The sequence below is a fragment of the Hemibagrus wyckioides genome, linkage group LG11 (assembly GCF_019097595.1).
Source record: "Hemibagrus wyckioides isolate EC202008001 linkage group LG11, SWU_Hwy_1.0, whole genome shotgun sequence".
NCBI lineage: Eukaryota > Metazoa > Chordata > Actinopteri > Siluriformes > Bagridae > Hemibagrus > Hemibagrus wyckioides.
The window spans coordinates 19,848,713-19,919,336 of NC_080720.1; the positions used below are offsets into that span (position 1 = coordinate 19,848,713).

At 37.5% G+C, this 70,624-nt stretch overlaps 3 protein-coding genes and 1 long non-coding RNA gene across 5 annotated transcripts; 3 read left to right on the top strand and 1 right to left on the bottom strand.

Annotated features, from left to right (window-relative positions):
• The first annotated feature begins 5,657 nt into the window (after positions 1 to 5,657).
• Positions 5,658 to 24,217, top strand: eya2 (EYA transcriptional coactivator and phosphatase 2). Of its 2 annotated transcripts, none has more exons than XM_058403963.1 (16): positions 5,658 to 6,030; positions 14,451 to 14,514; positions 14,632 to 14,666; positions 14,778 to 14,898; positions 15,310 to 15,426; positions 16,800 to 16,876; positions 17,071 to 17,251; positions 17,357 to 17,496; positions 17,832 to 17,915; positions 19,242 to 19,331; positions 21,081 to 21,139; positions 21,840 to 22,000; positions 22,125 to 22,239; positions 22,500 to 22,621; positions 22,717 to 22,817; positions 23,221 to 24,217. In XM_058403963.1, exons 4-16 carry the CDS (start codon positions 14,796 to 14,798, stop codon positions 23,299 to 23,301), a joined length of 1,431 nt encoding a protein of 476 aa, XP_058259946.1. In that variant the 5' UTR covers positions 5,658 to 6,030; positions 14,451 to 14,514; positions 14,632 to 14,666; positions 14,778 to 14,795; the 3' UTR covers positions 23,302 to 24,217. The 2 variants fall into 2 exon arrangements, with proteins under 2 accessions (XP_058259946.1, XP_058259945.1); XM_058403962.1 differs by having other exon boundaries at positions 5,660 to 6,030; positions 14,773 to 14,898.
• A 6,733-nt stretch (positions 24,218 to 30,950) lies between these two features.
• On the top strand, positions 30,951 to 38,951 carry LOC131361992 (uncharacterized). Its single transcript, XR_009206121.1, has 3 exons — positions 30,951 to 31,188; positions 36,331 to 36,385; positions 37,441 to 38,951. It is a non-coding gene; the product is annotated as an uncharacterized LOC131361992 (long non-coding RNA).
• A 2,663-nt stretch (positions 38,952 to 41,614) lies between these two features.
• LOC131361201 (1,25-dihydroxyvitamin D(3) 24-hydroxylase, mitochondrial) lies at positions 41,615 to 47,207 on the top strand. The gene is made up of 12 exons (XM_058402179.1): positions 41,615 to 42,066; positions 42,618 to 42,808; positions 42,962 to 43,055; positions 43,155 to 43,248; positions 43,471 to 43,562; positions 43,942 to 44,053; positions 44,465 to 44,610; positions 44,942 to 45,108; positions 45,865 to 45,943; positions 46,137 to 46,334; positions 46,435 to 46,546; positions 46,662 to 47,207. The coding sequence occupies exons 1-11, from the start codon at positions 41,830 to 41,832 to the stop codon at positions 46,543 to 46,545; spliced, it is 1,521 nt and encodes a 506-aa protein (XP_058258162.1). The 5' UTR covers positions 41,615 to 41,829; the 3' UTR covers position 46,546; positions 46,662 to 47,207.
• An 8,795-nt stretch (positions 47,208 to 56,002) lies between these two features.
• nat8l2 (N-acetyltransferase 8-like 2) lies at positions 56,003 to 59,633 on the bottom strand. Its single transcript, XM_058402237.1, has 2 exons — positions 59,171 to 59,633; positions 56,003 to 57,703 (listed from the first exon to the last, which is right to left on the bottom strand). Coding segments are annotated over exons 1-2 (687 nt in total). The 5' UTR covers positions 59,172 to 59,633; the 3' UTR covers positions 56,003 to 57,017.
• Positions 59,634 to 70,624: the final 10,991 nt, after the last annotated feature.

The window sequence follows — 70,624 nt, forward strand, 5'->3', positions numbered from 1 at the left end:
TGTAATGTGCTTCCTTTATTTGCATAGAGCTTATTTGCAAGTACAGTTACAGCGATTCTACATCACTTTAGGTGAAAATATTCATATTTTCCTAAAATAGAAGTGTGTTCTAGACAGAAAACCTTTTTTGTTTAGCTTTGTTTTGTTTACTGAATGAACTACATGTGCATTCTCAACATATCCTCGTATCAGATGAAATACAAGTCAGGCAGCATGAGTAACCACGTTCACTTGGTTCACCATTCACCTATAATCTCATACGGTTTTGTAAATGATTTTCCATTTCCGTAAAGGTTGGGGGTGTAGAAGAATGTCTTCCAGCCAGTTCTAAAATCATCCCTCTCTCCGGTTTCAGCAGGCTGCTTGTGCTTTTGTTGGGCTGCTTACTGTTGTTTGGGAGTTCTCACATGGAGATGCACTAATACCAAAAGCCTGCTACATTGTCTCCTGAACAATGCTGTACCTCCCCAGGTCATTTAAAGCACCACTTTTCTCACTGCCCCTCCTCGCTGTAGCCAGCTTACGAACGTGAAGCCCATACAGAAAGTCAGCGCTATTCAGCACGAGCTCTGTTATTTAACTCACAGCATCGCCTTTCCCTGAAGCAGGGTTGAGAACATGTCTTGCAGAAAAATTTCCCATAAGTGATTCAAAAAAGGGTGCAGCAGCACCCATATGTAAAAACAGTGTATCCTGACACAAGAGCCTTGTTCATATATACAGGACACACGCACACACACACACTCACAGACATACACACACACATGCACACTCTCATATGTACACACACATGAATGTAGAAAAAGTTATTGCAACATCATATATTAAAAGCATTAATGCACACGTACATGCAGACATTGACAGGGACCAAGAGTCCAATATATCATGAGAGTGTGATAGTGACCACACGTTGAGACTATTATCAAAGTAAACACACCGCAGTGCTTCATTGGCCCACAGAGACAGAAAAAACACTGTGTTGACATGGAAGACATTTTAAGAACAAAATAAGAAAGACTCTGTATGTGAACCTTGGGGTCAGGTGCATCTGAGATTGCCGTGGGAACAAAGAAAAAAGCATGTGAATTTATCTCTCTCACCTCTAGGGTTGAAACTGACAAAGAGTTGAAACTCACTCTCTCTCTCTCTCTCTCTCTCTCTGACACACACACACACACACACTAACACTCCCAGGCCATCATAAAGCCCCTGTCCATCATAAAGTGCTCAGACAGCATGTGCCCTTGCGATATTAGAACTCATCTGTGGCCTATTAATCTCTACAGGCCAGAACAAGTGTCAATCACATAGCGTTGTAAGGAAAGCTCGGGGCCAAAAGACTTATGAAGATTTATATTTCTGACATACTTCTCTGGTGTTTCAGTGCTATAATTAATAATCATTCCTATCAAGGGAACAGTTGGGGTGTGTATAGGTGAACGAAACTTAGGACTAAAAAAAAAAACAGCAACAACCAGTCAGATAGGAAGTATTCATACCTTAACAAGTCGGTGGTAAAGTAGAGCTCATGGGAAAATCAGACAGCATCGTCTCAAATACCTGCCTCCAGGTCAAACCTGAACCCGCCGTTTCCGACAGTGTATAGTTAGAAATGTTCAAAAACACACGTTTGTTTATTAAGTGTGGGAATGGGAAGCTGTATGTCAATCAAATGCCTGAAAAGAGGGTCAACATGTGAAACATGACTTTAATGTAGATTAACGCAGCATTAAACACCTGGAACTGGTGAAGAGGTAAATGTTAAATATTTGCAATAAGAAAACAATATATTCTAATATTATTGCAATGTAAAATGCAAATTTAACATAAAAATAAACAGTTAATCAATTCTTCTGTAGTTTTATTATTTCCTACACAGTAAAACCATTTAAAAAATTGCCCTGCTGTGCTTGTGAGTTCGATACTCACTAACCATGACCTACATGAAAACTGACTGAATACAAGGACGAAAATTTTGCAAGTCACTTTCCATAGTGAAGCTTTTTAAAGGAGCTGATGGTGATGTTTATAGTATGGTGAGGTATGAGCATGCGAGGTCAGCCTGCACTCTTGAGAAGTCCCTTATATTTGAGGTTTATGGTCTGCAACATCTGTTGTAATTTCTGTCAAATTGAACTTTTATTACCTGATCATTAAAGGCTTGGCAATGGAAAAAACAGATGTCCGCGGTGTTCTTACCACCACTATGTTTTTTATGGCATGGGTGAAAATTGAACCAAAGGGAGCCCCCTGCGTTATAAAATTAAGGCGGAAATCATTTCCACATTCCTAGGACAAGGGGAGCAGTATTGGAGTGCCCAGTGAGAGGTGGAGGAATGAACGTGTGAGGGGTTAAAGGGGAAGGACTGCCCACTGAACTACTGGAAAAAAATCACCAGAGACTGAGATAGATGAAGATAGGAAAGAGGGAGAGTTTATTGCCGAAGAAGAACAGCCTGCTGTGAAGAGTTTCAGCGCGTTTATTGGTATTGCCCTGGTATTGTGTTGCTCTGACTTTATTAGCTAATGTTTATGAGTTGGAACATGACTACAGTTGGAATATGACTACAAACCAAAAATACAACAGCAAACGAAAAAAGCACAACAAATTTAAGAACACATGAACATTCATTCAAAACAGGGCAGCTAGGCCACGCTGAACATTACATGCTCGTTGCATATTGGCTAAAGCACATGCCAATCTGAGAGAATAAAAGCAGATTAAAGCAAGAAATATTCATCTAAATAAATGGTTTCATACTCCGTCCAGGGTGTATCCTGCCTTGAAGCCCGATGACACCTGAGATCCCCGTGACCCGAGGATAGATCGGATGAGCGGTGCAGACAATAAAAAAAAAGTTTCATTCATTCTTATTTTTTTATCAAAGGCATTCAAATGATGTTACTGTAAATATGCTGTCAGCTTTTAATGGGATTAATATGAATATGTTGACTCTGAAAACCTGCCTAAAAGTAACACCCCCATAAAATAGAATTACTTCTTATTATAATATCATAAGTAATTTATAAGGAACAGACTGAAAAAAGTCAGTGTTTTCTCACACCATGTCTTCTTCCTTCTCCTATCTAGTCACACATCATATCTGTTTGGCAAAGAGCTGATGTGATGTTCATCAAGGACCTGCCCATTTCCCAGGTAAAAGCTGATGTTTTTTCAGAATTCAGAGGGTTTTTTTGTGCATGAGGCACCGTTGCTGTGTTTTCGGTTTTCCTCTTGTGCCTTCATGTTTTTTGTTGTGTTTTGTAGTTTCACTTTAATGTTTTACAATATTTTCTAGTATGTTCTGCACTTATGACTCACCGTACACACCTTCACTGAATCTAAAGAAACCAATCATGGTTCACATAAACTGCTGAAACTCAGTAATTATCTCATTATCATCAGTATAATCAAAATGTTCTACTGTGAACCCAGATGTTTGCAGAAAGCATGCGTCTATTTTTGCTAATGTCTAAATAATATCTAATGCAGTCCATCAGCATAAGACAACTACAAATGTTTACGGATTATTATATGGTTACAGACTTATAAATAACATAAGCTTTTGATTGCACAGGTGCTCCAGGTGTCATATTGTGAATTCTGATATTAGTAGTAGTTTTATTAGTACTTAGTAATAGTATTTTGACTGTTGACTAATGTTTCAGAGATTTCATCATTTGTAATGTAAACACTTTTAAAATATTTCTTTGTGTTACACAAAGTAAAACCTGTTGACAAGACAGTTAATTTAAAATGTCTCTCTGTACTATCTGTATGATGTCTTGTCTGTGCAAAGAGGAAGACAATGACAATGGCTCCTTTTATATCCCACATAGTATTGAAACCTGCCCCTGGTCTTTGCAAGATTACTCATACGCAGACAAATTCATGTCTGGGTCATGTTGCTTAACTGCAAGTGCAGGTAAGCTTACGACATTCTTCCTTATACCATCAATGAACTTGATTTGACATTCAGATTTTATGGAGGGGAAAACACTGGAGTCCATTCACCATAATTCTGTAAAAGTGACACAGGGAAATGTCATCTAAAAATACACAGGCGGAAGTTAAGCATTGAAGCATTACAGTACTGTAGATGGTGCATTAGGAATCATAAACACTTTTTTCAGCAAATAAAGTATATATGTGTACAGAAAAAAATCAGAATAGACTCCTAAAAAATAAGTCATATATTATCAATGTTATTTGATAATTATAGGAATATTTGTAAAAAAACATGCACATAATTATGTGTGTTGAATTTATAAATAATGTTACTGTACTACACAATTATCCTGTAGCTGTATCTAAGCAAATTGCAAAAACCAACATGATAACTGTAACAAGACTCATATTAATGTATAGAGCGGAAAACATTTACATATAAATTTTACTATTTGCTTTACATAAAAAAGGATGTTGGAGAATCTTATGAATAAAATTTTGATTTCAGTGTACATAACCATAAACACACAAAAATACATAAACAATTTCGACATCATATTTGGATTCATACTCAAGTTTTCTGCTGAAACCTGTCTATTTTGATCAATTCTGAAAGGTTTATTTTATAGAAAAATACTCTCATCTATACCCTATTCTGCAAAGTACAGTAAAAATTTTCCCATCAGCTGTTTCTCTGTGTTTAGGTTGAATACTGCTGACTTTCTCACAGTAGGCCTCCATGTGCTTGAGGGGAAGCTCAGGGTTAAGAAGAATTCACAGCATCTACATGACATAATCCTCCCTCTCCCCTTATCTGAATTTGCTAATCTCCCTTTGGCATTTTCTTGAAGAAGACAGACGCTCTCAGAAAATGAATTGTTTGTCACTCATTTATGAAAGCTCTACATTATTGACAATTTGGAACCAATTAGCAACTCAAATACCGTAAACAGCAGCATAATCATGACAGTAAAATATTTAAAGTGGACTGGAAAAAGAGTGCAGTCTGTAAACACTTGTTTGGGGATGCTTGTGCTTAGAACCAGATTTAATTGTGGCCACAAGTGTAATTAAAACAGGAGTAATTTAAGCAAAAAAAAAAAAAAAAAAGGAAAGTATTTAAGTAAATAAAACACTTTGAAGCCTACAAATGAGTTATCTTGGCAGGTATAAAGTGTGTGAAGGTAAACAGCTATACTATGGCTTTTGGTGAAGTAGTTTAATTTAGTGTCGTAAACTGATTAGATGTCTATAAACACCTCTGCATGCAAACACACACACACTTACACTGGTCATGGGAATTCCGGATCTTTTCACTGAGTCAGGACACTTGGCTCACCTCACCCATAAGAGTCGACTCTTTCGGCTTCCAAAGTGGGTTTATTGCCATTTTACAAAAATAATACGCGGTGTTTGTATAGCGCTGAAACTGTTTCTTGAAATCGTGCCCTGCTTTTTTAATTAACAAAATTATCTTAGACTGAATTGCAATTTATATATATTTATACGATTCAAATAATTGATAGCTCTCAAACCTCTTAAAGAATCGACTCAAACAGAGGACTCAATCATTCGCGAGTGACACATCACTAACACCCACCCAAGCAAACACTCACACACACACACACATACACACACACACACAGTGGGGAGAGAGAGCCGCATACAGAGGACGCGCTGAAAGGGAGGAGGAGGAGGAGGAGGAGGGACCACAGGTCGCTCGTTTATTTAGCATATTTCTTCACAGCGCTTCTGTCAGTGGCGCACACACTGCTCTTGTTTCAGCGCGGAGGAGGGACAAAGCTCACTCACTCGCTCTCTAATCACTCAGACAACACACTCCGAGCCTCATCTTTTATTTACACAACGGTCAGTCGGCGATAACGCCGTTTACTTTTAGCCTTTGTGGCGTAGATAATGTTTGGACCTGAGCTTTAGTTTGCCATCCGGCTCACTACACACTGCCTGTCAGCGGTCCTGTCACGCGCACGGACCATTTATTTCACAATTTTTGTAGTTGCAGCTGGAATGGAGACGATACTCTGAAGACTGATTTCTTCACCTGAGTTGCTACAGAGAGGGTGAGTTTTACCTGCTTATATATATATATATATATATATATATATATATATATATATATATATATATATATATATATATATATGATTTTAACTGTGTATCTCTGTCGTGCAATGCCAAGCTGCTGCTACTTTGGTTTCAGCACTCCAGTTGTTTCTCTCTCAGTCTTTCACAACAGTATTATTTTTATAATAATCGAAATGTAAGTCTGCTGCGAGATTAAATGACTTTCCATCTCCAAAATTCATCTCCATCTCATCCAAGATGGTCAAATGGTTTTGTTTTTAATTTATAATGAAGTCCCAGGACTGACAAATACCATCATCATTTGATCGTCTGTGAATTCATTCTAAAACAAGCTAACTTTAAAAATCCTCTGTGAATTCATTTTATTTATTTATTTTTTTTCAATTGTTAAGTGTATTTTCAATGTTTACGCTCCTAGTATTTAAAGTATTCAATTTAATGTAGGGAAATTAATGGAATAAAAAAATAAAAATAAAAAAAAACGCTTGAATCTGAAAGTACCAGATTACCTTTTTTTTTTGTTGTTGTTGTAAACATGCTGAGGGAAGTCAGTGTTGAAGCTAAAATGCCTTACACGAGGTACTGTAAAATAAGTCGTTATAAATTTTAAGATAATTTAAGACTGGTATTTTTTTCTTCCCAGAAAACTGGCTTTAATTTAATTTAATTTTCCAGTTTGAGTGTGTTTGTATTGCCGATGCATAAGTATTTTTTTTTTCCTCAGCAAAAATTCCATGGAATATTTTTTGCATTTCTCTTTATTACCAGTATGAATGTTTTCTCTCACATAGTTCAGTGTTTATGATGTTAGAGGAAGATTCGCTTAAGCGTAATTTCAGGCTGAAGAATAATCCAAACTCACTGAAGAAATATTTGAAGCCAGCGAACTAATAATGTAATTTTCGGGGTGCCTTGCTAAGCATTTTTCAATGACGACCATTCATACTTTTCAAGGTCTACTCACATCCCCCAATTTAAATCCATTTCACCTTCCTGTGGCTAGCACTCAAATCACTTTTGCACAATTACACATTACATCCCCCTCACACACACACACACACACACACACACACTCACACACACACAAACACCAGGTTCCGTTCCACATCCCGAACCCCACGCTGAAACAGCCTGCGCTGGACGGAACGCTTCAGAAACAATAAAACAAACGCCAACTCACTTTTTTTCCCCTTCTGTGTGGATAGAAAGCAGAGACTAAGGTCTCTTCTGGGTTTCCTTTCTTTCCTGATTAGACCGCTGCTTACACTACCCCAGCTTTATATGCTTGTCACGCACAAAAATTCCATGTTGGATAAATTTCCTGTTTAATTAAATGTGTATATTTTCAGAAGGATGTAGATGTGAGTATGATATAATAATCAGAAGAATTATGTACTGCCAGTGAACAAATAACTGCACACAATAAATGACAAGTCAAATTTTATTGCAGGCAAATAATAATAATAATAATAATAATAATAATAGACATAAAAAGTAACAGCTAATGTGCCAGATTATTCTTTTCCTTTATTTCTTCTCTCTTAAAAAAAAGTACATAAATCAGCTGAAATCTGTCCTTCTATCCAAAATTTAATTTTTGATAAAAAATTTCCAAAAATAACATCTCTCTTAGCAGACTGCAGTACGCTGCGATGTTTCTTGGTCCTGAAACATTCAACCTCATTTCATTCTTCATTCTTCTTTCCTCTATTTTTAAGCTCTTTCTTTGGTTCATGGTTCTTATTACTGACCCTAATAAATTGTGAATAAACTGCACAAGTTCTGGATCTGGGACTCACGAGTGTGGAGAATGCTTCATCCTGCCTGGCCTCAGCACCCCCTCTTATGAAAACACAAATTAATTCTTAAAGTCCTCTGTAGCCAAAGGTTGCTGGAATGATAAATATTTTCTTAGGAAGCGCAGCTCTTCCTGACTTTATCAGCATTCGTTTCATTTATGGGGCGGCCGGCGTTAACCCCTCCGTTTCGAGGTGAGGCTGAAGGCCTTGAACTGCAGCTTTGCTTTAAATAACCAACTGATCCTCTGCTTCTAGGCCCCAGATGGCAAATATTCTCAGCAGTAATGAGCAAAATATTTAGCTGCTACCCAACGAGTTATTCTGGAAGTCCAGTGAGAATTGACAGAGTGAATCTGATACGTCATGAGTGCTGTTGTTTTGAGTTAGCTCTGTGCCACATCATCACACACATGTGACTATTACTTTCTGTTACACGCTGCTAAATCCCAGCTTTTTGTTTTATCTAGTCATTAAATTGGGAAAAATAAAGTAGTGAACCTTTCAGATACAAAGCCTGAATTTCTTTTTACTCGGAATCTTTGCAACAAAAATAGATTATTACGGTTTAGTATTTACGTTTAAAAAAAAACGTAATTTGAAATTAATTTTTTTTATATATATATCTATTTTTTATTATTTTATTATTTATTATTATTTTTATTAACTGTATGTTTTAAATAATAGTAAACAGGTTTAGGTGAATAAATTGTTAATATTGCTTGACAGTAAAAAAAAAAAAAAACTTTCAACAAAAAGAGCTTTCAGCTCGGTATCTTTAAATGACAAAATTGTCAGATAGATCCTTATAATTTCAAGGTCTTGCTGTAATAAATTATTCAAGTAAAATTGGTAGAGCTGCACTGCATGCTTGTGGAACTTCAGGGTCTTTAGTTTCCACCTAAAGAATAGCGTCTAAGTGTTGTCTGTTGTTCCTACAATGGTATAGGAAGAAACCCGACCACAGAGAAGTGAACTTTGTTTAAACTTCTCTCTTTGATCAAAAACATTGCTTGATGTCGGTGTTAGCCCTAAAGCTATAACTGTCTGAAGTGAAATTATACTTCCTATTTTAAATCACCAATAAGAGCTTGTATTGTCGCTGTTTTTTGGGAAAATTTATTCATTTCCGATCGGCTTTGTCCATTGTTTTTTGGTAAGATTTTTTTTAAACAGTCATTTCACTGTTTTCACCTGACAACAGCAACAGAAAAAAGGGATCATTGTCATTTGTATGTAAAGAACAAAGAGGGGATTTGTGTAAAACAATTGCTAATGATGTGGAATTAGACAATCTGTGTGTGTGTGTGTGTGTGTGTGTGTGTGAACTAGCTTACAGTCCACAGAAATGGTCCTCAGCTATTATATTCCTTCATGAGCTGCCTGGGGGGTAGTGTTTAAACACACACACACACACCCATACACACACTCTTCTATAATCCTGATTTGACCTATCCTAGTCTTCCAGCATACGCCAGCTGTAAAAGTCTTTAAGATATGCATCACAGTGTAGATCTATTCTGTTTTTTTTTTTTTCTTTTCTTTTCTTTTCACACTCACATGAGCATCATATTCACATCCTGATGCGAACATTCTTTTATTCTACCATTCTTCCCAACCTCTGAAAGAAAGAGAAAAATAATACATCACAACAAAATGACACCTCTATCCGTACGTAACTGATAATGATGAGAACTGATAACGAATGGGTTTTTTTTTTAATCTCCAGCTCTCTGTCTCTATTTTGTCCTGTTTTAAAAATGCTTGCAAAGGCAATGACTGGAGAAAAAAACTTGGCTTTTATTCAATCTAAACAAATTAGTTTGCCTGTGTAAGCTTCTTTTTTTTCCATTTCCCTGGCTCCTCAGCAAGTGTACACACGGGTATGTCCCTCAGGCCAAAATAAGCAAGCCATTTTTCAACAGTCCTTGTCTGATAAAGTAATATATCACTCAGTCACTGTCCCAGCCAGATTAGAGAGTGAGCCTAGAGCAAGAGCAAGTGTATCCGAAAAGTCTGCTAATGGAGGGAACTACGTATTTTTCTTGCCTTCAGCATTTATGTCGTACCAAAAGTGCCTGCACATTTGCTAGTTTGTGTATTTGGATGAATCTTTTGTGTGGCTTTATCTAAACAGCCAGTGTGGATTGAGTTTGAAATGAACAGAAAGCCCCTCAGGACGATATGCGATGCCATTTGTTTTTCACAGCTGTACATCAGTGTGACAGTGCAACTGCAGCGTTTGGGAGTAGATCTCAAAACGAACAGCTTGAAAAGAGGATCTCAGTACGCAGAGCTGGACACTTATCTCTGTCTAATTGACTGTATCTCTGCTGTTCTCCCACTCGGAATGCACCAGATGTGTTACCTGGGAACGAGACCACCGGCTGACCGGGCAGGTCCCCCCCTGCTCTCTCTGCTCACATAAGATGGCTTCTGGGAGGTCTGCCAGCTGTCCCCGTCTTCTGCCCCACGTCTCGGGGCACTGCTCAAGGGGAGAGTGCTCTGCTGAACCGAAGCGTTCTGCTGACCCGGGGTGTGGGGGTGGGGGGGGAACGGGGTGGACGGCTACAGGCTGATGAGACAGTGAGAGGACTGAATGCAAGGGGTCGATTACAGACAGGGGATGGGGGAGGACAGGGTGGGAGTATTGCATCGAGATGATGGGAGTAGAGAGGGCTCCTGTCCACCAAAGCTGGCATGAAAGCAACCTTTCTACTTTCGGAAGCTGTCATGTGGAAAAGGGAGCCCACCATGACAGGCAGCTAGTGTTACGCGTGCACACACACACACACACACACACACACACCAGTGGCCAGGGAGGTGGCAGCCTTTGAGTTGTGCGTTTTTAATAACCGCAGCCAATAAATTTAAAAAGCTGTTCAGAGAGAGAAAGGCGATAGCTTGTTGTGAGTCTCGCATGAGGTATGTGGTGTTTTTGTTGTTTTTTTTTTTAGTTTTTGGATTTTTCAGCTAATTCCTGTTGCTTTTCCTTGGTTACGTGACAGAGTACAAAAAGGTCAGTGTAAATAATTCATTAAAGTCAAACACTCTTGAGCTGAAATATCCATAACCTCTGCCTCTCAGTATAAAGCTAGAATTAAACACAGCAGTGTTGATTTGGGTCTAAATGAGTCATGGAGTAGTAATAATGTATTTCTCTCTTCATTGACACAGAGAGAGGGAGTTGTCAGGGTTCCCATGCTCTGCTGTGCTCTAGTGTTAATGAAATCCCCCGGCAATGAGGTAAGCGTGGTGTATAAGTCATCTCAGGAGGCCATTACTGGGCCGTTATCACCCCCCACATCTGCTCCCATTAGCTGCCTAAAGAGCGGACGTGTGCGGCCTGGAGACTTTATTTATGAGAGTCGGGGTTCAAAGGCTGCAGACGAGCAAAAGCCCAGAGGCGCTGTTCAGCCAGGCAGCCATACGCAAGCCGCGAGAATATGAGTGTGAGTGTGTATATGCATCAGTGCATGTCCTATATTAGCATGATACAGCAATTGAAATCTACGGTGATAATAGTAATAAAAATCATACTTAATTTGATATTGCTAGTTATAAAGAAGTAATCCAAATATCCAGATATTTCACAGTTTTTCCAAAATAAGCTGAATAAGGATGAGCTGTTGGTGAGAATGACAAAAAGAAATTTCAGACAAAAAAAAGATATTGTAAGCACAAAAAGCATCAACATCACAATAATGCACGATTAAACAGAAACTTAATGAAATTATGTGACAGAACAAAAGGAAGCCCTGTGAAGTACTAAAAGGACACAGTGAACACATGGGTGTCTGTTGGATTTAAATAGAATATTAAGCGAGTTATTATAGTTACATTATGTCCATGCACAATGCTCTGATATGAATCTGTATGCTGAAAAATAATCCTGTGGGAAATAATATAGAATAAGCTTAGATAAGGACATGTACACAGAACTGTTTAGAGCTGTTTACTATGAGATTAGGTTGTTGTTTACAGCCTTAAATCTGAGTAAAGGTTGGTTTATAAAACTTTTTATTTGTGACACTTATTATTTTTCTTTTTTTTTTAAGAAGAAGAAGAAGAAATGAACCTTTTCAGCACATAAGGGTTCAATGAAAACATGCCTTATCATGTATGACCCTAATTCTACACATTAATACCAGATGTCTGATCTGACTTGTGTGCATGTGTGTGTGTGAGGGCCACAGCACTTTGGCATTGTGTGACGGGGTCACCATGTCCCTCTCTATAACCCGTTAAGAAATGGGACAGACCTTTAATAGTCCCAGCAGCATAGTGCCATATGTGCCTTTTTTTTTTTTTTAAATGTTCAGATTGAGGTTTAGATACAGAGAGATGGTCCTAGATAAGCACAGAAGGAGCGGACTCTAGTGCGCCATATGGTAAAGTCATGGCTTCTGATTCACCTCGTAGTTACCCAGCATGCCCTTTTAACCTTGGCGCACCACTCGTTGAGAGGAACTGCCATAGTGACTTCTTCATTTACGCAAAGTATCGACCAGGCGTTGACACACATATTTTACCATTTTAAAAAAAGACTGTTATCTGTTTATGGTATCCGGTATCTGTTCAGTGTTTAAAGGACTATTTTATGGTTTACGATTTTAATTTAGTTCCAGTTAAACCAGAGATATGAATGTGACAGGTCACAGTGATATACAGAGTAAGACTGTGTATGGAAGGTGATACCCGTGAAAAAAGGCTGCTCCGGCAGAACAGGGCTAAAGCCAGGTGAAGCGCTCTGCCCCATGCAGGGTTTGTTTTAGCTCAACTTACCCCCGTGCAGAGTGGCTGGCTTGATCTTTCTCATGCCCTGTCTCTCCGGGACAGGCGTGTACCAGGAAACACGCTGTGCAGTGCGAGAACTTTGCGAGGAAGTCAGGATACCACTGGATGTCCCTGACACCAGTTTTCCATATATGCTGACACTTCTTCTCTTTATTTACTGTTTTTGACCGCCTCTAGAGGCCCTTCCCACCTCTCTGACTTTCTCTGGGGTGAGTCAGCAGGTGTTGTGTTGTTCTAAAAAGGCCAGAGTATGAACCCCCTGTATCCTTGCGCCTGGAGAAGATGAGTCAGTGTTGATAACCAGGAATCTGAAGCAGTTTGACGCATATGGTGTAATGTGTGTGATTGGATACACAAATATACAAAAAAACAGACCTTTGCTTTAGCTAATGGTTGAATACTGTTTCTTATATACTTTCTGAAAATTAGATGTACAGTTTAACAGTGTATTTTTGTGTATAAGCTGAAAATGTATTATTTTTGTCAGTTCAGAATTGCACACAGACCCTTTTCTTTAGAGATTGCATTACACTAAGCCAGCTCCCACTATAACTGTTAAACATTAATGCATGTATTATGTATAGTTGTTATTCGCTCATGCTCACTGAAGCAGTTGTATTACTGTTTACCCATTACTGTCACATTACACTACAGATGCTGTGATTTAGTAAGAAAAAAAAACAGATTAAATTAATGAGTCACACGTGCGTGACATTACCATGCGGTCGCAAAGCCTTCGTGTGCAGTCTTGCTGAAGTATAGGCTATTATATTCCTAATTTGCATGATTTCTATCAAAACAAGCTGAATATGTGAAATGGATCTGATGCAACGTAGCCTGCTTAATGATACCTGTGCTCTTTCTTGTGCATCCTCTATGTCCAATCTCAGTAGCAGAGTGAAATAGAGAGAGGATCCTAGATCGTGTAAAAGGCGAAACAAAAAGATAACACTTATCTACAGCTTCGGAAATGATGTTGATGTTGTGCTCATGTGTCTGAGACTGAGTCTCGGTCTTCTGGCAGATCAGAGGCCACAGTAGCCTGACCAGGTCAGATCGATTATCCCTGAGGGAGTGCCTTGTGCTTGTTCAAAGCAAACGTCAGGGAACCAAATCTGTTCTGAACAATCTGTTCAGATTCGACTCACACTTTCAGTTGCTCAATAAAACTTAAGTTCCAAAGTAAGCCATAGACAGGTGAGAGGCATGTCTGGTGTTTCATATTTCCTTCTTACCAGTGATTTGTATAATTAAAAAGACACGAAAGCATTACAAAGACACGGACATGTCCATCATGACCCCCGTTCCCACCATTCCCCTCAAATATATTCCACTACCATTTTGCCATTTTGTTAGAGACCATCCAAACCTCCCACTCCTAGTTGCACAAAACAGAGGGGTACAAGAACTGCAATGTATTGACTTGTTCTTGTTCTGCCTTTACTCATCAAGCTGCTGACATATCGCGACGCCTGCGGTTTTTCTGACAGATTATGCTGTGTTATGAAAGCGAGGTGAAGCATTGTTCTCTTCTCAGTAACATAATCTTACCAGGCAGGTTCATGCAAACAACCATCTCAGTGTTGTCTGTGTGACGGAATAATAATCATGTAAAACTCAGGTGCCTTGAACAACACCGTCTGTTAGCATATTGCCATCTGTAATTTTCCGCAACTGGCAAATAAGGTCACAGACATTTCAGTTAGTATTCACAGGTATTGTGGATTTACTGTACCACAGCACATTGTTACTTTGTATGGGGCGTTGCTTCTCATTGAGCTTGTCGGCTTGTTTTGTTTCAGATGGCAAGGAGCTGAGAGAATAAGGGGGGAAAAGAGAAAAACGACTAGCCGCCCTTACTGACAGGTTAGATTTACTACTGTACATGCATCTCCCATATTTTCCCATAAATTTGCTCTTTATTGTCTGCAAATGTTCTTGAAATTTACTATTTATATTTTGTTTGATACATTTTGCTGTCAGGGGCTTGATATATCAGCTTTCACTTATTACGGCATGTAAGTATTTCATATTTCAGCTGCACGTTTATGAGATTTAGTCAAAAATAAATGGAATTAATATGAATGTGTGAAGTGAATTAAGATTTTGCCATCTTTTTTCTAGTGCAGCTGTTTCAAGGATAAGTGATGGCTGCTTACGGACAGACACAGTACAGCCCTGCGATCCAGCCTGCAGGCCCATACACACACTACACACATCACACCCAGGGCTACAGTGTGCCACCCTACAGTGAGTACAGTGGCATGAATGCATTCACAAATCACATACTGAGTTTGAACTGAGCTCCTACATTTGCTGTAAGGCTAGCAATGCTATGCAGACCTGAATAAGCTCTTAAAATGAATTTTTTTAGATAAATAAATGTTATGGTCTAGACTTTCTGCTTCTAGAAACTCAGATGTACTGTTTGACTGAAAAAAAGAAAAAGAAAAAAAACAACTCTTTGGAATATTCTTGACATTTTGAGCTCTACGTAATAAAAGCTAAAAGAGAGTGCTGCTTCTCTTTTTATCTGCCAGGGCTGTTTAGTAAATTATATGAAACACTGGAAATTTTATTGCCTTTGGCTTTGAGGTACTCAACTCTCTTTTGTATTTTAAAAAAATAAGTGTTTTCCTCTCTTTCTCTGTCTTTGTCCAGATATTAAAACAGAAGACGGCTTGAGTCATTCGCCAGGACAAAGCAGTCTGCTTGGCTACACATCCAACTTCAGCGGAACACCTCCTAGCCAAGCCCTTTACAGTTACTCCACACACGGTCAGTCGTCCAGTCAGCTCTTATTTTTTCTGCTGTGAGTGTGTGAGTTCGTCTGACCTCTGCGTGTTGCTCCAGGATAATTAACAAGACCCCTTGTGACTCCGCCCCCACACACACACATATGTATTCGCCCACACTGTATTTCTTGGCTGATAAAAGCTGTTTGATAGGTGGTTTGTGAATTCCGAGCCCACCCCCACACACACTTTTCCAGGTGCTGGCTATGGCCCATCCTGGCCCCTCTCTCTGTCTGTCTGTCTGCTCTCTCTCTCTCTCTCTCTCTCTCTTTCTCTCTCTGCCCCTCACCACACCTGTTCTCCATTAGCTGCGGTCTGGGGCCCTGGCGTCAGCCGTCTCTCTCCTCTCTTGGGGGTCAAGCCCTTCTGCTGCTCCCCATCACAACACACACCCCGTTGGTGGAGTGTTTGCATGGATGTGAGTGGCACAGGCCACCAGCACCACCCCAACACCCCCGTATCCTTTGTCCTTTCAGTCCACGGACACCCATTGCCTGCCTCAACCCAGCACATTTTATGGCTGCAATTACACCATGAAATTGACCTCTCTCTGCTAAGGTGAAAGTTGAAGTGGTATTAGGATGTTTTCATTCCTTAAGAGCTACTTAAATTGAAGATAAGGATAGTGAAGGTGAAAGAGAAGGCATGTTTATTGTTATGTTCAGGTTTGTATGGTGCACAGTTTAAAAGGTGATTAAAGAATAAGCAGAACTTAATTGATATTGTTCTGATGGATTTAGGTTATGGTTCTTAGAGGGTCCAATCCACTACAGTACTCTAGCGTCTCATGTAATAGATATGTTTCTAATAGATCTGGTCATGGTAGTTTTGTGTGACTTATAGGAAAATTTTAACAGGAGACCTGATATAGCTTAAAATAAATAACCCATCTGTGCATGTCAAAGGTCCCTGCATTTCACTGCAGGAAAATCAGAAACATGGCTCTCAGTCCCCCACCTTTCCCCTTTTGAAGGCTTTTGTTTGCTTCCTATGAGATTTGTCCAAGCACAGCCATTCATCTAAAGAAAGTCTGAAAAAAGGGGAATGAGTGAGGAAAGGAGTGGGGGGACTATAGCAGACTTCACTTTCTACTGATAGCAGTGATGGATACTCTCTCACTCAACTCACTTTTTCTTACCTCTTTGGATTTTTTAGTCATAACTTAACCAAGGCCTTATAAATGCCTTTGTTTTAGTAATCCCCATGCAGTCATGCTGGTGTCTCTGTCTTTTGCATTTCTGGTGCATCTCTTTGTTTGTGTTGGAGCTAGGAGCCGGGGGGGAAAGTAGAATGAATTTCATACCACAGGCAGTTTTGAATGGTGTCCTAAAGGCTGGCTGTGTGCTCCTTTTCCAGGTGGCAGTATTTCATCTGGAATTTTCCAAGGATCGAATGCCATCACAGGCTCAACGCCATTTAGTCCTACACAGCAGGTGAGTGGCTCAAGTAAGGAAGCACACCACTTGCAGCATCAGGCTGCATGAAAACAGAATTACTGTGAAACTGTAACCCATGAACCACACTTATTATACAGAATTTCTAATTACAAAATTAAAATAAACCAAACACATGTGTTTTAATACTGTAACAAAGGCATTTTACTGTAATTTACTCTTGTTTTTATTAGGATTTTACAGCATATTCCACTTATGGCCAAAGCCAGTACTCACCATACTATAATACACACTACAACAACCCCTACCTCACAAGCAGTAACATCAGTCCATCAACCATTGGCACGGCAATTCCCTATCAGCATCCAGAACATCCTACTGTAACAACCAGTCACAGCCCAGAGTCCCATCCAGGTAAAGACAAACAGCACAGAAATGAACAACGTGTTAAGTATACTGCATTGTTATTATATCAGAATGAGATCTTCTTGGCAATAAAAAAATGTTGGTGTGTAACAGGGGAGTATCACGCGCCCCCTAGCCCTCCAACCCCAGGAAAGGAGCAGGAAGGAGGTCCAGCCAGACGCGGCTCGGATGGAAAGCTGCGGGGAAGGAAGAGGGCCAATGACCCCGCACCCCCACTGGACTCAGAAATCGAGGTACACAGGCTGCTCTGTGGTCTCACTCACACTAGTCAAGCTATCATGATATATCTGTCTAATAAACAAGCCACAAATGGTTTTCATCATAGAAAACAGAGTAGCATTGTAGTATTCACTGTGTAGTGCTCAGGAGAGAGATTTTGCTTCAGGACCAGTTGTCAACAAGGAGTGAACTAAAGTGTTGACTTGTATTTTTAGTGTCTATAAAACAAGATGAAAGTTGTTGTTTTGCCATAATCACATAGTCAGCCCACAGATACTATTTGCATTTCTTTACTGTTTAATGTTGTGTGTTTGTGTGTGTGTGTGTGTGTGTGTGTGTGCACCCGCAGAGAGTGTTTATTTGGGACCTGGATGAAACCATCATCATTTTCCACTCACTTCTCACCGGCTCTTTTTCCACACGCTTCGGCAAGGTACAAACCTGTTCTATTACTTTAGCTCTGACTAATGGAATGTCCCTCCTTCAGTTCTTTGACAGTAATTAGTTGTTTTATTGTACTGCACAAGAGGACCTATTGTACTACATGTTCAGTTTGTGCACAGTAATCATGTTTGTGTAGTACTTTTCTAACTGTGAGCTATAAACTGTAAAGAATAAATAATAAATAAATAATAATAATCCTTGGATCTGAATTGTAGAGGAACAGGTTTGTTATGTCTAATGAGAAAATTCTTGCTGCCAGACAGAGCGCTATGATTGTTTAAGCTCAGTTCATAAAAGGAACTGGATGTCCTGTTTAATACGAATGTTATTCATCGGTTGAAAAGTATAGAACTTCTCTGGAAATTCAAAGTTATAAAAGCTGTCACAGTAAACAAGTGTTTGGCCTGGGTTTTGCCTGTGGTGAGGCCAGAGCTACAGGGCAGAAAGCCAATCTACGTGTTGAAAGAACCTCATTTTAATGCATTTTTGAGGCTGAGGTGAACTGTAGAGCACGGCAGGATTTTAACTTTCTCATTAGAGCCGTTTTGGCATCTCATTCATCATCAAGCACCATATACGGTCTTTTAATGTGCAAATTTTAGTGGAGGCCAAGATTTTTTTTTTCTTTCTAACTGACTCCCCCCTAAATAAACGAAAAACAGTAGCTTCCAGCTCTTTTTTTTTTTCATTATACTGTAGTTATGAAGCAGGGTATCTTTTATTTTAAAAAAAACAGTCAATAACACCCTACGATAATTTGATTTTAAAAGTAGGTAATTATTCTAATTAAAGGAGGCACTGCCTTCTCTATGGCCCCAACCCGAACCTCTGTCACCCACACCCCCTTGCTTGAACTTTGTGTGGGTGGGGAGGTAGGGATGGATCCTGTCTTTCTTCCTTTGTGTTAATCTGACACTTACCTCTGGCTGACACCTGCGGCTTGATTAACTGCCAAATGTAAAGCACCAGTTAACTACCTGCCCTGGCCTGGCACCAAGCTACATAATTACTCAGCTAGTGTCAGCACGCACCCTGAGCTAAACTGTGAAGTTAACATTAGCAGCTGCACATAGTATGTAGTGTGTGTCTGTCTGTCTGTCTGTCTGTGTCTGTGTGAGAGAGACATACTGACTAAACCATGGCATTTCCAAGTGATTGACATGAATGCGGACGAACTGGGGCAAAGAAAGAAACCTGTTTTGCCATGCTCCCGATAGTTCTGTATAAACAGAGAACACAGTTCATGCTACTAATGAACTTCTTTTGACAATTTGAGCAGTATAATTACAATGAGCTGCCTCATGTCATGTTTTAGGACTCAGCTAAAGCTGTGTCTCTGGGGCTGTGGATGGAGGAGATGATCTTCAACTTGGCAGACTCACGACTCTTCTTCAATGACCTGGAGGTGAGGAAAAACCCTAAGCCTTTGTATGGCAGTTATCGCATATATTATTACACAGAGTGTAATTGAATGCATAAGTTTGTATCCCCCATTGTTGCTGGGGAAATGGGAGGGGGGTTGAAAAATAAACATCTTGAAGAATGGGTTGATACAAAAATAATGGGAAGACAAAATACTTTCCAGGAAAGACATGAAAAGTTTCAGTCTGGCAGAATCAAATAAAAGGAAGTTGAGAGATTTCAAAGTTGCTTGAAGGAAAGAGATTGAAGGTAGATACAAAAATGGATTTCTCACCTGTTATAATGAAGGAACAAAAGCTCAACAAAGATCCAGTTATTTTAAACAAATAGCTTTGTCTTTTTTTCTATTTCGTCCTTAGGGTGTGTAAACGTTTGCAGTCCATTATACCATGACGTTTGATATGACAGTGCAGAAAGTGTAATTAGAAAACATCCTGTAATTATGACACTCTGGGGATTTTTTAAGTGTGAATGTTTTGATGAATTAATTACCACAGTGAAAATCCCGATTTAAATGTAATGCACATAAACCCGAGAGACCCACATATAGCATTGTGAGGACCCTGGAGACAACGTCTGTACTTTTTTCCTCTCTTTTTATCTGTTTTGAAGCATTCCTCTGCCTTGGCAGAAGACAAAGAAGGGGATTAAATTCTGCTTTTGGAGGAGGAGCCCAAACTTTGAGGTGTTAATTATGGGTGTGTGGCCAACTCTGAAAGGAAAATTTGTCCTGGGGAGGAGCAACAGATTATAGTGGGGCAGGGGTGGGGGAGAGAGAGAGCACACAATTATTTCGTCAACAGGTTTTAATGACACCCTTGTGCCCTTTTTTAGGGGGTTGGTCCCTCAAAGAGCATTCACCTCTACTCACAAGCCATTTTTCACTGGTCAGACACACCTATTTGATTTATCTCATCTCCATTCACCTCTGGCAGCCTGGGAAGAGAAAAAGCCTGGGAAGAGGAAAAAATGTTCTGATTGATGTATTAGCTCTTTTGTTCTTGGCTCGAAACTATGTCTTTTCTGCTGAAATAATTAACCCCAACTGCTACTTAAAGTATTATGGACTATAATGAATATTGCATTTATTACATTAAGTCTTTTTTTGGGGGGGGGGTGGTAAGACCTGTTCAGTAGATCAAGGATTTGTGGTGAGAGAGAGAGAGAGAGAGAGAGAGAAAGAGAGAGAGAGAGAGAGTGGATGCGTGTGTGTGCAGTGTCTGAGGAGGTCTGCAGAGATATGAGTGCATTATGAGGTAGTGTCGGCCTTCAGACCAACTGAAATATGAGAACAGCAAGAGTAAGAAAGAGTGCTTGTGTGTGTTTGTGAGAGAAAGAGAGAGATAAGAGTGACAAGTCATCTTGACAATATTTTTTTGCTATTGGCAATGCAGTATTACTCAAGAATATGGCTAATCTGCATTGTTGATTAAGACTTGTCAGGTTAAGAAGGTATGTTGCTGTCATCTTCAGGAAGTCTCCCGATTTGATCCCCTGTTGGAGGCGCCTGAATGTCTTGGGTCTTAGCAGCTATATATATATATATATATATATATATATATATATATATATATATATATATATATATATATATATATATATATATATTCCTGACTTACTCTATCATTCCCCAAGGCTCTATAGAGGGCAAACCTGCCCATACACAGTACCCCCCTGCCCGGCTGAAACACATCTACCACTCTAACATATCCACTTTCCTTTAATTTCACAGGAATGTGACCAAGTTCATATCGATGATGTGGCCTCAGATGACAACGGACAGGACTTGAGGTATGGTGGTTCCCCTCATAATGCTGGTATAGTCTCACAGGGAGACTGCCGTGGAGTATATTAGGATCTCCAATAAAATAAATGATATACCCCATAAAAACTGCCAGCTTTTTTTTCATGCTGCATACCATTGCCATATTAGGAATTATACCTATTGTTTTTTAACATACTTTGGAAGCAATCCCTGTTTCCTATTGCTGATATGCATTTTTTGTCATGTCAGCCAAAGTGGTCTATTTAACCCTTTAATCTTCTCTTACTCATCTTCTTCTGCTCTTATTTATCTTTACACACATTATTTAGTAACTATAGTTAAAAGAATAGGAAAGTTTCATAGTAAAGTGACGAATGTAAAAACAATGAAGTAAGAAGTTAATTCAGACATTGACTGTGTATTTGGTTAATTTTGTTTGTTTAATTTTATTATTTTCATTTGTTTTAGAATAACTCAGCCCTCATAGGACTCTCATAGGACGAATCCTATATGAATCATTTAGACTTTTTTTTCCTGCTTATGAAACATGAACGGGTTTCCAACCATTTTCTTCAACCTCGATAGTAAATCAAGTAGTAGGATAACCATGCTGTTGGTCTAAAACCACAAAGTGAACTTTTAGAAGGAATCTTAAGTTGCACCGGTTCTGGCAAACCTTTCACATGTTTTTTTTTTCTGTATTTCTTCTTGTGTATATGTATGTAGCACATATAACTTTGGAACAGACGGCTTCCAGAGTCCAGCCGGAGGCAGTGCTCTGTGCTTAGGCTCAGGGGTCCATGGCGGCGTCGACTGGATGAGGAAACTGGCCTTCCGCTACCGGCGAGTAAAAGAGATCTACAACACGTTCAAGAATAATGTAGGAGGTAAATAAACTCTACAACGTAAGCAAGAATTAATAACTTTAGAGCTGTCAACAGCATTAAAGCTCATTGTTTGTGTGCCACAGTGTTAGAATTTCACTTGATTATTGTGGGTTTTGATTGGCAGGTTTGCTGGGGAGTCCAAAGCGAGAGGAATGGCTTCAGCTGAGGCGAGAAATGGAGGTTTTGACTGATCTGTGGCTTACGCAGGCTCTAAAGGCTCTAGCTCTTATTAACTCCAGGTGAGAAGCACTCACCAAGAAAATAAATGGCAGCATTTTCAAGCACTCTATTTTTATACACATTGCTAAAATAGTCCAAAGATTAAGTTAAGCTAGCCATGTACATTTGATTTTGAATGAAGTCTTCCTTTAATGCTTGGAATGACTTATGTTTGACACTTGACACTAGATTGCCTTCTGCTCTCTTCTAATTCAGAAACTATAATTGTATAGTTGCTGAATTAATGAACACTGTCATCTCTGCTTCCTCTTTCTCTCAGACCAAACTGTGTGAACGTGATGGTCACCACCACTCAGCTGATCCCAGCTCTTTCCAAAGTGCTGCTCTATGGTTTGGGAGGAGCTTTTCCCATCGAAAACATTTACAGTGCCACCAAAACTGGTATGTGCCCTTTTGCTAAACTAACAGGAAACACCTTTGGATAAACATGAACTGAGACAGAAATGTGAGCTTGCGCTGTGCATCATTTTGTTCAGGTAAAGAGAGCTGTTTTGAGAGGGTGACTCAGAGGTTCGGGAGGCGAGCCGTGTATGTGGTAATCGGAGATGGAGTAGAAGAGGAAACTGTGGCAAAGAAGGCAAGATTCAGAAAACCTAATACTATTTCCATTTCGTCATTGATCGTACTTGAAGAAATCCTAATTCCAAGATATTTGAACATTCTCTGCATTTAATGCTGTTTTGGAACAGATTCCGGTCAGCAGAATCCATTATTATATAAGACTCAAGTCTTCTATGAACACTCAACTAACCACTAACTTGTCACAAAGAAAACCTTTTTAATATTTAAACCACTAGTATTTTTCTCTTTTGTGCTTCGGATAAAATGTAAACTGTTGCGTAGAGAGGAAAAGAAGTAATGAATCTGGACTTTCCATTAAAGTCTAAAGTTATTCATAGCTATGCAGTTTTCATTCATTCATTAAGATGGATACCTCGTATTGTTATGTGAGCATTAACTCTATCCCTAATTTCTTACAGAAAAACATGCCATTCTGGAGGGTAACATGCAGAGCAGACCTGGAGGCACTGAGTCATGCACTAGAGTTGGACTACCTCTAGAGGGCAGAAACTTGAACACAAATCTCTCATTTGAATTGGTTAGCTGTAATCACGTGGCCAAGCCAAGAACTGCAGGACCAATCAGCCAGGAGTTACAAACATACAGAAAACCTGTTTCTTCCGAATCAGTTTAGAAAACACTTTTCTTTTCCCTTTTTACTTCTGTTTGTGACAGCAGTTTTATACAATGGCACATTGCACTGGAGACAATAATAATCATTTTAAGACCAGAGTGCTTTAAAGGACCAAAAAAGTTTGTGCTTATTGATATGAGACAACATGACTTCAGGACAAATTTTTATGTATCATGTGCGACGCGAAAGGTAAGGTTTTGGATTTAAAAAAAAAACAAAATGTGCAAATATTTATGTTTTCTATGAATTCACAAGCAGCTGCTGTTGTTTGTCGTAGAGGAGACTTCTTCATATCTCACTCAGAGACTTATTCTGCATCGACGCTTTATGAGGAAAAATGATACGCTCTTTATTTTTCCTCTAAGTACTATTAAAATATCAACTTTTTTTTTTTTTTACAACTGTGAAATACAATAAAATTCTTTTTAAACAAATAAAGCACAATTGGGGGAATTATCTGTATGACTGAAAATCAGTTGGGAAATATGTAGATATAACAGTTTTAATTTGTAAGTTTTCCTGATCATTTCTATCAATAATGCAATAATGTGTTGATTATGTTACTGATTCAGATACTGATCCAATCTTTTAGGTAAACCAACTTTTAGGTAAAAAGAAAAATTAAAGAAATGTTTATGAATCTGTGTGATAGTCCACTCAATTTATTTCTTTCTCTAAAATACTATATACTATTTAATAACACGTTTAAAAAAAAAAAAAAAAAAAAAAGCCAGTGCAAGATAACATTATAACTAATTCCAACAATAGCCAAAGTACAAAGCTGAATCTATTGAGAAAGGTGACAATCATCTACGTAACTTATAAATATTTTTGTGAGGTGATTTCTTAAGCACTAGAAAATATCTCCTTCATTCCTCTTCACTATGTGCCTGGACCACGGTGATCTGTAATATTTGTTACTGGATGTACATTTGATTTTTTTTCTCTTTCTGTCAACGTTACTGAAGTTTATATGTTTGTTTCTTTCCTGTATGGAATCTGTACGGTTGTCTTTTGAATTGCATGTGCCTTTTACACTGCCTGTCCTCCTAGCTATTATTTGTATATATGGTTTTATTGTTGATTTGTTGTTGGGTCAATATGATAGAACAATAAAAAAAATAAATAAATTAATTGCATTAAACCAATGGACTAATGTGTCATCTAATGTAACTGCAGACCGATGCAAGACAATGAGTAAAGGATTTTTTTGAACTTTAAGAATATTTTTCTGATGGAAATTTATCTATAGCATTTTTAACAGTAACACAAAGCAGCTTTACAAAATTTCTGATTTATTTGCCAAATCTATTTGGATGTACAGGGAAGAAACACAAGTGTATACAAAATGTTTAACTCGATCCACTGCAGTCAGTGAAAAGGAAAAATACCTGCTCTGTTTCATATCTAGTTAAACAAATTCCAAGCGCCTTGAAGGTCTTTGTTACTGTCATAAAAGGTGTTTTTAAATGTAATCAAATTAGTACAAGTCTCACTTGTTGAAACTCCATTGTAACATCTATCAAAATACCCCCAAGGAAAAAGGAACATCCTTAAGACTGAATGAGAAGCTGCCTTCAGGGCAGTTATGATTTCTGTGCATTTCATAGAGCGCCATCTTCAGGGGAAAATCAGAATATGGAAGGAAGCTCAAGAAATGAAAAAAAGTGCTAAAGCTTCAAATGGGATAACACAACTAATAAGTTTGCCATCTAGTATACTGGTCAGGCATAATAGTTACATCATAACTCATCTGTCCATTAAGCACCACGTTGTCAAAAGTTTTGGGACACCCCTCCAAATCATTGAATTCAGTTGTTGTTTTTCAGGGGTTGGGTTTGGCCCCTTAGTTCCAGGAACTCTTAATGCTTCAGCATACGAAGACATTTTGGACAATTTCATGCTCCCAACTTTGTGGGAACAGTTTGGGGATGATCCCTTTCTGTTCCAACATGACTATACACCAGTGTACAAAGCAAGGTCCATAAAGACATGGATGAGTGAGTTGGTGGTGAGGTTTGGAGGGGTGCCCAAAAACTTTTGGCAATATAGTGTATTAAGTAATAATACAGAATGATTATCTAACTGTTTCAGAGCATTTAGTTCATGTTAATGTAACTGTTATGTCAGTATTTCAGGCCTGTGAAATGATGTCATGGTCAAAATTTAAACGTAAATGTAATACAAGAAGCAACAGATCAGTAATATTTGCCACTTTTTTGGTATTCTTAAGTTCCTCTTTTAACTCCCGATATGTTTGTGTCTTTGAGCTTGATTCTTGTTACAGGGAGGAAACCACTTTCCAGTATATCTTGAGGTTACCCTGGAAAGAAAACACCTTCAGAGAACAGTTCACACCGTCATCCATTTTAAAATCCAGCATACCAGCTAACCAGCTTAACATTGTCAAATTAGATAGACAGTCCATACTAGTAACTTTAAATCTTGTGTGACAATGATGCCAACAAATATAAGTCAGTACAGAAATGGTTGTGGGTCACAAAATGTATATATTGCCATGTCATTCTCCAGCTTTGAGCTCTATTGTAAAAACCTGTGATTTGATCTAAAGAAGCTGGCTAGCATGCAAAAAAATATAACTATGAAAGAGCTTGAAATGTTCTGTCTGGAGAAGTGCTCCAGAATTCCTCTACATGTTTTGTAGCATTTCCTCAAACATAACAGGAATTAGCTCCAGAGGAGGTTTTACCAAATATTCCAGTATTAAACCCAAAATATCATTTATTGCATATGAGCGCTAATCATTTATTGAGTTGAGAATTTTCTATGGAAGAAGTGAAAAACCTTTGATTTGATCATATGTGTGTTTTTTTTCTTTACACTATTGAGCATTTTGCACATTTTCTGATACCAATCTGCAGTAACAAGTTATCTTTACATCTTCCCATCACCTCCTTCTAAATCCATCATCAACTCCCTGGTTTCATTCATATTCTAAAAATAAATAGTGAAAATAAATAGATAGATAGATAGATAGATAGATAGATAGATAGATAGATAGATAGATAGATAGATAGATAGATAGATAGATAGATAGATAGATAGATAGATAGATGAAAACCCAAACCCACTACTACTTCTACTATTACTACTACTACTACTACTACTAATAATAATAATAATAATAATAATGAGGATCTGGTGTACAATTAATTAATTTAAATGTAGCTGAAGATTAATTCTATATACTTTAGAATGGCTTATATTGTTGTACTGTTATACTGTATGTGTTATACTGTTGGTAATAGATAAAATAGGAAGGAATATAACAAAAATATTAAAATACCCAAATTAGGGTACAAAATATAACAAAAAGTGTATCAAATAACAGAAATATAAAATGTAACAAAAAATATATCAAATAATAAAATATGAAATATTACAAAATATAGCAGAATATAACAATATGACAAAATATAGCAGAAAAATACTAAATACAGAGATTTAGGAATAAATATGGAGAATGAGATGAAAAACAAGATAAGTAATGTGCAAAACAAGTGTTTAAAGTTACAGACCTAGTCGATGTGCAAAAACTGTTATGTGCAAAAACTGCATGTTTATGAGTCTTGTGCAAATCTCAGTTTATTGAGAGTTCTGTATAAACTGGAGTGTATTGTGTGTAGTGTGTGTTTTATTGTACAGTCCAGTATAGAGAGAATAGTGTCAGCACTGACTCCTCCCACCTCCCATCCACATTGAATTAAAGAGTCGCATGGCATGGGGGAGGAACGACCTCCTCAGTCTGTCAGTGGAGCAGGGCAGTCACTGACGCTGCTTCTCTGTCTGGAGATGATGTTGTACAGTGGATGCAGTTGATAGTGGACAGGAGCCTGCTCAGCGCCCTCCTCTCTGCCACTGATGTCAGGCTGTCCAGTTCTGAGCCTACAATCGAGCCCGCCTTCCTTACCAGCTTGTCCAGACATGAGGCGTCCTTCTTCTTTATGCTGCCTCCCCAGCACACTGCCGCATAGAAGAGGTCACTCGCCACAACAGTCTGACAGAACATCTGCAGTAGCTTTTTGCAGATGTTAAAGGAAGCCAGCCTTCTTAGGAAGTACAGCCAGCTCTGTCCTTTCCTACACAGAGTGTCTGTGTTGGCAGTACAGTCCATTCTTTCATCCAGCTGTACTCCAAGGTACTTGTAGGTCTTGACAAACTCCACACTGTCCCCGTTGATAGTAACAGGCTCAGGTTGAGGCCTGGGCCTCCTAAAGTCCACCACCATCTCCCTGGTCTTTGTAGTGTTGAGGTGCAGATGGTTAACATCACACCTTTCAACAAAGTCCTGTATCAGTTGTCTGTCTCTTCCTCCTGTCCCTTCCTGATACAGCCAACGATAGCAGTATCGTCCGCAAACTTTTGCACGTGGCATAGCTCTGAGCTATACTGAAAGTCCGAGGTGTAGATTGTGAACAGGACCGGAGAGAACAGTCCCTTGTGGTGCCCCAGTACTGCTGACCACAGTGTCAGACCTGCTATCCCCCAGTCTCACGTACTGAGGTCTGTCTGTCAGGTAGTCTGTGATCCACACGATCAGGTGTGAGCTTACTCCCATCTCTGTTAGTTTGTCTCTGAGGAGCAGCGGCTGGATGGTGTTGAATGCACTGGAAAAGTCCAAAAAAGTTATTCTCACAGCCCCACTGCCGCTGTCCAGGTGAGAGAGGGATCTGTGTAGCATGTAAGTAATGGCATCTTCCACTCCCACCTTATCCTGGTATGCAAACTGCAGAGGGTCGAGGGCGTGGTGGACCTGTGGCCTAATGTGCTGTAGCATCACACGTTCCATGGTCTTCATTATGTGAGACGTCAGGGCGACTGGCCTGAAGTCAATCAGCTCTCCAGGGCATGGTTTCTTTGGGACTGGGATGATGCAGGATGTTTTCCACTGCTGAGGTACCCTCTCCTGCTCCAGGCTCAGGTTAAAGATGCGCTGTAAACGGTCTCCCAGCTCCATTGCGCAGGCCTTCAGTAGTCGTGGAGATACTCCATCTGGGCCTGCAGCTTTACTGAGACGGAGCCTCCTCAGCTCTCCGCACATCTGGGCTGCTGTGATCATGGGTGGATGATTATTCTTCTCCTCTGTGGCATAGTTGTTCTCAACTGATCACTAGACAGTGACTAAAAGTACACTTTGTGTCACTACTGTAGCTTGTCGATCAAATCTGGCAATACTCAAGATGAGCTTGTGTTTTAGCAGCATCCTAATCGTCCTGTTGTCCATCAGCATGCAGTGGACTCAGAAACCTGGACAGGGTCCATTATTTTAATGATCGACGGCGCCCTCTAGTGATTGGCTCAATTTATATCCTTTTAAATGCCCATGAATGTTAAGGGTTAGTGAATTAACTGTGGAGTCATTGTGAGTAAGAATAAAGTCAGGTGAAATGATCTGTTGTGCTACTGACAAGAAGTGAGCAAAACATACTCCAAAGAGTCTCTATTCTTCCAAAGAGTGAACTATCACTGTACACTGAAAGAAATAATAAATCAATAAAGCACATGTTGACCCTTTAACTATAAATTACCTTTCATGGACCCACTCAGTATATATTTATTTTATTTTAGTTGACTCATTGCTTAAGTGTGTAAAATTATACTTTGTGCCTTAAAGCTTTTTATTACACTCACAGACGTCCTGTTGAGGTTTGTATTAATCCCCATTCAATTTAAGTAGTCTTCTGAGCCTGTTTTTTCTCATGGTTTCTTTCTCATATCTTGAGTTTTTCCTTGCCACCATCACCTCTGGCTTGCTTATTAGGAGTGAATTTAACATTTATAATTTGTTTCTTTAATTTATATATTTGTGTAAAGCTGCTTTGTGACAATATCCATAGTTAAATGTGCTATACAAATAAAATTGTATTGGATTGAATTGAATAACCTAATGTCCACCATTGTAACAAATTTGTAAATAAATCAATAAATAAAAATTTAATTTAATTTAATTTAATTTAATTTAATTTAATTTAATTTAATTTAATTTAATTTAATTTAATTTAATTTAATAAAATTAAAAAAAAAATTGAATGCTACATGAAGTGACAAGGAAAGACACAGTTTCATACCCTTTTCTCTGAGACTGTAGATAAAATGTACAGACCCAGGGTTTTTTGATGTGAGCAGTGAGTAATTGCACTATTCAGGCCCCCACACTTCACACTTCCTCATCATGGACACTAAAATTAATGCACACCTCAGAGACAAAAAATGAGCATGATATTCCTATTACTGTTGGAAATTTGTTCTTTCCAAGATATAAATAAGCTAAACAAGTTTAAGCATTCATCAGGCTGATGGATCACTTAAATCAAGCTGGTACAGTAGCATAACTAAGATGGATTTTTCCAGTAATGGTGCATTTTAAATCACTCTTTTTAAAACACTCTTTAGAATAAATGCTCTTCTATATAGAGAACTACACACACTGTCCACTTTAGGAACACCTTTACACCAACCCAATTATGCATTTATACAATCAGCCGATCACAGCACAGTGCATAAAATCATGCAGAATAAGGGTCACAAACTTCATTTATTATTCAAACAAAATTATGATTCCTGTGATTTTAACTGTGCCATGGTTACTGTTACCAGAAAGGCTGGTTTGAGTATTTTATAAACTATTAATCTCCTGGGATTTTCACACACAACACAGTTTAAACAGAATAATGTGAAAAATAAAACACATTGAGTGAGGGACAGTTCTGTGGGTTCTAAGTGGTTTCAGTTTCAAGGAAGTCTATAATAATTTAAATGAATCACTCTTTACAACTGTGGTAAGCAGAAAAGCATCTCGGCATGCAAAAAATTTCAAAACTTGAGGTGGATGAGCTACAACAGCCGAAGACCACATCATGTTCCACTCTGGTCAGCCAAGAACAAGAATCTAAGACTATTATGGTCTCAGACTCACCCAAACAGGACAGAAAAAAATAATTTGGTCTTTATCTGTATATACAGGGAATCAGTGAGAGAGACAATATGAACAATAAAATATAATTATGTTATATGCAACATACTGTACCTATATGCTGAGAATCATCCAGTAAACCTAACCTACTAAAAGCATTGTATTTACTAAATACACCATGATTAATTATCTGTATGCTTTAATGGTTGCTTAATACAAGCAGTTGCTATGTTATCTATCTATACTTTTTTAAGACAACAAATACATATACAACAATGTATTTGTGTGTTCTGTACAATGTGTTCTGTTACAAACATACTGTTCTTTTATAGTTGTTCAAAGCGGCACAGCCTTACACACCAAACACACTCACACACACCCTAATAATGTCCTCCATCTTGGATAAGAATCACAACCTATCTTTCACAACCTATTTCAGCAAAACCTTGAATAAATGAAAAGGAACGTAAACACACGCAGTATCATTGCTGACTCTACTTTACTTTGCAATCCAGCATAACAAGTTTATGGCTACAAACTCCAGTAGGTTCTAGACTTTAGCCGGGTCAAGGCCTTGAAAAGTCACTTGAAACATGAGGAACACAGACACAGCCCACAAGAGAAGTCAAAGGGAGCATGGCCTTGGGCACCCACCGCTGACGCTGCACATCAGCCATGGACACACGATCAACATGTAATACTGAGGAGTTCACTCACTCCACTGCCCTGGCTGCACTCCATGAACCTGAAGCATGCAGATGGGATGTTTCCTAAGGCTCTGTTTGACACACATTGACACGCATGCATCCTTGGAAAAAGGTATGATTTTTCTTTTCAAAAAATGTCTCAGTCCAGCTTCCCTGTGATATAAATTCTGTATGAATGTGCACACATGTAAAACCAAAATCCATTTTGTTATGCATCACCATGGGACAAACAGTCAAGCAGTGAGTAACTGATGTTTCTGAACCTGCATCTAACATCAGTGTATATGAAGACAAATATATATAGAATGTAAAAATACCATTATTTAGATTTATAGGTTTAAGCAGTGAGGAGAACCCACCCTTTCCACGTGCACAGTGAGGAAGATGCTAAAAAACTCAGTTTTGATTGATTGCAGTTTTAGAAATATTTTAGGCCAAAACCTGTCAGTTTCTATCAAGACATTACAATGTAAACTATCTTTTTAAAAGTTTATGGACAACTTCCCATCGCACCCATATGTGGGTCTTTCCATAAATTTGAAAGCAAGGTATTGTTTAGAATGTCTTTGTATGCAGTAGCATTACATCACGGGAATTAAGGCGCTCAAAATCTGTTCCAGAAGACAATGCCTCTGTGCATAAAGCATGGTCCATAAAGATAAACATGATTTAAACAAGGTTCAACATGGGTGGAGGGGGTGGAGTCGAAGAACTTGAATGGGCTCCATACCTTTTTTGGGATGAATTGGGATAACTGAACCTCATGTGAGAACCTCATGTCCAACAACAATCCCCAGCCTTACTAACAATCTTGAGACTGAATAGACACAAATCTTCACAGCCACAATCCAAAACTAGAAAAAAAGAGTGGGGGTTATAATAACAGAAAGAGGAACTAATTCAATATTAGTAACTTTAAATCTTGTGTGACAATGATGCCAACAAATATAAGTCAGTACAGAAATGGTTGTGGGTCATAAAATGTATATATTGCCATGTCATTCTCCAGCTTTGAGCTCTATTGTAAAAACCTGTGATTTGATCTAAAGAAGCTGGCTAGCATGCAAAAAAATATAACTATGAAAGAGCTTGAAATGTTCTGTCTGGAGAAGTGCTCCAGAATTCCTCTACATGTTTTGTAGCATTTCCTCAAACATAACAGGAATTAGCTCCAGAGGAGGTTTTACCAAATATTCCAGTATTAAGCCCAAAATATCATTTATTGCATATGAGCGCTAATCATTTATTGAGTTGAAAATTTTCTATGGAAGAAGTGAAAAACCTTTGATTTGATCATGTGTGTTTTTTTTCTTTACACTATTGAGCATTTTGCACATTTTCTGATACCAATCTGCAGTAACAAGTTATCTTTACATCTTCCCATCACCTCCTTCTAAATCCATCATCAACTCCCTGGTTTCATTCATATTCTAAAAATAAATAGTGAAAATAAATAGATAGATAGATAGATAAATAAATGAAAACCCAAACCCACTACTACTTCTACTATTACTATTACTACTACTGCTACTACTACTACTACTACTACTACTACTACTACTACTACTAATAATAATAATAATAATAATCTGGTGTACAATTAATTAATTTAAATGTAGCTGAAGATTAATTCTATATACTTTATAGACTTATATTGTTATATATGCTATATGCTATATAGGCTTATATTGTTGTGTTTCCATTTAGACTCAATAAACACCCACTTCACAGAACCAATAAGATTTCAGGTTCACGAATCACACCTCATATCTCTCTGTGTGTTCTGTTAGACTTGGTTTACTAGCATGTCATCAAAGGAGAACATGTGTACTGTGGACAGAGCCGTGTCTACAAGAGAACAACAAGAGAAGTGAAATAAATGGAAAAAAAAGATGGATTAATTCAACATGTATGTTGCTTTTTGTTTAAACACAAATAAAGCTATTAACTGAAAACAAGAAAAAGATGAGTACATTCAATAGAGATTAGAAAGAAGACGGGGGGGAGAGAACATTGTGGGGTTTATATGTTTGTCAGAGGTCATAAAGTGCATGTTTATGCTCTGTGGTTATTCACTGTGGTAGTGTAAGAGTTCAGAGCTCATAAGACATAATGTCCTTTTGAACCTGACTTTTGGTCCTTAGCCAGAAAAAACTTCCCATATTCCCTGGTGCTGGCCTCTTATACCACATAGAACCAGGCCTCAAACACACACAAACAAGCACATTCACACACACACATATATGAACACACAAGCACATATATGAACACATTATCTCTCCTACCTGGTTTAATGATAAATTCACTGTGCAAAAAAGAGTGCAATAAAAAGTCTAAAATTACAGGTCAAAGGTAACATTCAAGAAGTGACGAATTGATCAATTGTTTTTCTTTTTCTTTTTTTAAATAGTTGATGTATGTAATGGTAGGTGTCCAGAAATTACCAACACATGCAGTCTTAATCTGAGTGTCTACATCCAGAAGCACATGAATGTAGCAACCTGTTGTGTCCAAATGTTCAAGCACACTGACCTCCTCACCATATCAATACAACCTTGGCAAATGAGATGGCACCACAAGCAGACAGATGTTGTAATATTGGCTTTCATACGGCAATGTGACTATTGAGCTTCGATTTAAAATGGAAGCCATCCAATAGTGTACACACTTTGCCAGACATTTATTTGTTGATGGAACATTTTGGCCAACACTGGAGATCACAGAGATTGCTCTTTACCTGTTTGGACCTGCTTGCGGAAGCACTTGTTTTGCTCCAGTGTCTGTGTTTTCTTCACCAATGAGGCCTGACATTGCTCAAGCTTTTGACGTGTGTATTTACGAGCAGATTGTGCAACCATAAATTCTTCTGCTCAGTTAAAAAAAAAAACCCACTGCACTCCAACAACCTATACTCCTGCTGGATGTTTTTAATGGATTTCCCCTTTGCACATCTTAAGTATATTGCCCTGGAAAGTTCATAGGCCATCTCCAGCAACCCAGCTGAAGTAAACTGTTGTCTGTGAGCTAGTTCTATTAACATAATTTATTATTATCTGGTTCACAGCTCAGATAAAGCTCACTTTCAACATGCTGCATATTGTTTCAGGGGAAGTAACTGTATGAGAGATAAGATCACCATGAGTTCAGAGCTCTTGCTGATCTTATCACGTAACTCATAACTCGTATAGTATTAAGGCCAGGTATCATAAACTAAGAGGCATTTTTTTCTTTTTACTCATATCAGAATGAAATTTATCCTGCTGAAAGTATACATTGAAGCAATAGTCTTGCAAATGTGTATTAATACTACTAATGAATAAATATGAATCTTTATAAGATTTAATAATAAGAATACTAGTAAAATGTAATAATTAATTATTAATAATGCCAATAATTATTGTGAAAGCAATGATTTTATTATTATTATTATTATTATTATTATTATTATTATTATTATTATTATTATTATTATGCCGGAAAACATTCAGGTAAGTACAGGAGTGTGTTGTGGTGAGATGCCCGGCAATGGACTGGTATCACATTTCTGGCCTTAAGCTTCTGTTAGCAAATGTCCTCTCTGTGGCACTCCTTGATCCAATACCTGATGCTTATGGTCATGACATAATAAGACAGAGTCACTCTAGAGAAGCTTCAAGAATTAGGAGTGGGAGTACTTCCCAAACATTTGCATGCACATGGGAAGGTGAGGTTTGGCTCTCCTGAAAGGTTAACACGCCTGATAGAATGTATTAGTATCATGCTCTGCACCTATCAGATGTTGATCTAATGATTATAAATATAGTGAGGCCACCATGAGCTATCTGGTTATGACTGCGTAAATGGCAAAATACTGGACAAGTAGGTAGTTCTGTCAAAACTTTAATATGACCTAGTTATTCTATTTACCTCCCTGAAATGAAATGAATTAGTTAAAACAAATCTGCTAAACTGAAAAATGAATCAGCTGAATTTGAATGGTTGAAAGGAATCTGGTCAAATAAAATTAATGCACTGAGATCAATCAGTAGAAAATAAATGAACTGGTTAAAGGGAATCTGCTGAAATAAAATGAATCAGTTAAAATGGATCTGCTGAATTAAGATGAATCAGTTCAAATACACCAGCTGAACTAAATGAGGTGATTCAAACAAATCTGCTGAACTAATATAAATCAGTTAAATGCATCTGCTGAGATAAAACAAATATTTTAAGACAATCAAATAACCTAAAGTCAGTCTAGTCAAATTAACCAACAATTCAAATTAATTTCCAGTAGTGGATTTAAGTGCTAATTCTGGCTGTACTAAACGCCTACATATGCTAATCATTGTACATTTGGAAAACAAGATCTTCCACTCTAGCAAACTGACCTGTATAGAAACATAAGCGTAATGTACTAAAGGGAATTTGTAAGCTATTTCATATGAACTGCCATAAAACTGGGACCCTGACTATTATATTAAACATGATAAACACAGTATATATGGATGTAGGATGTATGTTATGATTAAATGTAGTCTATTATCAAGGACCTTGTAGACCTTACTGTTTGTCTTTGACAACAAAGATCATCATGCTCAGAACATAGTGTTAGGGGCATGTAATCTGTTGACCAGTGGTCCAATATAACATTCTCTGGAGATTTGTTTGCACTGCTGTGGAATCGTATGATAAGGTTTTGGTGTTAGTTAAGGTGGAACCCAACACTTAAAATGCACTGCTGCTTAAATAATCTTTCTGCATTGTGAGGAATGCACTATATATGTGACAACGACATTAACCAGCTTTGCCAAAGACATGTGCATGCGGTCACACAGTCTGTGGAGGGCTGGCTATCCTTACTGAAACTGTTGATTGAGGTACAAATATGACAGAGCATTTTATTTCACTGCAGTGAGCTGGTACATGTCCTAATGTCGAAACAGTAACCTCAGATACATCTCCACATGAGAATGCCAAGTGGAGGAGAAGAAAAGTAGCTGATTTGTCAAGCCGTTATTGATTGCACCCGTTGAACTATTGGCTTAGTTCATTTAAACCTCTTACCAAACTATGTGGGAAAGTGTAGGTTTATGAGTTCATCCACATTTGGCTCAAAGGTTACCAAATTAACATGCATTATATCACTTTCACAATCAGGCTAATTGCAAAAGCAGAGTCAGTTTTATGCTTTAGGTAATAGCTAGGGTGTGTGTGTTTGTTGGAGTGTAATAAACAGAGAAAATCTAATCAGTGACTGCTGGTTTTCACCTAGGGGAACTTATTCACCCTTCTCCTCAGCTGTTTGCAACGGAGTAGCCTGACCCAAGGTTAGTGAGTGCGTTTAGGTTTCCTGAACCTGTCACCCTTTTCCCAAGTCATCATTATATTACTACCAAAGCACATAGTTTGAGTAAAATATGTTCTTGATTTTTTTTCCCCTCACCATAAATAATAGCTGTAATTTTCTAAAGCAAACTTTATGATAATATCACATATTAGAAATGAAACCATTAATTACAATAACTTTATGAAACTTTATTTGATCATTTCAAAGGATTTAATGAATAACAGGTTTTTGTAAAGATTTGTGATTATATTTGTGATTATATTACTGTATTATACTAATATAGTATAGTATAGTACAGTGTAGTTTAGTGTAGTACTATAATGTAGCATAGCATAGTATAGCATAGTATAGTATAGTATAGTATAGTATAGTATAGTATAGTATAGTATAGTATAGTATAGTATAGTATAGTAATGTATAGTGTAGTGTCATTTAGTATTCTCTAGGGTGGTATAGTACCGCATATAGTGCAGTGTAGTGCAGTAAAGTACAACATTGTATATTATAGTGTAGCATAGTACGGTGTAGTATAGTACAGCATAGCACAGTGTAGTGCAGTGTAGTATAGTGTAGTGTAGTATATTATGAAATTATTGCGGCTAGATTAATGAAAATTTGAAAGTTTGTATTGTATATGGTTTAGAAAATCCATGTTCAGGCTAATATTAACTACACAACATATGTTTAATGGTTAGGTATTTTGTTGTATGCTAATGCTAGTTTGTTCACTTGGCTAGGGGACTCAGCTGATTTAGAACATTAGGTTGGGTACACTAGTAAGAATGTTTTAGATACTCAGCTTGGTTGCCAGGTCTGTGCTTTTCCACACAGAATGTGGCTACTATGGACATTTTACTGCAGGTCAATTATTTTATCCACAGATCATGGTTGGGCATTTTATATCACATTACTCATATCCATGTTTTGCCAAATAAGTTTTTTTATGCAAATTTAATGAAGATTTGACATTGGTAGTTTAAGTATTTAGGTCAGAGATAAACATGCATTGTCTATACCCACTTTATTCCTAATTAGGGTCACAGGGATCTGCTGGAGCATATCCCAGCAGGCACAGGGAGAACATGCAAACTCCACACAAAAAGGCCCCTGTCTGTTCGAACACGGGATCCCAGGACCTTCTTGCTGTGAGGCAACAGTGCTAACCACTAAGCCACTGTGCTACCCTCTGAGATAAACAACACTTGCATAATGCTATTTAACTTCTGTAATTTAAGCAACTTTTTAGCGTATTTTACTTTAAAGTGTTACCAAAATATAATACATTATGTATGGATACTTTTACTTAGATCAGCATTGATTCCAGTAGAAATTGGACAGGCAGAAAGTCAGTTGGAAATTTTGGTTTTGGTTTTACATCATAATTCAAACTGCATGGCTTTTGACCAACAAACGGATTTTATTTATCCATATTTTTTTTAATGTTATCTACACTTTTACTTGTACATATAATTTCTTAGTTCGTTTTCTGCTGCACATTTTATGTTTCTATGATTTAGCTATGCTTCCTAGTGTTTCATTAAAAGGGAATAAACTGGAAAATCTGCTACTGTATGTTCAGCATGTTTTGGTAAATCTCATTAAAATATAACAATTCTATTGGATTTCATTGATTATATGCACTCATTTTACAACATTTTACTGGAGACTTGAGTTCCTGATTGTGATTTATTAAACATGATTACTGTAAAGATGATTACAGTGCAGTTACATTTAGCATATTGTCTAGGGCTATTTATATTCAACTAATTTGAATTGTAACCTGATTCAAACATAAATTGTGTGATTTAGGCTGTACTCATTTACACCAATTAAATTTTCTTCTGCTTTGATTGGTTAACGTTTGTGTTTGTAGTGACTCATAATGCTTTTAGTGTGACCCGTTTCCACACATTTCCAAAATCAGTAACTTCACCTACAAGGCCCACATGTGTCATGAACAACAACAAACATATTTGTGAGGCAGTCCATCCTACTGGTACACTGGATTCTTAAGTTCTAAAAATGTTTTGCAAGGATTTATTTCTGATATTGATATGCTCTGTTGTGTTATTCATAGGCTACCAACAACTGAAGAGTTCAAAATATTATAAGAGTGGGATTCCTTCTGACTTTTAAAGCTATTGCGCTACAACCAGAGATCAAAAAAGCCCAAATCTTCAAATCATAGTCCCTTCAAATCAAAGTTAAAAACTGTTATCCATTACTTCTGAGTATTCAGAAGCAAGTACAGTCAATAACTGTTATCATAACTGGGCCTAAAACCTGCTAAAGTTGTAATAATCAGTGCCGTAGATAAGATGATAAATATGTGGTTATTATTCATTACTTGTTAACTTTAAACAGAATTGTTAAAAAGTGAAAGGCATGAACTGCTTTTGAATATACTTTGTGTTTTTTCTATAATAGGATTATATAAATAATATAATATACTCATGCCATATACCTGTTCATGGTTATTTGTAAAACAGTTCATTCAGTCAATGTCTTTAATTAAGAAATTCTGTTATGCTGATATGTTTGTTGGTGTGTCTCATACACTTGTAGATGATGCATGTCAGTTTGACAACAAACTCAGTGACCCTGTGTCAATCAGCGACAACAAGCTTGAGTCATCAACCATGGTTCAGTGCTCTGGTGCATGCACTCGCTCACTCTTTCCCAGGTTGAAGCCCTCCAAAACTTCTCCTGATACCTGAACCTTCAGAGAGGGCAAGCTACAATGGTGACCTTATGAGTATGGTCAAAGGTTGCTTTTAATCATTGAAGTATAAAAAATGTTTAATAATGAGAGTAATATTGATAAGTAATCTCTCTTGAAAAGTCTTTTGTTTTGAATAAACATTGAACAAACCGAACTGTGCAAATAAAAAAGGTTCAAAATGGCTAAATCAAAGCGCAAACTAAAACATTTTTGTCTCTATCATTTTTGACCAAATGAAGCCCAGTGTTAAATAAGTCCTTATGTGACTTTTATATAACTTTATATTAACTTGAGTTGAACTCAAATCTTAATGTTGATGTGTTGGATACAAAATAAATATAAGGGTAAGGATCTGAATGACTTGGACAAGGGCCAAAGGTGGCATGGTCTGATGAATAATTTTTATTTTCATGTCATGTGGACTGCTATGTGTGTGTGATTTACCTGGGGAAGAGATGGCACCGGGATGCACTATGGGAAGATAGCGAGCAAGCAGAGGCAGTGTGAAGCGCTAGGCAATGTTCTGAGAAACTTTATGTCCTGAAATGAATGTGGATGTTACTTTGATACATACCACCTACCTAAACATTGCTGCAAATCAAGTACACCTCTTCATGGCAACGGTATTCCTGAATGTCACTGGTCTCTTTCTGCAGGATGATGCCAGACACTCTAAATATTCAGGAATGGTTGGAGAGACATGACAAACCAAGTGGTGTTTTGTCTCTTTATCATATAATATGAAATTTAATATGTTACTTCATCTCCTCATTATTTAAAAAATAACATAGGTTAGCAAATACAATCATTTTTTTAAGAAGGTTATAAAATTGTCACTATTATTATATTAAACACATTTATGATGAATATGTATAAGATGCACTACAGTAACAAAATAAACTTCTGTACATTTGTGTAATCATGTCCCAAATGGCTGAGTAATTTGGCTCAGGTCTTAAAATACAGTAAGTGGAGAGAGGAAGGGATATAATGGATTTATTACTGGATGGATGAAACACACACAACTATAGCTAAATGCTCTCTTAACTGATTTATGTGCATTAAATTGTGCTTTTATGAAGCATATTATGAAGCAGTGGAATAAATTAGGAAGCAGTGGAATAAAGTAGACTGGACTTGACTTGGGAAATATAACTTTTATAACTTGACTTTTTACTTAACAAACATTTCTCAGCTTGCAGAGATTTTTTTTTACATTTGTGCATTCATATAATTTTAGAGAGAGAGATGGTGTTTTTTTAGTCATGTAATATTCTGCTACTGCAATACATCATAAATGTTACATTTTTTCTACTGTGATATTTACGGCTTAAAATATTGGCTAAAAATTAGAAAAGTATTAAATATTATCAACTGAACAATGATATTTCTGTTACTGCTGTAAGAAAGTAACTAAATAATGTTAGCTCTTGCTATATACTTGATGTACTTAATGTATTGTGATCATATTTTTTTTATACAATCTTAGTATATGTTGATGATATGATGACATTGGAGAATTTGGTTTTGTGTCATGAATTTGTATTCTACAAATAAAAGACCTAATCTAATGAAAATATGCAAAGCAAATGACAAAAGATGTCAATAAAATCAGGCATTTTTCATGCCTCTTTAGAATATGAAAGAAATCGTTTTCCTTCACACGTATTTACCAGATGAACTAAGGGTATGAAGCCTTTATTATCACCACACAAACATTACAGTGGAATTATTTTCTTCACATATCCCAGCTGAGGAAGTTGGGGTCAGAGGACAGGGGCAGCTATGATACAGTGCTCTATGGAGCAGAGAGGTCCTTGCTCAATTGCCCAGGAGTGGAGCTTGGTGGTGCTAGGGTTTGAAACCCAATCCTCTAGATCAACAACCCAGGGCCTTAACCACTTGAGCCACCACTGCCCCAGATAAGAGTTTTAGAGTGAGAGTGATTTACGATTAAATTATTCATGGCAAGAAGGCAATATATGTTCCAAGATATATATATATATATATATATGAATTCACACACACACACACACAAACACACACAAACAAAGTAAGAACTTCAGTAGGGGTCAAGGTCTTAATTAAGAGGGTCAGAATCCCCCAAACACCCGTTATTTGCCCCCAGGGGTGGGTCACATGATTCAGAATTGTTTTTTCGGCGCACGAAAATCATTTCTTCTCACATGAGATTGGTTAATTAGGATGAGACGCATATTAAACTCTCCATTTAAGTGTCCAAGCACAAGCATTCATACGGAGACAGATGATTACCCAGGCGCACAGAGAGTAGACTATGACAAATATTTGCCCAAACCCGATGAAGCGTGGTCGTGTATTTACACAGCGAAGAGATAAGGTTGCGCTAATCGCAAGAGCCAGAGCGCATCAAGCGAACCGCGTCACCTTCCGTGTGTTTATTTATAAAACGGAGGGCAAGGGCACTTCCTCGGTCTATGCGGGGTCATGCGGTGCCCGTAACGTGAATCCACAAATGAATAGTTGGCTCGTGCTCTCGAACTCTCTCACTCTTTCTTTTTTTTTTTGCAAGCCCTGTTTTCTGATTGGTCCCGTGTCTAACAGTGACAAACACCACTAGTATATATATTGTAACACAAGTCATGCATTTAAGACAAAAAGCAGCTCAAGCATAACTTTTAACGCACGAGCTAAAAGTGAGACAGTAAAAGACCAAGGCTACGATGAGAGCACAGATTCAGAAAGCTCCAGCACAGCTCCTGGAGGTGCTGAAGAAGAAGTCGGTGGGGCTGCAACACTGCAAGCCAACATCCTCGGTGTGTGTGCTGGACTCGAAAGATGCTGCGCCTTGCCCTGAACACACTTTCCAGTCCATGCCAGGTCCAAAAAACTGGCCCCTGCTGGGGAACCTGATTGACATCCTGCGTAGAGGTGGCTTAGAAAAGCAACACCAGACAGTGGTAACTATTATTATTATTATTATTATTATTATTATTATTATTACAATTAAATTAGATTTTTTTTAATATTGTTTAAGTATTTAGAATATATATTTGACTTGTTTAGCATTTTTAACAATGGACATTGTAACAAAGCAGCTTAACAGAAATATATTTTACTATATAATAATAATAATAATAATAATAATAATAATAATAATAATAATTATTATTATTATTATTATTATTAGTAGTAGTAGTAGTAGTAGTAGTAGTAGTAGTAGTAATAGTAGTAGTAGTAGTAGTATTTCAATTAAATTCGATTTTTAAATAATATATATTGTTTAAGTATTTAAAAATATATTTGATTTGTTTGGCATTTTTAATCGGAACAAAGCAGCTTAACAGAAATATATTTTAGTGTATTATTATTATTATTATTATTATTATTATTATTATTATTATTATTATTATTTACACATTCATTATAATAACTGTGTGCTGATCATTGTTTTGTCGTTTTTTGTTTGTTTTTGTTTTTGCCCATTTTTTCTTTGTTTTTCTCACTTTAGATGGATTACCATAAGAAATTTGGCAAAATCTATCGGATGAAAACTGGCTCGTTTGAATCAGTGAACATTGGGGCGCCTTGCTTGCTGGAAGCTCTGTACAGGAAGGAGGGCAACTATCCCCAGAGACTGGAAATTAAACCATGGAAGGCATACAGAGATATGCGGGACGAAGCTTACGGACTTCTTATCCTGTAAATAATTTCCAGCATCCTAATTCTCTCTCTCTCGCTCTCTCTCTCTCTCTCTCTCTCTCTCTCTCTCTCTCTTTTAACTGATATGACTATTGAATTGCAACTGAAAAATTGATTTATTTGTTTGTAATCACGTCTTCCTCTGTTTTGCAGAGAAGGAAAGGACTGGCAGAGAGTGAGAAGCACATTTCAGCAGAAATTTATGAAACCAACCGAAGTTGTGAAACTCGATGGGAAAATTAATGAGGTTTGTGTGTTATGCGAACAAATAAGAAATATTCATGATCCATATTTTAAATGTCACTTTTAATCAAGTACTTATACTGTTTCTTTCCCTTCTTTAAAGGTTTTAGCCGATTTCCTTAACAGGATTGGAGATGTTCGTGTGAACGGGAAGATAAATGACTTATACTTTGAGCTGAATAAATGGTCCTTTGAAAGTGAGTTCATATTTTATTTCATATTTAGCTATACATACTTTCTCAGTATATTTTCAGCTCATCCAATGCTAGCTTATTTATTTTAATAATAATGTGTTCAAAATATTTTGATATATATATATATATATATATATATATATATATATATATATATATATATATGTATATATATATATACATAAATTCTAATATTATTAATGACATATTACTTCTCTCTTGCAGCTATTTGTTATGTGCTTTATGACAAACGATTTGGGATTTTGCAAGAAAACGCCAATGAGGAGGCAACTGACTTTATCACAGCGATAAAAACGGTATGCCGGTTATCTCATTAACACAATGTAGTTTATCTGTACATTTCAGCAACTCAAACACTAGGATAACCTTTTCTCAGCCTCTGTTTGTCTGATGTGTAGTTTGCCAGTCCTTTACACAGTTCACAGAGGTTATGTTACAGGCCTGGGTGTTATGTCACATTTTGTGTTTATGGGAACTGTAGCATGAGTCAGGCATATATCAGCTTCTCTGTCTGTAACACATATTGCTTTCTTAGTTATAGTTTTTCCACCAGACCAATGCAAAATAGCCATAACATCCAGAATCATACTTAATCTATACCAGAAATCCTGTCATTACATGTTTATCTATTTTGTTATCACTTTCACTAACCTGTGCCATTTTTCTGATTGACAGATGATGAACATGTTTGGCAAGATGATGGTGACTCCAGTAAGTCTCCATAAGAGTCTGAACACAAAGACATGGCAAGATCACACAGCTGCTTGGGACCGTATTTTTAACATAGGTACAAATAATTCTATAATACAGCACATTTCCTGCCAGGTACTGAGATATAAACTTGTTGATCCTGCCTTCCATTTTTAGGGACTACTGTTGACCAATGTTCACACATTGTTCTAGTTCCAGAGTTTGTGAGTGGGAGGGGACAGTGTGAGTTGTAGTAAACTGCATGACCTAAGTGCAGTGGGAATGCAGCCAAATATTTGTAGTAGAGGGAACAGGGAGGCAGGCCAGGGAGAGGGTGGAGACATAAAATTGTATACCCATAGTACTGCTGCTGGGCTGATATGCATTTACCAACCACAATCTAAGAGCAGCATTAAAATTGTGCAAGCTGAAACAAGACATTATTTTCATAAAATTGATTCAGCAATTAATTAGACACATAAAATCTTTTGTTTTTGTTTTTTTTCAGCCAAAATCTACATTGACAAGAAGTTGAAGAGACACTCAAGTGGAGAAACCGATGGCTTCCTTAGTGATATCTACCATAACTGTCCCCTCACCAAGAAGGAGATGTATGCAGCTATAACTGAGCTCCAGATTGGGGGTGTTGAGACAGTGAGTATGAAAACATTCAAAAACAGGAAACATAATCAGACCTACAAACTTTGAACTTAAATAAACTTTAAGCAATTTTTATGTGACATTTTTCTCATCTATATTTATTTGTAAATAACATTTATGAGATCATAATTTTTCAAATAATCTCGCATAATCCTAAAATCTTCATAAATGTTCTTGTATTCAAGCTTGTTTTGAATACTCTCTTCCTGTAAAATCAGTCCGATAAATATATATGATCTGAGCAGTGTATGCAATTTGTTGCAGAAATGTCATCAAGCACTCGGTTTATAATGACAAAACAAACTATCCTCTGTTCCCTATCCAGACTGCCAACAGTGCGTTATGGGCTATTTTCAACCTCTCACGGAACCCCCATGCTCAGGACAAGCTGTTGAAGGAGATCAAAGAAGTGGTGCCCCCTGGACAGGTTCCATGTGCTGAGCATATTAAGAACATGCCATATCTTAAGGCATGTCTGAAGGAATCCATGAGGTGGGATATGTTCTTCATCACTCTCATCATCATGAGAAGATACTAAGATATATATCCACAAAATTATAACCTGTGCGGAATGAGTATAGTTTGTTGTTAAACTACAAGCTGCTGGATTATAAATTACTGGTTATATATTACTAAGGTTACTAAAATAAACTCTAGTATGGTTAGAAAAATAAACTCAATAATATTGTTGATTATTAAGCATTCTCATTTCAAATTGGCAAAATTCAAATTGTAACAAATGGCTTTTTATGCTATATTGCTATATGGTTAAAAAAATAATCTTAAAAATCTTAAGACCCCTTATGATTTAATTTTAAATAGCCTTAAATGGACCTACAATGTATTTCATAATATATACATCTTTTCTAAATACAAACAATTATACCTTATGTATGGATGACAGATATGAACTGTTTTGCTAAAATATCAGTCTAGTTTAATTTGCTAATCTAAACTGACAAGAGTCAAAAGCCAGGAGGGAAATATCCTTTGTTCTCAGATTTGGTCCTGGGAGTTTTTACTAGTAAAAACTAATCACACTAACCCAATGCTTTGACAGTCAAGTCATGAGACAGAAAGAAATGTTCTTAAACATTAAGCAAGGATAATACTTCCACATGGTTCTAGGAATGTTGTTTTGTGGGATTATCATACCATGACTTATATTCAGTTATGCATACAATTCCATAATGTGGCTCATACATGTCAGCTTATGTCACATTTTCTTTCTTTTTTTTATGTAAACAGACTTTCACCCTCTATCCCCTTTACAAGCCGAACTTTGGACAGAGACACTGTGCTTGGGGAATACAGTTTGCCTAAAGGGGTAAGAGCCTTACTGCTAATGTTATTTCTGCATTGCCACCTACAGACTGATTTCCATCATTACAAATACCTCTAATTTAACTTTGTAAGGCCTTAAAGTTGTGTTTACTTTCCTTTAATAAAATATAAACTTTATAATATCACCTAATATTTAAATGAAAGTTTGTCAAATTAAAAATTTTGTTCAATTTCAGACAGTTCTGATGATTAACACCCAGGCACTGGGGTCTAATGAGGAGTACTTTGACAATGGGAAACAGTTCATTCCAGAACGCTGGCTGGAGAAAAAAACCTCTATCAATCCATTTGCCCACGTACCTTTTGGCATCGGCAAGAGGATGTGCATTGGGCGGCGCCTGGCTGAGCTACAGATACAGCTTGCTCTATGCTGGGTAAGATCACACCGCTGATTTCACCAGAATAAATAGTAAATCAAATCTTATTGTGCTAACATTAATGGTTTGGTGCTTCTATGCTCTTTTCCCCCCACAGTTAGTTCGTGATTATAAGATCATAGCAACAGATTATGAGCCAGTAGAAGCCATACATACCGGAACACTTGTGCCCAATCGTGAACTTCCTGTGGGTTTCATCCGTCGATAAGGTAAGCACAAGGCTAGACAAAAATGTATATTTATTCACACCATAATAGAAAGATGAAATCAGGTAAAATTCCTCATATCATTAATATTATACATGTTTTTTTCTTCTTTTTGCAGACTGTCAGTCAGTATCATATAGAAACAGAAAACTCCATAGCCTTCTGAATTCAGTATTCAAGAGGCTTGATTTTGCTGCTACTCTGCTGCTAAAGATGCTAGAATGTATTGATCTGATTACTTAAGATATACCTCATGTAATTAATCTTATATTGTATCTGTTTAGGATAGACATCAATGTACATACAGTATATTCCATGTGACATTGTATTCTAACATCATATTACTCACTACCTATTAGTTTAGAGGACCAAACTGAGTCATTAAAATATTGGTTTTGTAATAATGGTGTCATCCTACCTAAAAGAATTCTTTTGTAAAAGAATTTAAAACATTATATTATCTGTACACCAAAATTATTCAATGTACTATAGCCTTACTAAGTGTAAAACTGTATAAACTGTGTAAAATGTGGAGCGTCTGCAAATAGTGGTCTTAAATATGTTGTATATAGATTAAATATGTATATTACAAAGTTAATAATATTTTATAACAATTTGCAGTGTTACCAGTATGTATATTTTTAAATGTATCTGTAACATATTTGGGAAATAAATCATTTCTAAATATATACAAAAATGCTGTGATGAGTGGTGTGAGTACATAATTCACTTCTAATACACATTTACTCATGGTCTGATATTCAGTGTTACACTCAAGACAGAGTAAAGTAACCATTCAAATGCAACCATCCACCATTCAACCACCAATAATGCGATTACTCTACCATGATGTAGTTCAATCTAAGACACAAACTGAGTAACATTACTTATTTATTTAGCAAAAACTGATGTGAATATAGCAACGTAGTTTTTGAATTAAAATTGAGGTATTGCATAAGGTAGACACTGAAGCCAGTCTTAAGGCAGTGTTTCCTTACCAAGCAGACTGTTAAACTCCAACAGGAAGAACCACATTCATCAACAGTATGTTGCTTTGGCATCTGCAAAGAGGATATGTGTCTGCTACACCACTATAAATTATAAGTTGATTTTAGTAGAGCCATATAATTTCCATTGTACAATTCTTTGATTTGACATCCCCTTCAGGGTGACGCCAGATACTAGGATTATACATAATTTCTCTTCTACAGCTGTATGCTGTAAAGTCAAACAGTAGCAAGTGCGTCAAGAGTGTGCTCAGTATGAGTCCTGACATAAGCACATGAGAGACTATATTATTACAGAATCAGTTCATCAGTGCAAATGTACATTATCCATGTGAGATTATCCACTAAAACAAGGTTGAGTCTTAATGAAATGTTTTTAGGAAGTAGAATTCATTTAGTTATCTATTTGGGACCATCCACAACAGCATAAGTGTAGACACAACAGTATACAGTATGTGTAGAAGCTTCAAGCAGTAGACCATACAGGTTAATAAGTGGTGCCTGAGCAATAGCCTTGGCTTTGTGACTATGACACTGGGACATCACCCAATTGCTCTGCTACAGGTGCTCTAATGCCAGTGTTGGGGACTTACTATGTTTGTGTAAGGCACCCAATATGTACTCTATAAAGTGTAGTATTTAACATCTTTCACTCAAGGTTGGCTATGAGAAAAAAATCATTGCTTCTTGTTGGAGGATTTCAGGCAGATTCGATGAGGCTAGACTCCAATTTCTGTACAAAATACACTGTGAAACTGTGAACACTGACAAGTCATCATGACCATTGGTTTTTTAGAGATTTCTCTTTTTATATACAGTATTTTCACCCTCCATACTCCCCATGACCTAGACAAAGACAGCATTTTACAGAAATGACTTCATGGCCCTGGAAGATGCTGATCTTCAGGACCCTGGATAGCAGCTGTCCCAGCTCTAGCATTGTTGATGTGACCAGAGAATGGTACATAAACAAAGTCTAAAATAGTAGATCTTGAAGAGTAGGTTATAATGACTTATAGTGTTCAGGAGTGAAGAACATTATCAAAGGAGTTAGAGACATTAAATCTGGTCCTATTTCATGGCATGGTATTCTCATGCTATCATAAACCAGACGTTGTAAGCTTCTGGCTGTACCCACTGACCCTGTAATTCACCCTCACATTCAGAAAATGATGGCACAAAAAACTCAGTGAAAACAAGAGCAGCAGAATATGGTATTTCCTTTTTTTTGACAAAAGAAGGGTCCCTGGAAAAAGAAAGGCTGTTGTTTTGAGGTCCCCAGAGACTCATGCTTACAGTTACACAAGGGAAATGTTGGCAACCTAACTTTATGTGAATAATCAACCTGAAAAATAATATTGTATAGTGAAGTGAAGAGACGCCCCTTTCTTGTGGGACCTCATCCTTGGGGCCATCTGGTTCCCTTGGCTTTGAATCTGGCCTCTCTGATAGATCAAACTCTGATTTTATAGAGAAACTGGTCAAATCAATGGCAAATTAATTTGATTGACAAGGACATGGCACAAGGCAGCAACACTAAAGGTGCATAAAACAAATTTTAACCAACTGGTCTTTCCATCAAACATTTATGGATTTTGGTTAATAAAGTCACAGTATACTGGGTATCACAGTAGGCAGGTACTACCTACTATTGTTAGATCTGACAAAAAAGAGCCAGGTCAAAACATCCAACCAAGCCTTTTTTGTTTAAAGATAATATGCACAGGTAGATCAAGATGTCTTTGTTCTAAATTAACTGGTGGCATATCCATTTATTTTGATAAAAGTTAATGGCCTCTTTTTATCCAGGCCTCAATAAACCCAGTCCAGGGTGGCCAAGATTTCAGCTTTAATATAAAGGAGAAATGCCAAAAGGCTTTAAAGAGTAATGCTAATCTTTTTTCATGGTCTCAGTGGTAAGTGGTAAGTGACACTTTGCCACATTATCACCTCCTTCTAGCCACTGTTCTGGACACTGGGCAGCGCTGGCAACAGTGACTAGCAATAAAAAAAAAAGTGGACTGGAGACAGACCTTGTCATGTCAGGTGCTATGGATTCAGAATGATGCACAAGCTATCTGAGAAATCTCTTCGAAGAAGGCACATAGTTAAATGCAGTCACAATGTCTCATCTATCTCTGTTGCATACTGTGCTTTAATACATAGGGTAAAGTGACAACAGAGGAGATTATGTAATGATGACTTGGTAGTTCCTAAATAGAAGATAAGACTTTAGAAATTGTTTTAAATGTTATCCATAATTTGGTTTCAGGTAGGTATTTTTATTAAATAGATAAATTACTAATAAAAAACACACTGACATATTATATTTGTATTAATCATCAAACACCAATGGCATTTATAACAGAACAGAACTGAGAATGTAAGCTAATTCATTCATTGGGCAAATTTTATGTTCCTTAATAAATAAACACCAAAACATACAAGGTTATACTGTTTATATTTAAAACCACACTAGAGTTCAAGGACAATGAGTGTGTGTGTGTATGCTCAAATATGTGCTTTTTGCCTATGGGAGGAGGGAGGGCTATCAGCTGACACTGCACAGACACAGATTCAATGTCATCATGTTCAGGTATTTCACAACATTTGAACCTGTTGCTTTGACAGAAAAATACACAAAAACATTGCCAATGATATAACACCTGCTACTGTAACTTTGGCCCTGGTTTCTCAACATCTCTTTGCTCTGAACACACACAAGTGTCATTCACCTTGGAGATGTGTGTATTCTAAGTCAAAACAATCTGCACTGAGTCAACAGCAGCATCCAATAACGTGAAAGGCAAATTAATGCTATTATTGCTACTTATTATTATAACAGAATAATAGTAAGAGTATAAATAGATTTTGCCTCAATTTAAACCAAGCAGCTTTGTGTATTAAATAACATTATTATTATTCCCTATTTAAAATTTCAGTCTTACATTAATTGGTCATTTTAAAGCAGTCATCTTAGATTTTTTATAAACCCTACTATGTAATGCTTTAACTTTTTTTTCTTATCACTGTATCTGCAAAAGCTGACCACTTAGGGTGAAAAAATAAGTATTCTGAGAAGACCATGGGGAGGTTGCTATGGAGCAAATGGAGCAAAATAGTAATAGTTAAACGACTAATAGTAAATACGTATACACATGCATGACTATTACTCAACTATTTCCATAGTGGTTGCATTATACAGCCAGTACATTTTCTCTAGATCTCTTTATCTAGTCACACATTTAAATTACAATATTCATATAGCTGTACTTATGCTGGAAATGCTGCTGGAAATTACATCAGTTTTAGTCCACCTAAATTTATTAAAACAAATAAACAAACAAAAAAGAGAGAAAGTGTCCTTTCTAGTAGTTTCTTTTACTAAAAGAGACACTGGTTTACTGTAAAAAAGACATATGTAGAACATTAATCAAATTTCTTGAGTATGAGAATTGATAGCAATAGCAAATGTAGCTCAAAAAGGCAAAGGTTTGCAATGAGAAAATGTAGAAGTGTAGTGTAGAACCAGGACATGATGAGGAACTTCCTCTCTGCTGGCAGGGAAATGTCTCTACGGGTAAATCCAAGCCATTCCTTTATTGTTGTCAGCCCTTAGGTCTGGGAGCAAATTGGTATGGATGCTCATGGTGAAAGTCCAAAATTAACAAATGATCTATAATGCCTTCAGATATGTAAGGCCCAGGAAGCTGCGCTTGACCATAAGCTTCCAGATACAGCATACGCCAGTGTTTCACATCTTGAATCAAACAGATTCCATACAATGTATACTGGTGCACCTGTTGATGACAGGCACACCTGATGGACCTCCAGACCAAAGAAACAGTGGTGGTTGGTTCCCTAATACACCCTGAAATGCAATGGGTTAGGGATGTGCTCCAGTCCTATTAGCTAGTTGCACAATAAGATCTAAGAAACCCTTCAATCTCAAGGTTTAATATTCAACTAGACCATTTGATTTTCCAATGATGACATAAACTGTGAAAGCACAGGTAGGGTGCTATTATGTTGTCACAGGATTGCTCTTGTGGAGCTCTGTAAAGCATCAACCTATAAGACAAATATAATGATGGATTTGATGAAGAATGGGATTACTGGTGATATTGAATGCACTCATGGCTGCTTCATTCCGCATAAGATCATTGGGCTTTCTGCTGAGCAGGAATTTGAGGAAGTAGTTTATACAAGGTCACAAATATTAGGAATCATTGCAGCTCTTTATGCTTGAGTTTAAAGCCTTGATGAGACTGCTTCAATGCTTCAGCATATAAATTTCCAATCTAAATTTCCAGTTTAACATACAGATGATTCTCTGGGAGCTTTTTCAAGGAGCTCACAACATGCATCACATTCTCAGGAGGAGGTGTGCATGATGATTTTCTGGATGACTAAGTGCTTAAGGAACTCATAAACTACCACACGGATTTTGAGAAGACTTGGTTATCAGTCTAGTGATCTTACATTATAGAGCAAACCTGTGTGCATGATTAGAGAGATAGTGATTGACATGATCTTACCACTATCTGAGGTAGTATAGTGTAGAACCAGCCAGTGATGAAGAGCTGAAACTACAGGATTGCATGAACTCTGCTGGCAGGAAAAAGGAACGTTATACCCTATCTAGACCTATTACATTTTATCATCTTTGTCATCTAGCATACTTCAATGATAGTTCAAAATGGTGGGTTTTAATAAAAAAAAAAAGTAAAGATAATAGATACAGTGCAATATTTAAATATTTAAATAAAGTATAAATTTGGAGACTGGGCTTAAACTGGTAGCACATGATCTGAATCAATCAATTTCCTCTTTTAAGTTAATTCTTTTTAAATTGTTTGGCAGGCTTAGGATAGCAGATCCGTGCACAGCACCATAGTATAATCTTATGATGGTACAAGCAATTCCCTAAATGGAAAACCTTGTAGAGACACTAATGGTGAATCACATAGGCAGAAACTCTCCAGATAATTTAAACAAAATTTAGTACGTAATTTATAAAAACATAGTACGTAATTTATACTAGCTCGATAGCTTGTCTCAGAAATTTTCCTGGATAGTAAACTATGAACTATGTCCTAAAAAAACATTGTGGGGTGTACTGTATTTTGTCACATATGGGGGCCCATGTGCCGTGATTACACAGCATGCAGAGTAGGAGTAGGCTTTTCTGGGTATAACTAAACCCAGCTCAGCAATTACAGAGACAGAAACTTTGTGGTGCAATAGGTTATAAGGGCAGTTCTAGAGTTTTTAATGGTGGGTCAAGGACCAGCTGAGGAAATATATGTGCAGTTTTCTCGTACAAATAAAACAAACAACCATTACAGTAGAAAGAAACAATTATCTCAACATTAGCCAACACAATTCTCATGTGCAAAACAAAATCAGTGCAATATCCAAATAGATGAAACCATTGCAATACATCACCCCTTACACAGATTTATTGTAAATAAAACTGCAAACCTATCTGATGTAGGGGCATTGCCTGTCAATTCTGTCTTTCGAGTAATTTTGTAAACACATTTGTTTCCTGCAAAGTGGAACATTTTTACTTGGCATCTTGACATCTTTCCTGATTGGCTGTTTTTGTTTTTTTTTCTATTCCACCCATGAGTCTCACAGTGACACAGCCAAAAGTCACAGGTTGTTTATTGACAGGGAAAAGTTACTTAATGTTAATGGAAGATTGCTAATAATTTTGTCTTTTATGTGATTAGTACAAGAAAAATGAACAGTTTGCATTCAGGTTTGAACTAGAAAACTGAAACATAAAAGCATTAGTCAATTTTAAATAATCTTTGTTTAAAATAAGTACTACATTTTGAAGGGAAAACAAGCTCATGTGCATGGGCAAATTCCAGAACATATTAAACAGCATTGTGCTAACTCAGGTATTATTTATTTATGTATTAAACTTAACTGCAGATTTAAACATGAAGGACTACTTTCCTCATATTTATTCCCAGCAATAATCAATGAGGATTTGTATTATTAACTAATTTGTTAACTCTTGTATTAAACCTTACATACTGTTCATATTCCATGCGTTCACAGCAAAATTTAAAAATAGCCTATCTGATGTTAACAAACAGATTATTAATCCTTAATCACTGTTTCAGGGAGCAGGGATAATGTATCTTTTAGGTTTTACATCATTTGTTTTTGGATAAAAACATCTACTATCACACAATGTGATGCCCTGTTTTACCTAAGAAACGAAACATAACAGCCATAATGATTTTAATATATTTTATTGCAAGTAAAATGGGCAAACGCATTCTAGAACTGTGGGGATTTATTATATAACCGTGTACAACCATTACAACGTGAAACACTGTCCTCATTGAAATAACATAAAAACATCCTCATAAATACTATCTATAATTATCAATATTAATTCAGCATTAACACTTAGAACACAAATATAAAACATTGTTTATTATAATTCATCGTTTGTTATGTATGATCACTCTTATGCTGTTTTACTCTTTCACTTTTTCAAGATTTTCCGACTGAATCTTCAAAAGACCAAAAGGTGCATGTTTCTGTGGGAACCTGTGAGCGAATGCGGTGGGTACACAGACAGTTCTCGGGACATCTCCCTCTTGAACACTGTCACCACTGTCCCACAAAAATACACACATACATGGCATGTACAGTTTCACAGTTTCTGCCATTTTTTTCAATGCCCAAATACATCTATGGATGTTTTGCATGGTACCTTGGCCAGGACATACTCTTGTGTAGATCTTTAATCACCTGACAGACAGACTGCAAGTAATGAGAAAAGAAAGCTACATCTCGACATAGGTTCCATCCAGTGATGTGTTCAGAGTACCTGTTTCTACATGAATGATGGTGCTTCTGATCACTAACAATGGCAAATCTGCCTGTTTAGAAGCAAAAGGGTTCACGAGAGTGGCAAAAAAAGTTGGTGCTATCAACCTCAACATAATAACAGCAGTGAAAGATGTCTCACAAGATTTAACATTTTTATTATCAGGTTATCACTGTGGGAAGAATAAGCCACTGATATGCTGATGCAGAGGACACTTCAGTGCCTTTACTACCACCACAGAATAAAGAACTATATGATCATTAAGTGCATCACTTACCTGGGGTAGAGGTGACACCAGGATGCACTATGAGAATAGGCAAGCTGGCAAAGGCAGCATGATGCTCTGGGCAATGTTTTGCTGGGAAACCTTGTGTCTTGGCATTCATGAGTTACTTTGATATGTACCACCTACTTAAACATTGCCACAGATCAAGAGAACCCCTTCATGGCAATGGTATTTCTTAATGTCAGTGATCTCTATCAGCAGGTCAATGCAACCTGCCACACTGCAAAAATTGTTCGGAATAGTTTGAGGAACAAATGGTTCAAGGTGTTAATTCCCCAGATCTAATCCCCTTGAGTATCTGTGGGATGTGCTGACCGAGTCTGATCTACAGAAGCCCAACCTCAGAACTTACAAGAATTAAAGTATCTGCTGCTTACATCTTGCTCATTCAGAGCATTGTATTATGAATACATAATACATTGCATACATTCCTATGAGATTCTGGCTAATGTTTACATGACTGAAATATTCAATCAAAACTCCTATTCTGCCACATCCTAAAAGAGTTCTACTGGATTCAAATCAGTTGACTGGGAAGGCAATTAAACCAGTTTGAAATTTCTTTTGCTTTGTTACATGGTGCATTATCATTCTAGAAGTAGCCATGAAAGGATGTGTAAATTGTGGCTATGAAGGAATGCACATGGTTAGCAACAATGCTCAAAGAGTTAAGTGCATTCAGGTAATGATTTATTGGTATTAAGAGGCCCAAAGTGTTCCAAGACATGATTCCCCACACCAATACACCACTTACACCAGCCTGGACTGTTGACACAAGGCACGTCGGGTCCATGGATTCAGGCTTTTGGCACAAAAATCTAACCCTAACTTCTGTATGATTCAGCACAGATCAAGATTCATTAGACCAGGCTACATTTTTCCAGGCTTCAACTGTCCAGTTTCGGTGAGCCTCAGCTTTCTGGTCTTGGCTGACAGAATTGGAACCTAACATGATCTTCTCCTGTTGCAGCTCATCCACCTCAAGGTTTGATGTGTTATGCATTCTGAGATACATTTTTGCTCACAATTGTACAGAATAGTGATCTGAAATTCTGTAGCCTTTCTGTCAGCTCGAACAAGTTTGGCCACTTTGTTGACCTCTGTCAGTAAGTTATTTATTGGTATTCACGGATACATCTCATTGATTTTTTAATGCAAAAATTAAATCTCTAGAATTAAACTGTGTTTGTATATAGATTACAGTTGCATTCCAAGTATTTTCTAGAGGTCATTAAATTTCAGTATATGTTTAGTAAACTCATAACAACGTGCAGATGTTGTAGAAGTTAAAGGAGTAACAGAAGTCCTTTTAATGTCACATTACTTTATTGAGATGATTACATCCTTAGTCATTAGTTATTAAGTTAATTTCTCTTAATAGCGCTGCTAAACCTGTCTCAAGAGCATTACATAAAATCTCCACTACATATTTTAAATCAGATTTCTGCTGATTCATGCTGAGGTTTCATAATGTGACAGTGTACAGTGCTTTTCTAAGATAACATTTAATCTCTTTTTGGTAGGCAGCCAAAACTGAACTACATCCTAAAGTATCTGTATAAAGCTTGCGTACCCTTTGAACTTTTTAACTTTTTTTTTTTTTTCCAGACACTTTTTAATACAGCATACTCAAAGTTAAATTATTCACAATTTTAATTTATAAGTAAAAACAATTGACTGGAAAAGATTTGGCCTTTGCTTTGGCACATCTAAATTACTTCTGAAGCATTCAGCATTGTTGTCCTGTAGTATTGTCAGTATCGAAGGTTTCCAACACATAAGAGGACTATGCTCCACCACATTGAAGGACAAGTGACAGAATAGGCATTATAAATGTAAAGACAGTTTAGATGCTGATCAGATTCGAAAGAGGGCACCTGTTGAGATGGGATAGGTGAAGCCATGCAATTTGTGAGACACATGGACAGGTAGACCATAGATATTGCAATGGTTCCCAGTTAGCATTTAGTTCACATTCTAGTTTTAGTTTATAGTGATTGAATTTGGACAAACAAAATGCCAAGACAGGCCATTTGTGACCATTAGCTCAATACATTCAAACTTCTTGTTGTGTTCCTTGTTTTTAGTTGTTTTATGAATAAGATGGTTGCCCCAGCAAAATTCTGGAATTTTTTTATTGGGCTATTTCTAAACTCACCAACTGCATATTTAAAAGTGATACTTAAAGGTACTTGACATATTTAAACCTTCAGCAAAATCTGGAATGGGGTGTTCAAAAAGCACGTGTGTGTGTGATACTCCACTGTCCAAAAAACCTTTGGCCATATATGGTATATATTGAATGGATGAATGGATTAAAGTTTAAAGGACTTTCTCCATTTCCAAAATCTTAATTCTGATCAGATTGATGATCCACCATGCATATCTGCTTTGTGTGTCCGTTTGCACATGTCTAAAGCCCATCTTCAAGTAAAGGAAGACAGCTGCCCTCTGAGCAGAGCTAGTGTGAAGCATAACCTTTGAGAATCCTCGTTCTTTACAAAAGTCCTCAACTGCTTTCCCCAGGCGTGACCCGATTCCACTGTGACGAAACTCAGATGATACATTCATCCGGAAAAGTTCTCCGTACTTTTTCCCATCACTATTTGGAAGCTTTTTTCCCTCAACAGCCACCATACCCACCACCAGGGGTCGCCCGTTCACCTCACCTTCCGCAACCCAGAAGCAGTTGTCAGGGTTTCTAAGGTAATAGCCTGTAATGTCCTGCATGTCTGTGCTTAGCTTCAGTCGAACATATCCAGCGTAGAACTCGTAGCAGCAGTATAACAAAAGGCCAATCCAGGATGCTCCAGTCAGCAGTGCCAGACCAACTGATCCTCCACCCAGTATATAGCCCACAGTACAGAAGCACAGAGTCAGTGTAATGTTGAGCGGCTGGGAAATGGCATAGATGAACGCAGGAATAATGTGCTCCTCGATTCCATCCTTAAATATTGTTTTCACAGCTTCAGAGTCTGAGGGCTGGAATTTCCTAACTATTATATGCACTGGAACATCAGCACATGCAAAAGGAAAAAAGAAAACACAAGAATGTCAAATAATGTATTTAAATGTATTAGTTTATTAATGTAAAAATCAAAGAAGCATTCATATTATCAATAAGCTTGATCATTAACAGGTCGTTTTTAGTGTTGTCTTGTTAATTAACATTTAATTTTTAATGCTGACCAGGATTTTATTTTATAATGGAATTCCACGTTAAACTTTGTTAAATTTTTTTCACCAACATGTTGATCTAGACTTGAACATTTTCCTGCATCACTATTACCTACCGATGCCTGCGGAGGTAGAAATTTCAGCTCTACCTAAAAACGTTCATGCATTAGCGCTATGGCTCTTCAGTCTGTACAGTTCTCTCACTTTTCTCATCTCTATACTTCTTCTTCAAATTTCATCCTAATGTGACCATCAACACCATTGCACCCTTCCTCTCATAGCTCACTAACTAACCAAGCAGTATCTCTGCCATCATTTACTGTCTTCATGATTTCTACCAGCAAATTTCTGATTAATATAATTTTAAACATCATGGTCAAATGGTCAAAATGGTCAAATTTTCTTTGCAAAAATCATGTTTTATGTGTCAGTAAAATATGTGTTTAAACATTTAATGTGTTTTAGGGTGGACTTTTCCTATCACGGCAGTCCAGAAGTGAATCTTCCAGCACCTTTCCAGCAGCTCTGTGTGTGCCTTGCTATTTTTTCCGTGTGTTCTTTTTTTGTGTGTGCATCTGATTATCTCTTATACCTTTACATTTCTAGCATTTAGTATTTTTGGTTATATTTTATTTTAGTTTAGTTTATTCATTATATTTTGTATCCTTAAAATCTAGTATTTAGTATTTTTTTTTTTTTATATATTCCTATTTTTTATTTATTAGCTTATTGCCTATGCTTGTGGATACTGCTTTAAGTTGTAAATTTCCCATTGGGATGAATAAAGTATCTCTCTATCTATCTATCTCTCTATCTATCTATCTATGTACTCTTCTACCACATGAAACCTCACAGATGGGGGATTTATAATAAAACTGATGTCTTAGAGATTTAAGGAAGTAAAGAAAAAATGGCCAAAACAATGACTACATCTGTTACGAATAAACATACAGTAACACAAACACACCACTTTACATATACAAATGTACAGTATAAAGCAACACATCACCTACAAATACACCCAATAACACCAAACCACTGTACATTTATTGGTCTCTGAGGTGGTACTATGAAGGATGCCAATTTGTACACATTCTGCATAATGTGTAACTTTAGAAGTAATCTGAAGTTATCTTAAAAAAAAAAAAAAAGTTGAGGTCTTATTGTATAGCTTAAATATTCTTCAGAGCTATAAAGATACAAAAGAAGGTGATGACAGTCCCAGAGACAAGGAAAAGTACAGTTTGGTACCTTGTATGAATAGTTTCTCTGTCTGCAGCTGATGGACAGAAACTTACTTTTGTACTCTTTAACTTTTCCTTGTTAACACCGCGGCGGTTCTGCTGAATTTTCTTCCTCCTCTCAAGACTCAGCTCGGGACCTCAGGAGAAAAGTCATATGCTTCTGCTATGAAACCCGGATTAACCTCAATTTACAGCAGTCCAAAGTGCAAAGAACAAATGACAAGGCAAAAAAGATAAAAAAGATATTTCAATGTCACTCAAGCTTTAATGTATAACAGATTTGTAACGTTTAAGGAAGAGCAAAGCCTTTCTGACTAACTGCGGTTTAGTGTAGAAGTGCGGTTTAGGCAATAGTGTTTCACTCAGTAAACACGACACACTGATTATCTGACCACACACTCTTTTAAAATGTAGGATAGATTAAGTGTTAGGTCACTGATTTATGCTCATAAATCTGGACAAGCTTTTGATATAAAGCATTCTCCTTTTACGGAGTATCTTTCTTCTTCTCTCTACGGAAGCCCAGAGAGGCCAGATGATATATTTTTTTTTGCTTTTGTTTTTTCGTGATCACGACTACATTTTCTCGTGATCTTGAGATAACAAAAGTCGTTTTCTCGTGATCACGACATAATCAGAACCGCGGTGAAGTTAGTTTGATATTCGGACATTAGACAGACATTCGGAAGCGGTAGTTTAGGGACCGTCGACAAATTTGTGTACGACTGAAATGTGGTACTTGTTACTTAACTGACTACGTTCCCCAGTTATTCTAATTTCTTCTTAAATATGCATATGGCATGCGGCATTGCAAACACCATTTATTTATTTATAAATAAAAATTTAATTAATTGATAGTATTAATTATGTATCATGTGAATTAATTTGCTATCATTAATTTATTTTTTAATTAAAAAAAAAAACTATTTCTTCAATCGCTTCTAGGTCATGTGACCCTGTGACCCAAATCTAGTACCAAAATGATCTACTTGGACACCTCCACAGGGTACACCTCTTTGTATCCCAAAGAATCTCTTCTTTTATTTTTATTTTAATTTTTATTTAAAAAAACACTATTTCTTTAATAGCTTCTACGTCATGTGACCCTGTGACCCATAACTAGTACTAAAATAATGGATAATGCTTTTAAATAGCTTTTGTGGTACTTTGATATCATACGCCACAATGCCGCGAGTCATTGCGGGATTCCTGTCCCTCTGTGTGTGTGATATATATATATATATATATATATCACATATATATATAATATGAAATATTTCAAATTATCTCAACAGGTCCAGTGTGGCACTTTGCAACATCTGTATATATGTATATGTGTGTGTGTAATATATATATATATATATATATATATATATATATATATATATATATATATATATATATATATATATATATATGAAATATTTCAAATTATCTCAACAGGTCCAGTGTGGTACTTTGCAGCTTCAAACAGCCAGAAAAAAATATATGGAAATGCTGCTTGTGTTTAAGAAGACTATTGTGTAACAATAAAAAACGGTGTGTAATCGTGATAAAAATGACTTGTTTATTTATATAAGAAAGGAGTTAAACAAATGAAGAAAATAAACAAATGAATAAAAATCAATGAAGACATTTTTTGGGATAAGAAAAGGTGTACCTTGTGGGGGTGTCCAAGTAGATTATTTTAGTACTAGTTTTGGGTCACAGGGTCACATGACATAGAAGCTATTGAAGAAATTGTTTTTTTTTTTTAAATAAAAATTAAAATAAAAATAAAAAAAGAGATTTTTTGGGATACAAAGAGGTGTACCCTATGGGGGTGTTCAAGTAGATCATTTTTGGTACTAGATTTGGGTCACAGGGTCACATGACCTAGAAGCTATTGAAGAAATAGTTTTTTTTATTATTATTAAAAAATAAACTAATGATAGCAAATTAATTCACATGATACATAATTAATACTATCAATTAATTCAATTTTTATTTATAAATAAACAAATGGTGTTTGCAATGCCGCATGCCATATGCATATTTAAGAAGAAATTAGAATAACTGGGGAACGTAGTCAGTTAAGTAACAAGTACCACATTTCAGTCGTACACAAATTTATCGACGATCCCTAAACTAGCGTTTCCGAATGTCTGTCTAATGTCCGAATATCAAACTAACTTCACCGCGGTTCTGATTATGTCGTGATCACGAGAAAACAACTTTTGTTATCTCAAGATCACGAGAAAATGTAGTCGTGATCACGAGAAAACAAAAGCAAAAAAAAAAAAATCATCTGGCCTCTCTGGGCTTCCGTACCCCTATCCACCATTAACAGATGTAAGTATATTTGAAATACTATATTATACTATACTATGACGTTTCCTATGCACCATTAAAAGATGCAAATAGATTTAAAATACTATACTACATTATAGTGTAATATACTACACTACTACATTATACTACACTATACTATACTACATTAAACTATACTATACTACACTACACTACTACATTATACTACACTATACTATACTACATTAAACTATACTATACTATACTATACTACACTACACTACATTATAATATACTACACTATACTATGCTACATTAAACTATACTATACTATACTATACTACTACATTATACTACACTATACTATACTACACTATACTATGCTACATTAAACTATACTATACTATACTACACTACACTACATTATAATATACTACACTATACTATGCTACATTAAACTATACTATACTATACTACACTACACTACATTATAATATACTACACTATACTATGCTACATTAAACTATACTATACTATACTACACTACATTATAATATACTACACTATACTATGCTACATTAAACTATACTATACTATACTACACTACACTACATTATAATATACTACACTATACTATGCTACATTAAACTATACTATACTATACTACACTACACTACATTATAATATACTACACTATACTATGCTACATTAAACTATACTATACTACACTACACTACATTATAATATACTACACTATACTATGCTACATTAAACTATACTATACTATACTACACTACACTACATTATAATATACTACACTATACTATGCTACATTAAACTATACTATACTATACTACACTACACTACATTATAATATACTACACTATACTATGCTACATTAAACTATACTATACTACACTACACTACATTATAATATACTACACTATACTATGCTACATTAAACTATACTATACTATACTACACTACACTACATTATAATATACTACACTATACTATGCTACATTAAACTATACTATACTACACTACACTACATTATAATATACTACACTATACTATACTACATTAAACTATACTATACTATACTACACTACATTATAATATACTACACTATACTATGCTACATTATACTATACTATACTACACTACACTACTACATTATACTACACTATACTATACTACATTAAACTATACTATACTATACTACACTACACTACTACATTATAATATACTACACTATACTATGCTACATTAAACTATACTATACTATACTACACTACACTACATTATAATATACTACACTATACTATACTACATTAAACTATACTATACTACACTACACTATACTATGCTACATTAAACTATACTATACTATACTACACTACTACATTATACTACACTATACTATACTACATTAAACTATACTATACTATACTACACTACACTACATTATAATATACTACACTATACTATGCTACATTAAACTATACTATACTATACTATACTATACTATACTATACTATACTACATTAAACTATACTATACTACAATGTTGTGTAGATCTGCACTTTATATAGTCTTGTGTGTTCTGTTATGTGTTGTTCTGGATAGAAGACATTTTGTTCCAATGTATTGTTTCTAATATTCATTTAGAAATGAACAGATTTAAAAAATGTAATTTAGATTTAGAAATTTCAGATTTTAAAATGAATGTCTGTCGTTCTTGGTTTTATTATTGTTGTTGTTGTTGATGCTGTTATTATTATTATTCATTTGTAAATCATTCCTCAGATTATTGTCACCATCACTAAATAATTGTTTACACATAAAAATAATCTTTGTGTTAGCCTGTAGTTGTAGAATGCCTTGACGGGATCCTATAAAACTATATTATATTATACTATACTATAATGTTGTGTATCTGTGCTTTATGAAGTCTTGTGTACTGTTTTAAGTCCTGGAGAAAAGACATTTCGTTCCAGTATATACCAGCCAGTGGTGGGCTGTCAGGGCTAGCAAGTCCTTCTCTGCTGGCCTAAACAGCAGTGACTGAATCACTGACTTGCATTTTAATATATTTAATATATTTTTCCATGAGTTTGTATTAAATTATTCCCAATAGTATATTCTCTAGATTTCATAGCTCTTCTCTTGGTTGCGCTGCTTCCAGTAGTGTATAATTATGATAAGAGTATTTATCCAGTCATTGCCAAGGTGAAAGAAATCTGCCTTAAAGCCTTCAGAATCAATAGTGCAGGCGCCCATAGCTTAAAATAAGTGGCAATGAAATTGTCACATTAACCAATCACATTTCCAGTTGGCGTCACTGGGGCCATCCAGCAGGCATACGATTACGTCAGCAATTTCCCGTCCTTTGATTGGATAATTGGAGTAGTTAGAGGCAGCGAACTGCACAAACTATATAAAATATATATATTTTAACTCACAATGGCTGACAGAGGTAGTGATTCTGTGTTCTGTTTCTGTTGTAAGGTCTTTGGAACTTAACAGTAATGGATTTCGCTCATGGATCCACAACCACTTAAAAGAGCACGAAAAATGCAAAGCGCATTGCGCAAATATGCAAGCCTGGAGCAAACTCGAAGACCGACTGAAATCAGGAAAAACTATTGACAGCAAGAATCAGGAATTGCATGCTCTTGAAAAACAGATTAGAAGGCTGTTTTAAGCAGAATAATTGCAATTTTCTGTCATTTAGCAGAACGAAACCAGGCACTTAGAGGGCATTCAGAAAAGCTTTTTGAGCCCCATAATGGCAACTTTCTTTGACAGGTAGAGCTCATGGGACAGTTTGACCCTATAATGAGTGAGCATCATAGAAGAATTGCGAAAAAGGAGAATTCAGCTGAAAGGACTAGATTTTTGAATATGCAAGACAACAGGCAAAAGACCTTTAATTTGTTACAGCTAAAAGGATTCTGTATCATTTTGAATAAGTGGACTATTTTTTTTTTTTAAACAAGAAATTTACTGTATATCTGGCTATATACTTCTATATATTCAATATTACTGTTGTGCAAATCAAAGGAAAATCTTAGGCAATGTTGGGGCGTGGGGGCCTCAGGTCCTGCCTTTGCTTGGGGCCCCCAAAATGGTAAACATGCCCCTGATCTTAGATAGGCCTTTTCGTAGTAAACTCACAAAACTTCCAGTGAACACATCAACCACCACGTCTGATTCTGCTAACGTCTTTTGTTTACCTATAGATAATAAAGATCATACCTTTCTTCTGTATAAATACTCCCTGTTCATCTCATTAAATTTCAAAGAGTTCTGCTATTCAATCACTGTCTCTGCGCAGTTCTTTAGCATCTCTTCCCTGAATTCAGCGCGACTCAGGATTTTTCTCAGAGTGAACCTGAAAATTCTAACACTAGGTTTCCATGTTCTCCTTTTATTTTGTTAATCATGTTCTATTTGTCCCATGTCTTGTGTTAGTTTCGTTTGATTCATGTTACTAAAGCAACCAGTATGTCCAGCATGTGGGTCTGTTACACTGTGTGCAGGAGCTCACGACTACCATGGAGATCAGGGTTCGGTCCACGCTTCGGGTGATGTCTCCTGATTATTACACACATGAGTTAGTTAAATAAATGTTATTTCTATGCTCTGTTGCAATCATATGCACAGGCTGTGAACACACTGTGCATTGTACACTGTCTGTGCATATGACATGACATTCATGCTGTGCATCACATTTATACCTGTGCACTGTTATACATGATCACACTGTAACACACCCTGCACTGGTATACATGATGACACTGTAACACACACTGCACTGTTATACATGATCACACTGTAACACACACTGCACTGTTATAAATGATCACACTGTAACACACTGCACTGTTATCTTCACTGCACTGAAAGGTGTAATGAATAGGTATGGCGGTTGCGGCACAGTCAGCAATGAAACAACAGAAGCAGCAACAGATGACTTTAATGTCATCATGGATGAAAAGAAAGAATAGAGATGTGAGTTGATTCAGTAAATTAGCTCAGGTCAATCATATTTTCTGTCTACACCTGTTGATGTTAGCCTAACATTAACTGGGCATTAACATACACTGTTGTTGCTAGGTAACTTCAGACTGTTAGCTAAATATGTAATGTAGATTAGAACATTCTGTGTAGCATGAAAACGAAATACTGGGAAAAAAAACAGCAAGGAAAACATTAGCCGGGATTTTATCCTGGTGAATGAGTACAGGAAGCATGTGTTTGGTTCTTTCATGTGAGAAGAGGAGACAGGACAGTATAGAAAGGTGGATAGTTAGGATACATGGAGAGATGGGATTGAATGGACAGATGGAGGACAATGAAAAATGTTCTTTATATTAAAGTTATACTTTTTTATGTTTCTGAGACAGTGTGACAATCTTGCATCCTATGCACCAAATGAGTAGTGTATCTATTGTTTTTTCAATTTGCCCATCCTTTTGGATTACAGAAGTAAGAATTGCAGATCTTTACTTCCTACCCTGCTATAATACAGTGTTGGCCCTCGCTCCGACAGCAGATGGTGTTGTGGGATGACTCCGTCGGCCTAGAAGTGTTCATGCTGATAGCGCAGCGAGTGTCTCAACACCTGGCCGCAGTCACTGTGGAGGAAGGAACCAACTTTAGTACCTCACCCAGCGAGGACTTCCCCACTCAGGTGCCCATGCAGACAGATAAGTCCCAGACCTGCCCAGTCCGCCCAGCGGTGAGTACGGTCCAATTAATTTCCGTTATCTCTAACCCCCGTTATCATGATGCCACATTGATATACGGTTCTCACTCTCTCTCAGTCTCCGTACTGTTCGATTCGGGCGCATCGGGGAACTTCATCTCCTCCCGCATGCTATCCACCTGCCACATTCCACGCAAGTAGAGCCCGGCGACCTATCGAATAACGACCATCCAAGGTAAACCGCTGGGTCGTGGACTGGGGCAGTGGGTAACTCCAGAAATGACTCTCCGAATCGGCTGTCTGCATGAGGAGATGCTCTCCCTCCTGGTGTTGGAGGACTCCCAAGTGGATGTTGTTCTGGGACACCCCTGGCTGGCGCTCCACCAACCGTTGATCCGGTGGAGCACAGGAAGTATCGATCGGTGGGGTGACAAGCGCTTCCGATCATGCCTTCAAGCACTCCTGATCCCGGTTCCTTAGACAGCTGTGCTGGGATCTACGAGCATTGAGAGCCCGCAACATCACGCTGAGGTAGACTTCCCAGCGGTATATTGGGACTACCGGGATGTGTTCTGTAAAGTGGCTGCGACGAAACTACCACCACACCGATCGTGGGACTGCGCGGTGAACCTTCTGCCTGACGCCAAGATCCCTAAAGGGCGCATCTATCCTCTGTCTGTCCCGGAGCGAAAGGTCATGGAGGAGTATATCCAGGAGGCATTATGCCAAGGCTTCATACGCCCATCCACCTCCCCAGCCGCTTCCAGCTTCTTCTTGGTGACCAAGAAGGATGGAGGGCTTCGGCCATGTACTACCGAAAACTACCGAAAACTTTAACTCCCAGACAGTGAAGTTCGCCTACCCCCTACCTCTGGTCCCTGCAGCCCTCGAGGAACTCTGAGGAGCTCGCCTTTTCACAATGCTCGATTTGCGGAGCGCCTACAACTTGATCTGCATTCGAAGAGGAGATGAGTGGAAGACAGCATTCATAACTCCATCAAGACACTACAAGTACCACGTCATGCCGTATCGGCTCTCCATCGCCCCCTCCGTTTTTCAAAACTTGAAACGACATGAACGAGGTCTTCTGGGACATGCTCCACCGGTTTGTGATAGTGTGTATAGATGATATCCTGATCTACTCGTCCAACCTGTCGGAGCACATCCGTCATGTCCGACAGGTACTCGAGCGTCTACGCCGTGATCACCTCTACCTGAAACTTGAAAAGTGCAAGTTCCACCGATCCGTCATCCAGTTCCTGAGATATATCATCTCCACAGAGGGCATCCAAATGGATCAGACAAAGGTGGAAGTGGTGAGGAACTGGCCACAACCGCACACAGTCAAAGATCTTCAACGCTTCCTGGGGTTTGCGAACTTCTACCACCGCTTCATAGCAAACTTCAGTGCACACATGGCTCCTCTCACTTCCGTACTACACAACAAGCCCAAATCACTCAGCTGGATGCCTTCGGCGATCGAAGCCTTCCAGAAGCTGAAAGCCGGCTTCTGCTCCGCACCTACCCTAGTGCATCCCGATCCCAGCTGACCCTTCGTGGTGGAGGTAGACGCTTCGGCCCTGGGTGTGGGCGCAGTGCCATCCCAAAGGGGAGGTGAGCCTTCGGCCCTCCATCCGTGTGCCTTTTATTCCAAAAAGCTGTCCCCGGCGGAACAGAATTATGACATTGGCAACCGAGAGTTACTTGCTATCAAGCTGGCGCTCAAGGAGTGGCGACACTGGCTGGAGGGAGCAACACACCCCTTTGAGGTGATAACAGACCACAAGAACCTCCAGTACCTTAGGGAAGCGAAATGCCTCAACCTACAACAAGCTCGATGGGCGCTGTTCTTCACCCGGTCCCAGTTCACCATCTCCTATCGTCCCAGCCATAAGAAAGCCGATGCGCTATCCCGTATCTACGTGCCAGAACCCCAAACAGAAGAATGCGCGCCCATACTCCCTCCAGACCTTTTCGTCTGCCCTCTCCTTTGGGACATCAGTGAAGAAATCCGTGCTGCCACAGCGGAAGAACCTGCTCCGCCAGGAGGTATACACCACTATACTCGTCATGGTCGATCAGTTCTCCAAGGCATGTAAATTAATACCTCTCAGGGGCCTGCCCACGGCTATGGAAACGGCGGAAGCCCTCTTCCATCACATTTTCAGGCACTTCGTTATCCCTGAGGACATCGTGTCCGACAGAGGGCCCCAGTTCGTATCCAGAGTGTGGCGAGGCTTTTGCAAACAGCTGGGAGTAGCGGTAAGCCTGTCGTCTGGTTACCACCCTCAGACTAATGGCCAGACTGAGCAGAAAATCCAAGAGATCGGGCGATATCTCTGGACGTACTGCCAGACTCGCCAGCATGAGCCAATACCTCCCTTGGGCCGAGTATGCCCAGAACTCGCTCTGCCAGGAAGCCACCGGACTCACGCCTTTCCAATGCATACTCGGATTCCAACCGCCTCTGTTCCCATTGTCAGGAGAGCCATCCGAGGTCCCGTCGGTCGACTACTGGTTCAGACAGAGTGAGAGGGTTTGGGAGTCAGCGCATGTTCACCTGTGCCGCGCGGTTCGCCACCAGAAGAGCCAAGCTGACACACGCCGGAATACCACCCAGGCAACCAAGTTTGGCTCTCCACTCGGGACATCCGCCTCAAGCTCCCGAGTAAAAAGTTCAGTCCATGCTACATAGGTCTCTTCACCATCCGCCGACCTATCAACGAACTGACCTATGAACTTAACTTCCCCGAGCGCTACCGGATCTCGCCAGCCTTCCACATTTCCCTCCTCAAACCATACACTAACCCTGTTCTCCCTCCTTCCACAGAACCCGAGCTGTCTCGAGGTCGATGCGGACAACACTGTCTACCAGGTCCAGGACGTCCTGAACTCCAGACAACGGGGCGGCCGCCTGCAGTATCTAGTCGACTGGGAAGGGTACGGTCCGGAGGAGAGGTCGTGGGTGGACCGGGATAACATCCTCGACCCATCTCTGCTCAGCGACTTCCATCTTCTGATGCTGCGATACACAAATTCTCAGTATTGTATCCTGAACTCAGTGATACTATGTTGGATTGTGACAGTGATGTAATTTGTCTATAGGATCAGCTTACAGATATTGCTGAAGTGCTCTTTACTCAGCCCCCAGAGTTCTACCACGACCCAGCAGCCTTAGTCAGCAAACTGAGACCCTTCCTCAGACAGCGTGTCCAGAAGATGATGGACATTCTGTGGAAGCTCTGAGCAATGTCCTTCCTTCTACCCAATTCTTCCCATTCTTCCTCTGTTCCATTTCTTTTCCCTCACTTCTTTTCTATACATTGCTCAAGCTCTCCACACGTAAGTAGAAATTAATTTTATTCTTATTTTTGATGAACTTAATATTAAAGTATACTCTTTTCTTCCCTACAGGTCCGTACAGTGAACCCAGCACCCAAGGAGTAGTTTTAATATCCCTCATCCCCCATAGAGAGTCTCTTATCAATCTGTCCTTCTATCCTTGTATTTATAGATAACTGCAAATAGTAAATAGCATAAATAGTAGCTGTAAATAGTATTGTTGTAAATAAACTAGTTGTATAATGTTTATATAGTTTACTTGAATAAATGTTTTCATTTGCTCCTATTACCATCTCATTATGATTATTTTTAGTCATCAGTATGTCTGTTTAATTTTCCTTTAAAAAGCAACACAACACTAAATTAACTTTTCACTCATATACAAATCCTTTTCAAAGAACTTCAGAAACTTTGTAAGGTTTACTAAAATGTGAAAAATGACAAATAACATCCAAAAATTTCAGTTAATTCAGATATTTATAGTCTTGGAACGTTTGTTTCCAAAATGTAGAAAAAATCTGTAACATTTGGGGAATTGCACATTTACATTTAAGCATCCAGAGCACAGTTGTGTATAAAAAGTCTGAAATTTTTAGATAAAAATCTGAAAATCTAAATTGTAGAGGACTAAAAATGTGGATTTAAACAGTTTACACCAAATCACACCACTGTAGCACATCATTTATAATGCAGTTACTCTGAACTCTCAAGGTTACTCTTTAAGAAGAAATATTTTATATCAGCAGTCTTTAAGGTGTTTTCCAGAATAAATAAAAATCCTGTTCACGAAAATGAAAGTTGGATAGATGTTTAAAATGGAAAGGAAAGCATATTGTCTTTCAGTCATTCCAAAACACACTGTTAGTGAAACACTAGAGTGATTTAATTTGTGTGTTTTTTGTACTTTCTAGTTTCTTAACAAAAGTACATAGGATGAAATTATTTAGAAGGGGATGCTGCTGAACATGTGCAGGGGGAAGTGAGCTGAATACAAATGAAAAGTGACTAAAAGCATGTTTAGGCGTGTATCCTACGTATCCTACTTCATGACCAATGTTCACGTCTACTTCATCAGCTACACAGAGGGCAAGGTGCACTGTGCTCTACCTGTGGATCTGAGTGCATACCACCATGCCGTGCCGGTACTGCACAGACAGGGAGAA

What these genes read in the sequence shown, in the direction of transcription:
- LOC131361201 (XM_058402179.1), top strand. Translation starts at nt 41,830, where the DNA reads ATGAGAGCACAGATTCAGAAAGCTCCAGCACAGCTCCTGGAGGTGCTG. An exon ending in AAAAGCAACACCAGACAGTG is followed by an intron (nt 42,067 to 42,617) that starts GTAACTATTATT and finishes TTCTCACTTTAG; the next exon opens with ATGGATTACCATAAGAAATT. An exon ending in TCGATGGGAAAATTAATGAG is followed by an intron (nt 43,056 to 43,154) that starts GTTTGTGTGTTA and finishes CCTTCTTTAAAG; the next exon opens with GTTTTAGCCGATTTCCTTAA.
- eya2 (XM_058403963.1), top strand. Translation starts at nt 14,796, where the DNA reads ATGGCTGCTTACGGACAGACACAGTACAGCCCTGCGATCCAGCCTGCA. An exon ending in CACTGGACTCAGAAATCGAG is followed by an intron (nt 17,497 to 17,831) that starts GTACACAGGCTG and finishes GTGCACCCGCAG; the next exon opens with AGAGTGTTTATTTGGGACCT. An exon ending in GACAACGGACAGGACTTGAG is followed by an intron (nt 21,140 to 21,839) that starts GTATGGTGGTTC and finishes ATATGTATGTAG; the next exon opens with CACATATAACTTTGGAACAG.